Here is a 70,962-nt window from a genome sequence, read left to right on the forward strand (position 1 = left end):
AATGTTTTAACCTTCAGGAGTAGTTTGAGCAAAAACTTTCATAGCAGCCACTAGGCTGCAATTCCAAATAGGCTGACGTGCAGCACACAGTTAAGTTTCAAGCTTGCTTATTATTTCCAATACAGAGGTGATTCTAACATTAAGGGGAATGGCTGGCTCACAGGAGGTGGTTGTCAATTAAAGTCCAGCTCCATTGCCAAGGAAATTTAGAAAAGTCCAAGTACTTGTGGACTCAGATGAAAACAATCTTCCACTTGGAAGCAATTCAAGGCTGGCATTGATGAAGCACTCAGTGTCCTCAGCCAGGGGCTTCACTCCAAAGGCAGTAATTAGAACTGTAGAGACATTGAAACATACCAACCTCAGGCCACCTACTTCAATCACTCTCACAATTTAGGAATAAGGATGAGAACGAAGAAAACCAGTATGAGAGGCTGCATCAATCCCTCTAACAGCTAATGTTGAAATGAATGATCTTTCCATTTGTTCTGATCAGCAAATCTTTGCTTCTTTTTCCTCAGAAATAGTTGACTGAAAACTCTCCTGGCTTTTGGTGGCTAAAACGTTAGAACTGCTCCAGAAGTTTTTTGAGATGACTTCCTACACTGATTTTACTACCAGGTATTGGGACCATCAAGATGTTCCCTCACCCAGTGTTCTTTGGGTCTCCCTCAGCTTCACTGCCATGGTCTCCACTCCTCAGAACCGCCAGACCTTCGTTGCCTCAATCACCAAATTCCTGCCCCCTTACGAGTTTAATGGGTTGGACTTTGAGAGTACCCTGGCTCTCATGGGAACCCTTCTCAGGACAAGCATCTCTTTACTATTCCAGTGCAGGGGAGCCATGTTCCATATCATTTTGGCTGGAAAGCATACAACCAGTCTAAGAAAGATCACTGAGGCTGTACAGAAAACCTAGCTCCCTACAGTATCAGTTGGAGATGAAGGATCCTATTCTAGTGAGGATGCTAAAGAATGAAGAATGGGAAAGATTAATTTAATTCAAAGAGTGGTCATGGAAATCAACTCAAGAGTTGATGTTCATAGACTTTCTCCTATGTACAGGAGACATGTGAAGCTTATGAATAAGCCAAGCAGATTAACAAGCCCAGGCTGATGGGTCACCACCGCGGTAGCTGCTGGCATCTTCAACATCCAGTCTGACTATGAGATTCCCCCAGATGTCCTGGTGAGTGATGACTTTTCCCCATCTCCTCCATATGTCACTTGTTCAGGAGACACTCATCTTTGGTCTGCCTGCTGTTCAGAGACCTTGTTTATTTTAAATTTTTTTTTTTTCAACGTTTATTTATTTTTGGGACAGAGAGAGACAGAGCATGAAGGGGGGAGGGGCAGAGAGAGAGGGAGACACAGAATCGGAAACAGGCTCCAGGCTCTGAGCCATCAGCCCAGAGCCCGACGCGGGGCTCGAACTCACGGACCGCGAGATCATGACCTGGCTGAAGTCGGACTCTTAACCGACTGTGCCACCCAGGCGCCCCTAGAGACCTTGTTTAGAAGGCTTTCTTGAACTAAACACAAACAAAAAAAGCTTCATTATCCAAAGCAAAGTTAAAATATGAGTTTAAATAACTTAAAAACTGGAGGTTGTATTAATTGGGGTTCTTAAAAATTTTTGTTTTTTTTTTAAAGAGCGTAACGTAAAATTTACCATCTTAACCATAAATGTACAGTTCAGTAGGGTTAACTTAATCACATTATTGTGCAACAGATTTCCAAAACTTTCACCTTGAAAAACTGAAAGTCTATACCCAATGAACAGCAACCGTCCCTTTTCCCTCACCCCCAGCCCCTGGCAACCACTATCCTGATTTCTATGTCATAGAGTTTGACTACTTTAGGCACCTCATGTAAGTGAAATCATGCAGTATTTGTCTTTTTATGACTAACTTATTTCGTTTAGCATCATATCCTCAAGATCCAGCCATGTTGTCACAAATGGCAGGATTTCCTTCTTTCTCATGGCTGAATAGTGTTCCATTGTGTGTGTGTGTGTGTGTGTATGTGTGTATTTGTGTATATTGTGTACATCTGTTGGTAGATGCTTAAGTTGTCTCCGTTATCCTGGTTATTGTGAATAACGCTGCAATAAGGTAGGAGTATAGATATCTTTCAGTATCATGTTTTCACTGCCTTTGACCCAGAAGTGAGATTGCTGGTGGTTCCATTTTCAATTTTTTGAGAAACCTCTATACTTTTTGTATTGTGGCTGAACCAATTGACATTCGCGCCAACAGTTCACGACGGTTTCCATTTCTTCACATCCTCACCAACACATTGTGTTTTGTCTTCTTGGTGACAGCCATTCTAACAGGTGTGAGGTGATATCTCATCATGGTTTTGATTTGGCTCTCCCTGATGATTAGTGATGTTGAGCATCTCTTTATGCACCTTTTGGCCCTTTAGATGGATTCTTTGAACATTTTTGTCTATTTTTAAATTGGACTGCTTGGGGGGGGGTTGTTGTTATTGAGTTGTATGAGTTCTTTACATATTTTGGATATTAACCCTTCATCCAATTTATGGTTTGCCAATATTTTTTCCCATTCCATAGGCTGCCTTTTCATTTTGCTTATTGTTTTGTTGCTGTGAAAAACCTTACTTCTTTGTCTTGCCTAATGTCTCTGGCTAGGACTTCCAGTACTATGCTGAACAGAAGGAGCAAAAGAGGGAACACTTGCCTTATTCCTGATTTTGCAGGGAAAGCTTTCAGCTTTTCACCAGTGAGTACAATGTTAATTGAAGGCTTTTTATTCATGGCCAGAGTTCTCAGTTTTTAGTAATAAACTATACTCTGGCTAATCCAAGCAATAATGGAACTTATTAAAATATATGTTTTGACCCACAGAATCTCTGGAAAAGTGAGAGAGATGGAGACAGTGCTTGTCTACTGTGGGGGTGGCTCTAGTTGAGATAGCACAGTGTCCAACTGTCTACAGCTAATGACACTCAGGACTGGGTGGCAGCAGCTTACCATTGCTGCCCTGGAAGAACAAGTCACGTCCACCATGGCACTTCCTAGAAGGTGGATTCTCTCGCATACGGCCATCTCTTACGCTGCTTACTTTGAAATCCAGGACTCACACTGATTGCCAGATTCTAGGTCACAGGCTTGATCACTAGCTGTGAGTGAGACAGGAAACACGAGTTTCTGACTTCTAGTTGGGAAAGTGGGATTCGTAAGGAAGAAATGATCAAACAGTAGGTACAGTGTGCAAAGATGTTGGATGATCACAAATGACAAACACCAACTATAGAAATAAAAGGATTGGAGTTAGTAGGCATATTACAGATAAACTGCACAACTTTCTTATTCTAGCAGAATTCAAGAAAATTCTGTCTAGATAATGCTGGGAGGATGCAGGCCTGGCAAGACAGAGATCCCTCAGCACCCAAAATTTTGCACAAATAAGCATAGCAGCCTGGAATAAAATCAACAGGACAGAATCATAGGTGAAGGCTTCTTTTCTAATTCTGCCCATGTTTACCACCAAAACTGCATCTCTAATAATGCAGAATGTCCTACCCGCTCTGAAGAGCTTTATGTGAGGGGTTTTGAAAGTAAGAAAAGGATTCATTGAAGTTTATGTCAATTTTATCAATGTTACTTTTCCCCCCTTCTTACCAAACCTTTATCACTTCTCTTCGTTGAAGTTCTGCAATTCCACTATTTTAGTTTATTTTTACTTTTATGTTTAGGTGTGGTTTTATTTTTTTCCCCTTCTGTCTGATACTAAATGGTCACTTTCAATCTGAGGACTCATACTACTTTTTTTCAATTCTCAGGCTTTATCTTTTTTAAAATCTAAATTTTAGTTTTTGTCAAAATAATACATGTCCATAACTTAGGAGTTGAACATACTACACAGTTACAAAATACAACAGCAGTTTCCTAGAGGGCTAATTCCATCAACTATATTTCTGAGTACTTATTAATATTATGTACCTATTAGCCAATATTTGTACAAATGAAAGAAGAATTGGCCAGACAGAAAAAATTTTGTAAATCACAAGTAGAAATGCTCTTTTTAAAAAAAAAAAAAAGTTTATTTATTTGAGAGAGAGAAGGTGAGGGGCAGAGAAAGGGAGAGAGGGAGAGAGAGAGAGAGAGAGAGAGAGAGAGAGAGAGAGAATCTCAAGCAGACTCCACACTGTCAGCACAGAGCCCAACATGCAACTCGAACTCATAAACTGCGAGATCACGACCTGAGCTGAAATCAAGAGTCAGAGCTTAACTCACAGAGCCATTCAGGTGCCCCAGAAATGCTCTTTTTAATAAATAAGTATATTTTGTTTTATTTGAGTTTAAAATAAGAATAAAATAAAATAAAATAAAATAAAATAAAATAAAATAAAATAAAATAAAATAAAATAAAATAAATAAAACCATGGTAATTGCTGGATTTTATACACTTTTTTCAATAAAATTTATTACACTTACTTTCTGAGCACCTACTATATTCCAGGTACAATACTATGTATTTGAAATGCAGCATAAAGGAGAGAAAAGATCCCTGTTCATATGGAGCTTACATTTTAGCTGAGGAGACAGATATTAAATAATAAATATAATAAATACATAAACCATGTAGTACGTTGGATGATGAAAAGTGTTATAAAAAGTGCAGAGGAGAGGAGAGGGCCTGGAGGCTCCTAGGGGAGGGGCTGCTGTTTGAAATAGGGCGGCCAGCCAGTTTCTTAGGCGCGTGACCACTGTGCTTGCTTTAATGCTCTGTTGTTAACGTCACTTGGATCCTTAATCATTTTTGAACCTGGAGTTGCGTGTTTTCGTTTTACACAGGGCTCACAAATTACCAGAGCAAATATATAAGAGAGCAAAAATGTTAGCCTTGTGGCTATCTGGGGGACAGTATTGTGGAGAGAAAGATCAGTACAAAGGCCCTAAGAAAAAATTCCTGATGTAGAAAAGGAACAACAGCAAGGAGACCGGTCTGGTTGGAGAAAAGGGAGCAAAGGGAGAGGAGTCGTAGGGGAAGTTATAGATGTGGTCAAGAGAGAGCAGATTGTTTAAAGCAGTGGTTGGCCACCTTTTTCTGTAAAGGGCCAGTTAGTAAATATTTTAGGCTTTGCGGGCCATATGGTCTCACTGCAACTAGTCAACCCTGCTGTCGTAATAGTGGTGAAAGCAGCCAGAGACCATGCATAAATGAATATGCATGGCTCTGTTCCAATAAAATGTTATTTATGGACACTGAAGTTGGAATCTTGTATAATTTTCATGTGTCACTAAAGGTTCTTTTTATTTTTTTTCTACACATTTAAAGATGTAAAACTCACTCTTAGCTCCCAGGCTACTGTACAAGAAAATAAGCAATAGGTTGGTCACATTTGGCTCTCAGACAGTAGCTTGCTGACCCTGGCTTAAGGCTTTAGAGAGCACTATAAAGACTTCTGCCTTTACTCTGAAGCAATCAGGAAACTTTGAAGGCTTTTAAGTAGACAAATGATGTGACCTCTATTTTAAAATAATTTGGCTGCTTTGCTGAGAATGTAGTTTGGAGGCTGTTGCGGTAATCTAGAAGAGAAACGATGGCTCAACGTAGGGTAGCAGCAGCAGGCAGTGGTCAGGAGCAATTGAATTTAGCCTGCGTTTTAAAGCTTTTTAGGGGAGGGTGGTGCTGGGTGGCTCAGTCAGTTAGACATCTGACTTCAGCTCGGGTCATGATCTCACAGTTTGTGAGTTTGAGTCCCGCATGGGGTGAGCTCAAGCTCCACTTTGGGTGAACAAGAGCCTCACTTCGAGTGAGACCCACTTCTCTCTCTCTCCCTCTCCCTCTCTTTCCCTCTGCCCCTCATGGGATTCCCTTCCCCTCTTTCTCTGCTCCTTGCTCACTTGTGCCCTCTCTCTCTCTCTCTCTCTGTCTCAAAAAAATAAATAAAGCTTTTTTTTTTCTTTAGATAAACAGATTTCTTTATGGATTGTATGTAGAGTATGGCTAGGGTAGAAGAGGATTCAAGGATAGTTCCAGCATATTGGCTCAAGGAACTGCAAATATGGAGTTGCCATCGACTGAAATGAGGAAGGCTGAAGGTAGAGTGGGCTCTCAGAGTACGTCATGAATTCAGTTTTGGACATGTTGAATTAAGATTCCTACTAGCTTTCTAAGTGGATATGTTGAGAAGGCAGTTGGACATGAATGTCTGGAAGGTTGGAATGTAGTTGGTATTTAAAGTCAATAGACTAGGGGCCCCTGGATGGCTCAGTCAGTTAAGTGTCCGACTTCAGCTCAGGTCATGATCTCACGGTTGTTGAGTTCGAACCCTGCATCAGGCTCTGTGCTGACAGCTCAGAGCCTGGAGCCTGCTTCAGATTCTGTGTCTCCCCTTTCTTTGCCCCTCCCCCACTCATGCTCTGTCTCTCTCTAAAAAATGAATAAACATTTTTTAAAAATAAAAAAAAGTCAATAGACTGATGAAATCTTTAAAAGAGTGAGTATGGAAAGGGAAAGCAAGGAGTCCTAGGACTGAGCTCTGGGCATTCCAATATCCAGAGGCATCAGAAAAAAGTAGCAAAGAGTAATGAAGATGCAAGAAGGATGGATGCACGAGGGAGAACACCAAGAGAGTCAAGTGTCTGGAAAGAGAAGAAAGTGAACAACAGTGTCCGATACTGCCAATAGGTCAAGTAAAATGCAGTCTGTGAGTTGACCACTAGATTCAACAACATGTGGGTCATCACGAAGAACAGAGGTGATACCCCGCTTAGTGGCAAAAGCCTGAGTGGAGTTGGTTCAAGAAAGAATGGAAGGAAAACAACTGAAGACAGAATACACAAACCGATCTGATGTGCCTCAAAAGAAAGCAAAGAAATGGGTTAAGAAGGAAAGGAGAATGGACACTAGGAGCTGGACTTACATGTTTAAGCTCCTGCTTCAATGTTAGAGTGTGAAAACTAACCATCTAACACTCTTCCGATACTTGTCACCTCCAGATTTTATGTTATTTTCATTTACGCAATAGTTTTAATATCCCTTCCTTTTATAGTAGAACTCTTAGGTTTAAATGAATGAAATGCTCATGACCAGTACTTTTACTACAGCTTCTCTGATACTGGATTCTCTAATTCATTTCCTCCTTTGTTTCATTTTTTCTTTGCCATGAAAGGCCTGAAGCTGTGGTCTTCCATTTTCCCACCGGTGTGAAAATGCCTGACCATTGGCTTTATATTTGATCATAGCTTGTTAGACATAAAACTCTGGGCTCGGGGCACCTGGTGGCTCAGTCGGTTAAGCGTCCGACTTCGGCTCAGGTCATGATCTCGCGGTCCGTGAGTTCGAGCCCCGCGTCGGGCTCTGTGCTGACAGCTCAGAGCCTGGAGCCTGTTTCAGATTCTGTGTCTCCCTCTCTCTGACCCTCCCCCGTTCATGCTCTGTCTCTCTCTGTCTCAAAAATAAATAAACGTTAAAAAAAAAATTAAAAAAAAAAAACTCTGGGCTCACTCTTTTCCTCAAAATTTTGTATTGGTTCTTTTTTTTTTTTTTTTTTTTTTTTAATTTTTCTGGCGTTGCATATTGAGCTAGTTCTGTTCCTATGGCTTTTCTTGTACTTTTTGTCATCGTTGTTCTTCTTGACTGACTTTGCAGCTGAACTCTTTTTGTAAGTAGCACCATGGCTGCTACAGTCTTTGGGTCCCTTCACATGTGAGAACGCCTGCCTGTTCTTTTCTTACTTGCAAAATTCCTTGGCAGAGTATGACAGGACAGGCCGATACTTTCTTTTCTTCAGAACTCTGTAGGTGTAGACAAAACCTCTCAGCACCATTTCAAATTCTCTCTGCTTTACCCTTTTACCTTCAGTCACGGTTGCAGCAACCAGCTCTGAATAAGTTTCAATCACCTTCATGGAGTCGTAGTACCTCGCTTCACACCTGTTTGTGCCATGCACTTCGGGCTTCCCACCTGGGGCTTCTCAGACATAGGCTTCCACCAGAGCACAGACAACTTGCACATGCAGAGGAGTTAATATCATCCCTGGGGGGTCAGGGGATCATGGTCTTGCCACTTTCCTTCTCTGGATGGTCTAGAAACACATTTCATAAGACTTCTAAGACAGTCCCAAGGGACTGGGACTGGGACTGGGGCTAGTTGCCCCTAGCAATGGTCTACTTAATAATATATTTTTGTATTTGTCTTTCCCCTTTCCCCTGTTTCATTCTTCCATATTTTATTCCTGCTTCCTGGATTCCACTACCAAAATAAATTACTCTCACATGAACTACTTCCAGGTAAACTTAGCCTTAGATAGTAGGCATTGCTCCATTGTGCTCTGGCATCGAATATTGTTGTGGGGATGTTTGGGGTCCGTGGGTACCTCCTACCGCTTCATCAACCCATACAGTTTAAGTTATTTGATAAATTTTTCTTTGTGGTGCCTGAAGAATTCAACAATTTAACCAAGATATGTCTCAGTTATGATGGTTCTTTGTAAGTTTTTCTTGGAAGACAGCTGAGGAGTGATGATTAACTTCACCAATGCCCTGAAGGCTGGCCTCCTGGAGAAGAAGTTGGCCTTATGCCTCTGGACACCAACTACAGCCTATGGCCTAGGGTTTAATCCTGGCAGAGAGCTGACATGTGAGTCAGGACCTCAGCCAGTTTCCACCCAGTAATAGTGCTGTAATCACAAGGGTTAAGATCACACCAGGGAAAGCCAAGTGTTCTCCCAATCGCTGGATACTGAGATAGTGGGTGGAGCTGAAAGCCAAGGTTCTGCTGTTAGAGCCTATGTTCTAATCTCACCAGGAGGAGTTTGGCTCTTCAGTAATTAATAAGGTAAAAAGCCCCAACATCTAAGGCCCAGGATCTCTCTCTCTCTCTCTCTCTCAGACCTAGATTTATAGTCTGCTAGATTGTTGTGGGCTACCTGAGAATAAGACGGTCATGAGAGGACCATTCATTGGAGATACCGTATTGGAGACAGAATGCCTTTAAGGAAGTAATTAAAGTTAAATGAGGTTAGAAGGATGGAGCTGTGATCCAAGGGAACTGTGCCCTAGACACTAGATCTGCCCTTGCCTCTGTCTCTATCTCTCTTTCGTGTGACAATACAGCCAGAAGGTGACTGTCTGTAAGCCAGGAAGAGAGCTCTCACAAGGAACTGAATCCTGACATAACTTTGATCTTAGACTTTCCAACCTCCAGAATTATGAGAAAATAAATTTCTGTTGTTTAAGTCATCCAATCTATGGTATTTTGTTATGGCAGCCCGAGCAAACTAAGACAATGTCCAAACCTAATCTGATGGCTATTTCATGTTTCTTATTACCCACAGAGGATGAGAGAGAGAGAATGCAGATACGTCAACACAAAGACAAATTGCTTAAGCCTAGTGTTCACTCCAACTGGTATGCTAACTGGATTGCTCTCCCAATGCTATAAATATCCTAAATAGAGCCATTCCCAGCAACAGTCCATCTGTTCTCAGCCATCTGTTAGGAACCTAGGAGTCTGAGGACAGGAAGTTTTCTGGTGCTGAACAACTGTGATTTGGGGACCCAATCCAGATATCCCTTCCCACAGCTATTTCTTTCTGTTCCCCCAAACCTGTCTTAGCAACTGTGAAATCAGGACTGCTGCACTAAGGGACAGGTGGAGAATAGCCTGGGTCTCTGCTATCTTTACCTGACTGTTGATGGTTTACCCAATTGCAGCTTGGCCTATGACCTTTCCCTTGCTCAGGGTCCAATACTCTGCCATGTGGGCACTGAGAAGCCATTCTTACCCTGGTGCTGGTGCAAATGAAGGGCTCCAACTATTGCATGACCACAGAAATGGGAAAGTGTTGGTTCAAGATTCCCACCTAGGTGATGGTCCCAGGTATGAGAAAAATGCCATTGATATTTATGGAGGTAGAAAAAAAATCCCTTGCTAGGTAGGAAGGAAACCTCTAAAATCATAGGATGTGGGGTGGTGATGCATTCCCACTGTCTTGCATTAGATCCTCCTAGGAGAATTATCAATCAGGTTGCCCCAAGTTCTTAAATGCAACTCTCACAGATGGTGGACTCTTTTTGTTACTCTTCATGCTACTGAATCTATTTTTTTTCCAAGTTTTTAATTTAAATTCCGGTTAGTTAACATGGAGTGTAATATTAGTTTCAGGTGTAGAATTTAGTGATTCAACACTTACATGTAACACCCAGTGCCTATCACAAGTGCACTCCTTAAGCCCCATCACCTATTTAAACCCCCCCTTCCCCACCCACACACACACATACACACACATTCCCCCTGGTAACCATCAGTTTGTTCTCTATAGTTAAGAGTCTGATTCTTGGTTTTTCTCCTCCCCCTCCATGTTCATTTGTTTTGTTTCTTAAATTCCACATATGAGTGAAATCATATGGTATTTGTCTTTCTCTGATTGAATCTATAGTCCAGAAGTAGGTGCAACTGGGAGGAGCCAGGAGCCATTCTGGTATCTCCTAATGTCACTATCCTTTTAAAATATTTTATTGAGTTATCCCACCCAGTATCTGCCAATGTAAGCCCCTGTCAGTGAAGGACTGTAGGTACTAGGCCTAGTAGGCCATGCAGGAGATTTCTTTCCCTCTGGGATGTTACTGGCTCCGTGGTCAATAGAGCTGACTTGGGACCAATGTTGTAGTCATTACTCAGTTATAGTTTGACCTTTGTAGTGCATCTCCCGATGATGGCCTTGTTCAGCTCCACAGAATGCTTATGTTTATCAGTAAGGAGAACAATCAATGACTGGTTGACCCTGGCTATACATGACACTTTCTGGCTGGTATACTGTACCCATGAGGGGATCTTCGTCCTTATGAATGAGCATCTTCGTCAGCCAATCTCAACAAAATGACACCTGCACCCTGCAGAAAGTTCACCCAACCATTTAGCTTTCCACTATTCCCTTCTGGGACTCTGTGTCCATTATTTGTTCTTGTTTGGAACAACAAATTGTCACCTTTGAAAGGTGACAAAGAAGTCACCTTTCTATGGGGTAGGCATCACAGCCCTCCTCAACATCACTTGTAGTCTCATCTTTGAAATTCCAAGAACTATCTAAATCATAGAGATATGGAGATGCATAAAAAATAGTACCTGCCTCCAAGGAGCTTACCTATTAGTAGGAGATGTAGACTATAAACAAGTGACACAAAACACAATGATGTATATAATGAAAATATGCATAGGGTTACAAAAAAATCTATTTCCCAAGCACACAGTGAGTGATATTTGAGTCCGTTTTGTGTAATAAACTCCATATGAAACAACCACACAATGAAGTTGTTGCAAAAGATAATACAGTCGTAGGCTACATTAGTAGAAACAAAATTCATCAAGAAGAAAGATAAATACTGGACTAGGAGTCAGCAACTCTGAGCCTCAGTTCAGGCTACACATCTGACTGTTTAATTTCATCAAATTCTCATTCTCCATTTCCTCATCTGTATATAGGAACAATAAAGTCTAGCTTGCCTCCCTCTCGGAGGAATAGTAAGAATCAAATGGGTTAGAAGAGGCTCTAACAGTCAGCAAATCTACTGTCTATGACCATGAAAGTCTTTTACTAGGTGACCTTAGATATCTTCCAGCCTGTACTTGAACATCTCCAGAGCAGGAAATTCACCACTTCTGAAACACTTTTTTTCCTCCCTGCCAGATTCGAATGGTAGCCTTTTTCAAGTAGGACCATTTCTAAAATTAAAAAAATTAATTTATATACTCCTCTCTACAAACACACAGAGGATAGTAGTAGAGGATTAGTAGTTTTCTTCCTCTGCCAGCTGAGGAAATACAGCAAAAAGCAAGTAGAATTTTCTCACGACTTGGTATTTTATTTAAAATCTACATTAGAAAACTAACAAATTCATATTTGAAATATGTCATTAATCCATACACAAAGTCTAGTGTGCCAACTCCACCAGCAACCATAATTGTGCCTTGTCTATCCAAGGATTTCAGATCCTCAGTTTGGGAAGACTAATAATGGCTAAAATGTATTAAATACCTAAGATGTGCTAAGTACAGTGCAAGGTGAGTTACATAGGTGATCTCATTTAATCCTCACAATGACCCTGTAAGAACTATTATTATCCAGAGGTTATGAGTGAGGAAACCGAGGCCAACAGGTGGAATAACTTGTCTAATGTACACACCTAGGAAGAAGGAGAACCAGGGTTGGAAACCCAGTCTATGATTCTAGAGTCCACTTTGGTACCCTGTTCTGTTCCATGGGGAACCGCTATGCCAGGCAGGTGTGGCTGTATGCCACAATTGATCTACGCAATTGACTGGCCGTACCATTGTGCCAGTTGTGTCCCTCTTTGTATGTGAATAAATTGGCACTCGTACTTAGACTGACCGCATGGGCCAGTCTCTCATTGCTTTTTTATGTGGTAGCTCTTTAGCTATGCATGTTAGAAATGAAAAAATAAAACTGCCATTGTTCTCAGATGATATGACTCACTACATAGGAAACAAAACAAAAGCATAGAAAATTATGTTAACTAATAAGCATGCTTCATAATGTTGCTGGACTCAAATGTGTATATAAAAATTAATTGCAGGGGCGCCTGGGTGGCGCAGTCGGTTAAGCGTCCGACTTCAGCCAGGTCACGATCTCGCGGTCCGTGAGTTCGAGCCCCGCGTCGGGCTCTGGGCTGATGGCTCAGAGTCTGGAGCCTGTTTCCGATTCTGTGTCTCCCTCTCTCTCTGCCCCTCCCCCGTTCATGCTCTGTCTCTCTCTGTCCCAAAAATAAATAAACGTTGAAAAAAAAAATTAAAAAAAAATTAATTGCATTTATATACACAAGCAATGAACAGAAAATGAAGTTTAAATGATACCATTTATAATAGAGACAGAATATATATAGTACCTTGGAATACACCTTTTTCAAATGATGTGAAAAACCACTATGGAGAAAACTATATTACTTTTTAACAGACATTTTAAAAGATGTAAACGTTTTTAAATATCTATTTATTTTATTTTGAGAGAGTGTGTGTGCATGAGCAGGGAAGGGGCAGAGAGGGAGGGGAAGAGAGAATCCCAGGCAGGCTCCGCACTGTCAGCACAGAGCCTGATGTGGGGGTCGATCCTCGAACTGTGAGCTCATGACCTGAGCTAAAATCAAGAGTTAAATGCTTAACCAACTGAGCCACCCAGGCGCCCCAAAAGGTGTAAATAGTTTGAGAGACAACCCATATTCATGGATAGAAAGACAGTACCACAAAGATCTCAATTTTCCCCAGTGTCATTCCATGTAATTCTAATCAAAATTCCAATGATTCTCATGAAAGTTGACAAGTGAATTATAAAATTGAAATGGGAACATAAAGCGCCATGATGACTAAGACATTCCTGATGATATAAGAGCAGTGTGTGTAAAAGGAGGTGGGGGTGGTAGGGTGAGATGTGACTAGATAACAATACATGTGACAGATTTGAGTTATGATAGAAGTGGTATTTCAGATAAGTGTAAGAAAGATGGCTTATACATAAACGATGCTGGTACAACTAGTTACCCATACAGAACAAAATAAAATTAGTCCATACACTATGCACAAAAACAAATTTGATGAATTAAGGACTTAAATTTAAAGGCAACATTTAGAAGTTTAGAAGAAAATAAAAAAGAATATTTATATTCTCAGGGTGGGGAGGGATTTTTTTGTTTTCTAATAAGATACACATACACACAAAAGTAAGCCATAAAGGAAAAGTTGTACATATTTGACTACATTACAATTAAGAACTTTTTAAAATCATAAGACATCATGAAGAAAGTGAAAAGACAAGACCCTGATGGGAGAAGAAATAACTACAATTCTAAATATATAAAGCACTCCTATAAAGGATTAATAAATTAGTGGGCAACCCAACAGAAAAGTGGGCAAAAGAGGAGCTCCTGGGTGGCTCAGTGGGTTAAGGATCCGACTTCGGCTCAGGTCATTATCTCGAAGTTCACGAGTTCAAGCCCCGCATCAGGCTCTGTGCTGACAGCTCAGAGCCTGGAGCCTGCTTCAGATTCTGTGTCTCCCTCTCTCTCTGCCCCTCCCCTGCTCACACCCTGTCTCTCTCTTTTAAAAATAAATAAACATTGGGGCGACTGGGTGGCTCAGTCGGTTGAGCGACTGACTTCGGCTCAGGTCATGATCTCACAGTTTGTGAGTTTGAGCCCCGCATCAGGCTCTGTGCTGACAGCTCAGAGCCTGGAGCCTGCTTCGGATTCTGTGTCTCCCTCTCTCTCTATCCCTCCCCTACTTTCACTCTGTCTCCTTCTGTCTCTATCAAATTAATTTTAAAAATTAAAAAAAAAAAAGAAAAGAAAAATGGGCAAAAGACATGAGCGGACATTTCACAGAAAAGGAACACAAGTGGATAATAAATGTTTAAAATGTTTAAAAATGCTCAACCCTATTAGTCACTTGAGAGATAAAAACAAAAACTATCTACCACGACACACATTTTAAAATCTGATGATACCAAGTTTTGGCAAAGATGTGGAGTAATGGGAATTCTCCTACATTGCTGTTGGTAGTGCAAACTGATACAAATACTTCAGAAAAGATGTCTAGCTAAATAGCAAGTTTTAAGATGCATGTTCTGTTTCACGCGGCCATCTTATTCAATATAAGCACTGGAGAAATTTGCAAATATTCACCAAGAGACATGTTAAGAGATGCCTGTAACAGCATAGAGAGGGAAAAGCTGGAAACAACCCACATGTTGCTCTATACAGAAAGGATAAGTGAATCGAGGCATATTCATTTAATAGAATACCATAATAGAATACCATACAGCTACAAAAATAAGAAAACAGCTGCTACTTGTAACAATGTGGATGTATTTCGAAAACTTAATGCTAAGCTAAAAAAGCAAGAAATAGAAGAATACACTTGGCATTATTTCACTTAAACAGAGTCAAAACTAATGAACATATTAAAACTAATGAGGATATTATTAATATGATAAAAAATTATAAAACTATTGAATATATTATTTAGGGATATAGGTATATTTGGTGAAATTATAAATAAAACAAGGAAATGGTTACCACAAAATTCAGGAGAGTCGCTCGCTTCAGGGGAATGACAAACACTGAGTACAGTGTTGTATAAGGACATACAGAGTAACACTCAAAGATAATATTATCACTTTTAAGCTGGGCAGTGGAACAAGGGTCTTCATTTTAATATTTTTCTTTAAATGAACATCTAAACTCATGTGTATGGTACAATTTGAGAGTCTAAAAATAATGCTTATTGAAAAACTTTGAATAACATGGAAGGATACACAATGCAGCCCTTTCAAACCTTTATTATTCTCTAAATCTTATAATTCTTGCCAACACTCAAGTGCTCAGATGGGATGCAAGCTTGATAAGGACTCACCTGGAGCTCCTAAGGAGATAGTAAGAAGGGGTGTTTTGTCTGCAGGTCACGGATGTAGGATAAGAGGCACCCAATTCAATAGAAAATATCTCACTAAATCTGAACAGCAGCAGATCTGATAGTGCCAAACATGATAACCCCGAAACTACTGGCTTTGCTATTTTTGCAAATCCTTAACTTAACCTTGATTTGACACAATTCTGGCTCTTTATCCCAACCATATTCTCCTGGGTGCCTTGGGGGAATGCCTTTCCCAGTTCAACTTGGACCACCAACTAGCCTACTTCATATAAGGAGGCAGTGCAGTGGAAATACTAGGAGATTTCCATTCTGGAGGCAACTACCTTGGCACTGAATGTTGGATCTGGTGCTTACGATTTGTTGGATCAATTTTCTCATCTACAAAATTGGGGTGACAGTAATAATCATTTTTATGGGCTAAATGAAATAATGAAGTAGAACCTTCTGATGAACATCCATTATTTTTCAGTCACTCAGTATTCACTGTCCCCACTCTTTTACAATTCCATTTTGTGATCATTCCTGATGGAAATTTAAATCCAAGCGCCCTGTTTTTTCCCTAATCAAGGGCCAGATACAAGCTCAAAGCTACACAGACTATTTCTCCCAGGACTTTGGTTCTTGTGTGGAATGATGCATAGATAAAAAATAAAATTAGGGTTTATTCTAAGGCCTCCTCCCACTCCACTCCCCCAAGAAAGGCTTGATTTCTGTCTTCTCTGAGGCAGCCCTACATTCTTATCTTTGATTCTGTGAGCTTCTTCATATTTTTCCAATATACCAATCTGTGCTTGTTAGAGTTGTTTTAGTCGCTTGCAAAAATAAGTTCTTAGTGATATAAACACGCAGAACAATCTCTGGCACATAGTGTTTGTTGATATTATTATTTTCACAACCAACACCCCCATGGCAGCATTTCTACTAGACCTTCTCTGGTCCTGCGAGGAGAAACTAAGCACTCAGGACCGAATTATCGTTGGGTGAATACGTACAATTTTGTTTCTAAGTGTGATAGAGAAGCCAGTCTGCATTCACAGTAAGTGGGCTAAGGTGTTGATATCCCATGATGGGCACCCATATGCCCACCAACTACATTCCGGGTATGGTACAAGACAGTAGCATATACATGGTACAGACAATATGTACTAGAGTACCTAAGATATTTCAGAGGAAGACAAGATCACTGAGCTTCAAAGAGAGGGTCTGAGCTAGGCTTTGAAGAATTGGAAGAGTGGGCAGGCAGTGAGAAGAAGGAAAAGACATTATGGCAAAGAGTGGAGAGACAGTATAAGCAAAAGCACACAAGACATGTTTGGGGACAACAAATAGACCATTTTGGCTAAAATGGAAATTTATGACCATCCTGTCATAAATGGTAGTGGATAATGTTTAGAAACGTTGATTGGAATTAATTCCAAACATAAAATTCTAGACATAGTCAAATTGTTAATATTTCTATTAAAAGAGATTCCTTTCGGGGCGCCTGGGTGGCGCAGTCGGTTAAGCGTCCGACTTCAGCCAGGTCACGATCTCGCGGTCCGTGAGTTCGAGCCCCGCGTCGGGCTCTGGGCTGATGGCTCAGAGCCTGGAGCCTGTTTCCGATTCTGTGTCTCCCTCTCTCTCTGCCCCTCCCCCGTTCATGCTCTGTCTCTCTCTGTCCCAAAAATAAAATAAAAAAATAAACGTTGAAAAAAAAATTAAAAAAAAAATAAATAAAAGAGATTCCTTTCAATATCATCACTGTCATCTCTACCCATCGGCAACACAAAATATTTTTTTAAACATCTTCTGGATGTAATTTGGAACTATGGAACACTAGTGAGTTCTTGCTGACCTTCAGAGGGGACATTTTGGAAACCATACCTTCTTAGATAAAATTATCATATAGTCATGACAAAGTCATTCCTAAGAACAGGTGTGGGTAAAGTAGCACCTAAAGATGGAAAGTTTGTACTGATTGTACAAATTATACATGAAAAATTCCATGAGGAAAAAAGGTTTTAAAACAGCTAATAACTTCTAAGGGTTTTTATTATTTACTTTTCAATAAAGACATGCTTTGATGCCAGGCACTAAATGTCCACAACACAAAAACGTAATCAGAATGTTTAACCAGATGCTTATCAGCCCTGGGAACTGCCATAAAAGCTATTAAGCTGGTGGTTTCCATTGTGATGGTCCCTACCACCTTATTAGGGGTCATAGCATTGCTTTGTTGTTACTGAGCAGAGAAAGTGGTGGTTGTGGGGGAGCGTAGGTTGCACGTCTAAGGTGTAGTGTCTGTAGGAGCAGAGATCTGTTGATTTACTGATTAGCTATATACACATCTGAGTTCATTGCTCTCCACTTGGAATCCCTCGTGATAACCTGGGACTCAGATGGTATAAAAAGCAAATCCAGGCTCTCTCTGCCAGACCAGTACCAATGACAGCCATGGCAAAGCTTATTCTCCTCACAGGTGAGTCTCCAGTCAGAGACAGAGCCTTACTCTTACCTGATTTCTTCTTCTCTCTGGATCTGATAGCCTTCGCATTACGCCCCTAGGCTCTTCCATTCTTCTTTCATCATTTTAAATTTCCAAGAGAATCCTGACATACACAAATCATATTCTCTTAATTTCAGTTGACTCTAGTAACATTTCTACCCTCATTGATACCATGGGCATGCTCCTAAAAGAAAGGCTTGTTTTCTTCCAATGCTTTGTCTGACTTTCTCATCCCTTATCAATGGTTTCTTGTTCTCCATTCATCTTCCTGTGCCGCCTCATTTTAATTGCTATTATTTTTATTTACATGCTTGCGTCCTTGGTCTAACTTTTCCAGGGATGAAAGTTAGTAGGAACGGAGATAGAATTAAGCAAGTTATCTTTGTTCTGCTGTTTTGAGGGTTACTTCTCTTTTCTCCCCTACTATCCTACTGAGTTGCTAATGTATCATAAAAATGTCAGCTAGAAATTCAGTCATTTAAAGGGGTTAAGTGAGTAAATTGCTTAGAGCCAAGCTATAGCCATAGTTTATTAGTTGTTCTAGAGCTGTGATTTACAAACTTTTTATAGTTTCAGGACCTTTTCTAAATGAAAACTGTAGTTCAATGATGTCCGAAGTGCTCTGGTGGAATCAGGGAGAGGCATCTGGAGTCTTGCCTCACAGTTCATGGTTCTTCTCTTTTACCGTAAGGGCTCCTAAAAGGTGGTTCTAAAAAAAAATCCAAGCTCCAGGAGATATTGAATTCACTGCTTTAGAGCCTTGTCTATGGAAGGCTGTACTCCCCAGTTCAGGGAGGTGAAGCATGGATGGATGTGTACTCATTGAGTACAGTACATTCTGGGTAATTTCAGTAAGTACATTTTCCATAGATAGTAGACTTTGAACTCTGCATTCAGTGACATTTATTACTGACATGGAAGGTGGAAGAAGAGAGCACCATGGCCATTTTTGACTAAGAGGAGGGAAGTGTCAATCTATTGGTGCCTTCACTGAAAAGCCTACTCTTCGGCATAATCCACAAGCGTCACTGGGCTGTAACAACCTATGGCACATCAGACAGCACCCAAGGCCTCAGAATTAGATTCTACAGGATATAGACAATTGGTACAGAGAACATGTGTTTTCTTTCACTCTAGGTCTGGCCCTTCTGCTGAATGCTCAGCTAGGTAAGTCATGAACTCTGTCTTTTACCTTTTCCTACCATAAACCACAAATCTTTATAAATTACTCATAATGCAATTGTCGATTAATGTATTTTTTTAAGTAAATCAAGAGATAGGCCACATGAGGGAAAGGTAAATACTGTCTACTTCACAGACAGATGGGTTTGACATTGAGAAAATCTGTTGTTTTGGATTGGCTGTCACTGCTATTCTCTTTAGCATGACCACCGGGCATTATAAATTGGTATTCACCGGGCTTCACAGGACTACCAGACATATTTTCATAAGTGGTTCTTAGGCTTAAGCAAATGAATCTGTTGAAGTGGAAAATAACCAACTCCAAGTCAGTCACTAGTTTCCAAACTAGAATCTTTGAACTCATCTGCAAGGGTATTTACATTCAGCACCACCACACAGAGATCAGGCATTGAGGCAAAGGGAGGGAAACAGAGGCAGGGCCAAAATTCACAGCGCATTTCAGTGGCACCTATATCAGGTCATTGTTTTCACTTCTTACCACTTTCAAGTTCTGCTTACCAGCTGACATGCTACTTCACTAACTGGGCCCAGTACCAGCCAGGCCTGGGCGCTTCAAACCTGATGACATTGACCCCTGCCTCTGTACTCACCTGATCTATGCCTTTGCTGGGATGCGGAACAACGAGATCACCACCACTGAATGGGATGATGTGACTTTCTATCAAGCTTTCAACGGCCTGAAAAACAAGTAAGAGAGAGGGAGATATCTAATTTGGTTATCTCCTAGGTCAGTTCTTCCCAAACATTAATGTGGAAACAACTCATGTGGGATCTTCTTAAAATGAGTTCAGAGACAGCAAGACTGAGGTGGAGACCAAGATTCTGCATTTCAAACAAGCTCCCAGATGATGCTGATACTTCTGGTCCAGGAACTATACTTTAAGTAGCAGACATATAGATAACATAACACATTGCCTTCTCTAGAAGGTATTCAAAATATATCAGGTCTGTGTCTTTGATTCCCTGTCAATATCTTTTTTTTTTTATGACCCAAGAAACTGCAAGCCATCTTAGCTACTCACATCAGAGAGCAGGAGGTGGAAGATACTGAAGATCAGACATCACTGAACTGAAAAAAATCAGAAGTGTCTACTGTAGTTTTAAAGTTCTATTTGTGTAAAAATGAAACAAAACAAAGAAACGATAACCCTAGTATCTCCTAATTTCTGATTTGCTCAATTTAGCTATTTCTAGGAGAAATAAGGCTATGGGCCATTGCTACAATCAGTAGTGGTATTGTCTTGAATGTAGCTACTAGAATTTAAGTTATGATAAACAGGAAATAAACTCCTTTAGAGTGGTATTTCTTGAGGTATGATCCATGGACTGTGAATCAAAATCACATGGGGCACCTGATAAATATGCCAAACCCTCTCCCAATCCAAACGAATCAGAATCTCTGAGAAAGAGGCTATAAACTCAGAATTTTAATGTTTTCCCATTCTGACACTTGCACTCCATTCTTGTATGAACTGTTTGAGAACTGCTATTCCAGGAAGTGTACATAACTTTAAGCAATTGATTTATATTCATTATCTTGGAGGCTGAGAAAGCAATTAAGCTCAAGCAATATGTCATCTGATGGAATAGAATATGATTCAATTATGCTTTTAAGTTTTATATATATTATTGTTATTCGATTCCTAATTTTACAAAATCCAGTCCCATAATTCGGACTTCCCTAAAGATGTCACAGTGCATTCATTATTTTTTTTAATGTCTATTTATTTTTGAGAGCAAGAGCAAAAGCAGGGGAGGGGCAGAGAGAGAGGGAGAGAGAGAATCCCAAACAGGCTCCATCCACACTGTCAGCATGGAGCCCAATGTGGGGCTTGAACCCATGAACCGTGAGATCATGACCTGAGCCAAAGTCAGATGTTCAACTGACTGAGACATCCAGACATCCCTTGAGTGCATTTATGATTAACAACACAATTTTTTTTGTCGTTGAAATATAATTAACGTAATTATATCGGTTTCATGTGTGCAATATAATGATTCAACAATTCTATACATTACTCAGTGCTCATCATGATACAGTGTACTCTTGGTCTCCTTTACCTATTTCACCCATCTTCCCCACCAGCCCCCCACATCCCCTCTGGCAACCACCATTTTATTCTCTATAGTTATGAGTCTGGTTTTTTCTTGTCTCTTTTTTCTATGTTTATTTGTTTTGTTGATTAAATTCCACATGTTTGAAATCATATGGCATTTGTCTTTCTCTGACTGACTTATTTCACTTAGTATTATACTAAGTATTGAATAACGACACAATTTTTATAAAGAAAGTCTTCAGTAGTGAAGGAAAATTATCCTACAGAATATCTTACCAAGGCAACATCAAAGTATATGACCAGACCCAATAGTAAAGCGATGTAATTTTAAATAGAAGGATTCATGGATCTTGAAGTTTCTCTTTTCTATCCTTTGCTTTATAGGAACAGCCAGCTGAAAACTCTCCTGGCCATCGGAGGCTGGAACTTTGGAACTGCCCCGTAAGTCCTCTGTGGGAGAGCCTAGCGTTCATTTGCTATTGAAAACAAGCTGTGTTTCTTTAGACTTCACAATCTAAGACAGGGTATGAAGGATCCACATTAAACAAACAGGCTACTGGAATGAATTACTCTACTAGAATAGCAATATTAAGGTAGAACACAATTTATTTTATATGTTTACATTTAGATGGATATTCTGAGATTCCATTCACAGGGGTTTAGTTACAGAGATTGCAAAACAACCTCTTCTTAGAGTATTTCAAAAACACAACTCCTGCAAAGGGTGTTATAGTACTTCTATTTACCTCCTGGGGGAAGAGAAGAGAAAGCCAGCAAATAAACAATTTCTGAAGGTATATGAACTTGGGGGGCTATCTGGAGAGAGAACACAGTGAGCTGGGTAACCATGTGTTCGAAGCAACAAGCGCAACCTAGGAGAAAGCTCAGAGCCGGGTGGATCACAAAATAAATGGAGTGCTGAGATTCCATGCCTGGCGGAATACTGATTACAAAGGACAGGAGAAAGCCAGAAGCATACGTACATCTGGGCTGTGGGTCTCCGTGAAGAGCTCTGAGGCAGAAATATAAAAGTCTGATTTTACTACAAGGTGTTGGGACCGCCAAGGCATTCCCTCACCCTGTGTTTGTTCTTTGGGTCTCCTGCAGCTTCACTGCCATGGTTTCCACTCCTGAGAACCGCCAGAACTTCACTGCCTCAGTCATCAAATTCCTGCACCAGTATGAGTTTGATGGGCTGGACTTTGATTGGGAGTACCCTGGCTCTTGTGCGAGCCCCACTCAGGACAAGCATCTCTTCACCGTCCCGGTGCAGGTGAGGAGAGATGTGGCAATCTCCAGCCCAAGAAGATTCACAGCCTATTCCTTCCAATGATAATCTGGTGGTTCCCAAGTGCAACTAAACTGGAATTTAGAATGACAGAATCTTCGCATCCCAAAGATTCTTAGATAGCATGCCTTCATTCGAAGCTTTTCATAAGGGTAACAACAACACGTGTGTGCTACATGCCAGGCACTATTCTACTGTATTCTACTATTCTAAGAATTATAACTCATTTCACCTGTACATCTATTCTATGATCTAGATACTATAAGTACCATAATCTGTATTTTACAGAGGAAACTAAGGTTTAGGTAACTTGCTTAATATCTCACACCTAGCAGGTGTCATAATTACCCATGCGGTCTGGCTACAGGGCCCACTGCTTCTAACCAGTACACTACTAGACTGTCTGCTTTTACTGAGCACTTACTCACTCTGTCCCAGACACTGGGTGAGGTGTCAGGTTGGAGATAAGAATAAGATAATCCTTGGCTTTAGGGAACATGAAATGAGGTGGAAGGTTGGAAAACAACCAACAATTACAGTATGCTTTGATCAAGCAGCACAGAGGCAACCTAATTCTGCTCTGGGGCAGGATCAGGAAGAGTTTCCTAGAGAAAGGGACGCTTGAGCTCAGTCTTGAAAGCAACTAGTATTAGCAACGAAGCAAAGATGGGGACTGCACAGATGAAGACAGAGGGACTATTGTGAGCCCACACGTGCACAGGAATAAGACCATGTGGGACTTGTACATTATGTTAAGGAATTTGGACTTTACTCTCAAGGCTATGGGGCAGCTTTGAAAGTAGTGGAGAGATACGATGAAACTTGTGTTCTAGAAAGACAACTCTTGGCTTAACCATGGAGGACAAATTCAAAGGAGGTAGGAAGGCAGGGATACAGTTAGGCTACTGCAGTAAGTCAAGCAAGAGATGCCAAGGGAACCGAACAGAGGACAGAAAGGGCAAGTATGCAAGGGTACAATCAATTGGATTTGGACACCGATTGAAAGTGGAAAAGAGAGGGCTTCCAGTTTCTGACTTTAAGGAGTGGCTTGTTGTCCTATTAACTAAAATGTAAATACAAGAAGAGCAGATTTGGAACAAGGAGGACTCATGAATTTGTCTTTGGACATGAAGAATGAGAGGAGTCTATAGGACCTCCTATAAGAATGCCCAGTAGTCACTGAATGAAGACCAATCTAGAGCTCAGGACAAAGAACCTGACTTGTTATACTGTATTGAAGTCATCAGAAGAGGACGATAATTAAGAGATCACCAAGGAAAAGTGAATGGAGTAAGAAGATCCAAGGATAATTTTTAAACTTACCCTCTCAAAATAGAGAGTTTCTTTTTTTAACTTTTTTTTTCATTTTATTTATTTTAGAGAGAGAAAGAGAGAACATGATAGCAGGAAAGAGGGACAGAGGGAGAGAGAATCTTAAGCAGACTCTACACTAGCATGGAGCCCCAACGTGGGGCTCGATCCCACAACCCTGGGGTTATGACCTGAGCCAAAATCAAGAGTCAAATAGATGTTCAACTGACTGAGCCACCTAGGCAAGCAGAGATTCTTACTATACTATTCCATACAGCAGATCATCAGCCAGCCTCCAAGGGCTTCAATATTAAGTAACTCACTAGTTGAAAAGTCAATCTACTTATTTGTTGAACAGCTCGAGAGATCAGAAAGAACATCTCTATTCTTAGCCGAAACATGCCTCCAATCATAATTTATAACTTCCAGTCATTGGTTCTAGCTCCACCCACTAAAGTAACCAAGGAAAAAAACACCTTCTGTAATCTATCAGTTCAATATTTGCAGACAGCTACAACATCTCACCTATAATTTCTCTTCTTCCAGTTTAAATATCCTTCTTCCTTTAACCAGTACCACACGACAGTTTTCAGACCCACCCTTCCATGGAACACACTCTGGCACACCCTAAGAACACAGTTATAAAAACTGAACCCAGTCCTCCGAATGAGATTAGAGTCATACAAAATAAAGGTGCTAGGGCTGAATGGGAACCTATCACCTGGCTGTAGCCACTTCCCTTACTGGCCAAATCAGCGTTTCATTTGACGGGATGTCAGTCCTACAAAGTAGTTCATTTACTGGATGAAGGGAAGCAACATCTATACCGCTAAAAGCTGGATATAAGTTCCTGCAGCAACTGTGAGTTCAAAGTATAGTGATATAAGTGGAGCTCTGACTGGTCATCTGGGACCTGCATTCTGGTCATGACCTGGCTACTAACTTGCTGTGGGACTTTGGTGAAAATGTCTAATTTCTATTCATCTTAGATACCACTAAAATGGACTGGTATCATCAATACTATGTACATTATCGGGATATTGAAAGACTAAAAAGTAAGATAAAACACATGGAAACATCTTGAAAAAGAAAAGCATTATACAAACATACCTATTATGATTATTCAAGGAGCTAAAATCAGATTCATAGATGACCTACAGTGCTTGCTTATTCTACAGGAAATGCGTGAAGCTTTTGAGCAGGAGGCCAAGCAGATCAACAGGCCCAGGCTGATGGTCACTGCTGCAGTAGCTGCTGGCATCTCCAACATCCAGTCTGGCTATGAGATCCCCCAGCTGTCCCAGTGAGTGATTCACCCTATCCTCAAACTCCTGTAGCTCTCTCTTTTGCAAGGTAGACTTGTCCTTAGTCTGACTTGCTATTCAGGGACCTTGTTTAGGAGGCTTTGGAAGTGGTATCGCTTGCCTGCATATGTGTGGAAGATGACCATCAGAAATGTTTTTAAATCCCTTACCCCACCCCAGGTACCTAGACTACCTCCATGTCATGACCTATGACCTCCCTGGCTCCTGGGAGGGCTACACTGAAGAGAACAGCCCCCTGTACAAATACCCTACTAACAAGGGCAGCAACGCCTACCTCAATGTGGTAAGTCTCTGCACGCATGCACATGAAGACCAGAGATGAGGCTGTAAATCACATGGAGATTCGGGGACAAAGAAAATTCTGCAAATGTCTCACTTGGATAACTATGCTCCTTAGTGGCTGATCATATCCCGTTAACTATGATTTCACCAAAATGTTTTGAAGAAATATTACCTATCCGTTATTAACATCGTACAATTTTGCCTGTTAGAACAGTGGACTAATGTCACTAAGCATTGGGTCATCAGGTGGGTGGAGCCTCTGGCTAACCCACTGCCGTTGCAGGATTACGTCATGAACTACTGGAAGGAAAATGGGGCCCCAGCTGAGAAGCTTATCGTTGGATTCCCTACCTATGGCCACACCTTCATCCTGAGTGACCCCTCCAACACTGGCATTGGTGCCCCCACCTCTGGTGCTGGTCCTCCTGGGCCCTCTACCAGGCAGTCTGGGTTCTGGGCCTACTATGAGGTAGGCAGACTGGGCTGTACAATGGAAATTCTGTGAATTCCATGGGCTGTGCTGAACGGTAGCCTTAGGGCTAGAATCTGCAGAAAGCTTGAACCGCTCATTCAGTCCACTACTTATCTACTTAAAACACAGCTATCACTCTAAATGCTTCAAGTGTTTAAATAATCAACTCACTTACCTAATCCAGTCTGAAAAGCACTTATTTTTTTTAGAGTTTTTAAAAAATGTTTATTTGTTTTTGGAGAGAGAGAGAGCGCGCACGCACAGGCGGGCTAGGGTCACAGAGGGAGGGGGACAGAGGATCCAAAGTGGGTTCCGTGCTGACAGCAGAGAGCCCAATGCAGGGCTCAAACTCATGAACCTCAAGATCATGACCTGAGCCGAAGTTGGACGCTTAATCGACCAAGCCACCCAGGCGCCCGAAGAGCACTTATAATGTGCAATATTCAAGCATCAGACTGCAGATTTAAGGTCATTTATATTAGCACCTAAGGGAATGAAAGAACTATATCTCTCATATTAATGTGGGCTCCCAAAATTAAGCACTAAGAGTAGGGATAACGAGAGTATTTCAAAAGCAACTTGATCTTATTTACTGCAAATAACAACCCATAACTAGAAAACAGAAAAATCGCCCAATTAGAGACATGAGAAAAACAAAACAAGGAAACAAGTGTCTATTTTTTTCTTTCGTGGGAGTCACATTTAAAAGATTTGAATCTCTTGATTTTTTAAAGATCTGTACCTTCCTGAAAAATGGAGCCACTCAGGCATGGGACACCCCTCAGGATGTTCCTTATGCCTATCAGGGCAACCAGTGGGTTGGCTATGATAATGTCAAGAGCTTCGATATCAAGGTAAGGTCAGCCCCTCTGCCATGCTGTGGGCCCAGCCTTAGTCCAGGGAAGTAAAATGACCTCTGCTGTCCTCTATCCTTAAGCAGGCTCAGTGGCTTAAGGAGAACAATTTTGGAGGTGCCATGGTCTGGGCCATAGACCTTGATGACTTCACAGGCACTTTCTGCAACCAGGGCAAGTTCCCCCTGATCAATACCCTGAAGAAAGCCCTTGGACTGCAGAGTGCAAGTAAGTGACAACAGGAGGATGCCCAGGGTAGACAAATGCTTCTTCTGTAACTCAAAAGGCAGCTCTAATATCTGCCCACCCCCACTGTCCAGGGAGTCACTTCCCATTTCACCTCACTGCTCTTGCCCAGCTGAAACACAGGTGCTGCATTCTTTCCCTACCCTTGAACTTCCAGGTCAGCCATGTTATGCTCTTATGGCAAGCCAGACCTACCTGGGTGAGTTTTCCAGGTCGGCTAAGTCTTAAAGGAAAGCCTCAAGAAATTAGGCTGACTTTCAATATATAAGCATTTATTTTCTATGAACCCCTCCCTCATTAATAGGGGACCCTATTAATATGGAGGTCATTAATACGAACCCCTCCCTCAGCCCTCCTGGAGACTGAACAAGAGCCTTCAGCACTGCTCACATGTTTCTAGTATGTACTTCAGGACAAATACCACGTCCCTAATTTTTTTCCAGACTTTTCTCCCAGAGGTTATTGGCTTGCCACATATACCCAGATCCTAGGAAAGTATTTGGTACATACTGGTGCTCAGTGATTTTTTTTTTTTTTTAATGATTTTGACATCATAAAGAAGAGAGAACGTTTTCAATTTAAAACTGGAGTGGCTGGGGCGCCTGGGTGGCGCAGTCGGTTAAGCGTCCGACTTCAGCCAGGTCACGATCTCGCGGTCCGTGAGTTCGAGCCCCGCGTCAGGCTCTGGGCTGATGGCTCGGAGCCTGGAGCCTGTTTCCGATTCTGTGTCTCCCTCTCTCTCTGCCCCTCCCCCGTTCATGCTCTGTCTCTCTCTGTCCCAAAAATAAATAAACATTGAAAAAAAAAATTTAAAAAAAAAAAACTGGAGTGGCTTGAAATTATAGCTCTTCCTAATTCCTGAATATGGAGTAATCATGTGATCTCCTAGCTGGCAGGGATCCTGAGCTAACAGCACTCCACCTCTAGACTTTTGCCTCAAGGCCACTAGTCTCCTCACCTCAAGGCAATCTGGGTGCCCCTTCCTGGTCCACTAATCTGCTTTGTGCTATTTCGGGTTGCACCGGCCCTGCTAAGCCAGTTGAGCCCATAACCTCTCCTCCCAGCGGCGGAAGTGGGACCGGAAGTGGAAGCGGGAGCAGCTCCTCCGGAAGCAGCTCTGGAGGCAGTTCTGTGGGTAGTGGGTTCTGTGCTGGCAAAGCCAACGGCCTCTACCCCGTGGTGAATAACAGAAATGCCTTCTGGCACAGAAAGTACGTGAATGGAGTCACATACCAGCAGAATTGCCAGGTGGGGCTTGTCTTTGACCCCAGCTGTGAGTGCTGCAACTGCGCATAAACCTGACCTGTGCCTCCATTCCCGAGGGTTCGGAACAGTCTCCCTTGCTTAGTGCATCTTGCTCCTGCCTAGAGTTCTGCAATAAAAGCCATCAGTCAAAACATGAGTGTCCTTGGTTTTAAGTGATTTGGGTGGAAACCTTTCTAGATGTGAAAATACAGGCTGTGCAGGGGTTGGAGAGCAAAAGAGTGTGTAAGGAAGGGGGGGGGTAGCGACAACCCCACAGTCTTCTGTTTGCCTCAGTTGATCTGCGTGAAGGCTGGAGGCTGTCATGAGGGAGGAAATGTTTGGATGTTTGGTGCTGGGATGGGATGAGGACATGAAGAAAATAGGTCCGTAGCCTGGTGACTGTCCTCAGGAAAGAGCCAAAGTGACTCTGTGAGACCAGGGAGCACAGGCCTGTGTGGCTTGCTCAAAAAGCAGAAGCAGGGGGAATTGTGTTCACAACTGTTAAGATCCCAAACCTGGCCCAGCACCTTCTAAATTGGCAGCTTTGGGAAGATCTGTGACATAGACTCCTTTTGAAATGTCTGCCTACCCCATGGGCCAGCCATGTCCCTTGATCAGGAGATTTTCCCCTTCTTTGAAACCATGGCAGTGGTCACCAACTGCTGTGCTTACACTGCATGGTCTCCTTGCCTGGCTTGGCTGATTGACTAGGATGGACATCAGACTCAAGAGGGCCAATCTGATTATCAACACTTGAAGTCTGCAACCGACAAGGAATGGCTGGTCACACCCTGAGAGTGGCTTGTTTTGGGATGCGTAAACTCAGGAGCTATATAGTGAGAGACTGCAGAGAAGGGAAGTTGCCCTGGGCACACAGCAAGAAGAAGACCAAAGGGGAGCTACAGAGAAAAGCCACCATGCCAGTTGGAGAACACTTACAGATGGCTTTCCACCTTTTGATTCTAGATCCTTCCTGAGACTTAGATGCCTTTCTGCCTTCAGACTCTGGTAAAGCACCCCTGTCACTATATGATAAATTCCTCTTTGCTGCTTAAGCTGGCTTAACTTTGTTTCCTTTATTGCAACGAAAAGAATCTATAATAACAATATAATGACTCCTTTTTTCTGGCAGGCTTACAGTATGTTAAACTCTGTTCTAAGTGTTTTAGCTGTATTTTATTATTTAATTCTCCCGGCCACTTTGTGAGGGAAGACAACATTAATTGCTGGAAACTGAGGCACAAAGGTCACCTGCCCAAGAACACACAGCTAAGTTGCAGAGCCAGATCCCAAGCCGGCAGGCTGGCTCCGGAGCTCAGAGTCCTGACTACCATACTTTATTGCCTCCCTTGATACAGGCCTCAGTGTTCACATAGTTGGTGGCCACCTTGGTGGTAGTGATGAGGCACATGTAGCTTTCTGGGTAATGACCACATAATCATGAGCTCACAACACTTATTGATTGTTATGTGCCAGGTAATGTTCTAGGTATTAAAGATATAGTGGTAAACAAGATAGGGACTCTACCCCTATGACGATTGTACTTTGACGGTGAGAGTGTTAGGCAAAAAAAGTGTAACAGTGACAGAAAGTGACAAGGGGCAGGAAGTACTTTAGTTTGGGCAGTACAGGAAGGCCTCTGTGGGGCAGTCCCATATGAGACAAGCCTTGACATTCAAGAAAAGCTGGGCATTTTGAGATCTGGGAAGAGGGCATTTCAGGCAGAGGTGCAGCAAGTACAAAGTCCTTGAGGTGGAAATGAACATGGCACGTTAGAAAAAAGAAGACCGAGGTTGTGCCAGGGTAGTGGGCGCAGGAAAGAAATAGGCACGGGTCAGATCACACCAGGTCTTGCAACATGGTTAGAAGTTTGGATTTTATTGTAAGTGAGCTGTGCAGCCATTGGAAGTTTATAGCAGGGATGGAGAGGTGGTGATATGCTCTAAATTCACCACTGAGAAGACAGAGCTGGCATAGGGTTATAGAATGTGGGAAAATCACACTTGTGGGTGATGATAGCTGATGTATTGACTTCTGAGAGCTTACATGACATGCTTTGGAGATCAGAAACATAAATATGAGAGTGTCGTCAATAAGGAAGTGAAAGCAGAAGTCAGTAAAATTATTATTATTAATGTAATCGCATCTCTAACCAAAGAATAAGAGAGTCTAGAGTAAAATAGAGCATAGGAATTTGGGCGGTCTCTTTGGAAGGAGTTTCTATTTAGGTCAGTGCTATGGCAAATAACACTGAGGGGACAGGAGGATGCAAGGAACCGGTCTTGGTGAAGGACATGAAAGGGGCCATAGACTCTGAGGAAAAGCATCTTTGAACAACACAGTGGCCAGCTGCAAGATTAGAATGGTTTCCCAGACTAATATCTTTTTCCAATGCCACTATTTTCCCATAAAGATTTTTTTTTATTTTTTAAAAAAATCTGTATTTATTTTTGAGAGAGAGAGAGAGACAGAGTGCGAGCAGGGGAGGAGCAGAAAGAGAGGGAGACACAAAATCCGAAGCAGGCTCCAGGCTCCGAGCCGGCAGCACAGAGCCCGACACGGGGCTTGAACTCACGAAACTCAAGTTTATGACCTGAGCCGAAGTTGGACCCTTAACCGACTGAGCCACCCAGGCGCCCTTCCCATAAAGATTTTGATTCTGTCACCATGTCTAGAATGCAGAAATTACTGCAGCCAAAAAATATGGTGCACTGCCCCCCCCCCCCCGTTTTTTCCTGCTACATTTACATATCAATTAGTAATTCAAATGAATGTTTACTGCATACCTACTACTTGCAAGAAGAGGACAGGCTCAATCCAGCTCTAGAGTCACGATGGTTCTTATCTCACCTCCTTGGACTCATCTCACTCCTGCCCCTGGAACTATTTCAGCCTCTTTTCTGTGTCTCAAATAGTCCAGGTATGTTACTGCTTCAGGGCCTTTGCACAAGCTACAGCACTTTCCCCAGATCTCCATTTGCCTTTGGACCACCCTTTCTTCAGGCCCTTCCTTGAAACCAGCTTCTCAGTGAGGCCATTCCTGGCTGCACAACCTAAAATTGAAACCTCCTTTTTTCTTTTCCCCTTCTGTGCTTCTTTTGCTTTTTCTTGGTACCTGCAATATCTTACATTTTATATATTTACCATTTTTATTGTCTGCCTCCTCCGCCAGAATTAACCTCTAGGAGGACAAGGATTTCAGTACACTACTATGTCCCCATTGCCTAGAGCAGTGCCTGGCATATATTACAAGAGTTTAATAAGTATTTGTTGAATAACCAAATCCATGAGGGCAGGAAGGGAGACAGGAACTATCAAGGTGAGTGTTCCAAGCATGAGACTAGGTACTTCGTATAGGTTATCTCCTGTGTGGTGAATATTGTCCTCACATTATAGGTGACAAAATCGAGATCTTGTGAGAAAAACTTGCCCTAAATTATGCAATTAATAATTAGCATAACTGATTTTTTAAATGTTTATTTATTCTTGAAAGAGAGAGAGAGACAGAGCATGAGCAGGGGAGAGGCAGAGAAAGAGGGAGACACAGAACCCACAGAGCCTGATGCAGGGCTTGAACCCACCAACTGTGATATCATGACCTAAGCCGAAGTTAGACGCTTAACTGACTAGCCACCCAGGTGTCCCTAGCAGAGCTGATTTTCGAAGTGTGGTCTTTATGTTTATGTAGCCTTCTCACCAGAATGTTGCCCTTCAGAAAGCAATGTCACAATGACTTCTGCAGGGTTTCAAGGGTGGGGCTGCTGCCTAGCAGCCAGTCTTAGTCACACCCTTCATTTTCTTGGTTAAAGTCTATTTGTGTCAGTGGTGACTCATGGAGCTGGTAAATGAAAGGGACAGGCTGGCTGAAAGTCCCTCCGAGGGGGACATCTGGCCCAGATACTCAAAGTCTATGCCATCTGATCCATTTGGGAACATAAAAGACAACCAAATCACATCATGGATCACCCAGCCATTTCTTTGGAAATTTGCTTATGGTAATCATGTTCCTAAACTCTAATACTATATGAAAACTCATTCGTTCCGTATGGGAATCTAACTGGAAGGAGCTGGGATATGCATGGGATGATATAAGAGCCCTGATCCAGGCAGGGCTGTGGCAGTGGTCCTCTCATCGAGTCCTGAGCCTTGATAAAAGATGGCACCCACTCAGATGAAAAGGCAACATTTTAATTTTTTTTAATTTGCACAAAGGTACTCCTGGAGTTAGCTGTAGCCCTGGGCAGGGAGGTGGTAGATTGGAAGTGCATTAACATCTGTTAAATGCCAATTATAAGTCAGACATTTGCTGTGGAAGATGTGTCCCGTGTTATCTCTTAAGTTCTCATGGCAGCCTAAAGAGGCAAGAAATGATTAGTGCCATTTTACAGACGAACCAAAGCTAAGTAACTTCCAAAAGTCATGTAGCCAGTAAATGGCATACCAGTACCTATAAGAAACCAGTTCTGAGAGTCTCAAAGCCTATGTTCATTCCTCTACTACCAGACAAGAAAGACTGGTGCTTAAGAAAGTCTGGAAAGTGGATTTAGAAAGTCTATTTTCTTCTCTTCCTTCTACCTTCTGGAGACACACCCATACTCCAGCAGAATCCCTATTCACTGGATCAGGGGATCTCAATTCTATTCGGATCCAAGTCCTGCTTTGAGTAACAAATTATTTTGTAATACCCCCTTTATTATCCTAAAATTAAATTCATGAATAACACAACCTACCACACACAATTTCAGAAATAACATGATGCCATAATTGTAAGGGCAAAAAATAATTTCTAATAAAATAATGTGCATTTCAATATATAAATGCCCAGATATAACTACTTTACAAGACAATGAAGTAGTCAGACTCTTGCACCATATAATAAATAATGAATAAGTCTAGAATTAAGAAAGAAGGCTAAATGCCATTCATACAAGCAGTTTAGGAAAACAAATAAAGCAGATTTGTAAGTGGATGCCAGAACAAAAACTTGTTAGGAAAAGTGATAACACTCTAGACTTCCTGGTTCCTGATAATAATAAGAATAGCTTTAGTTAATATAGGGATAATACTTGACAAATTAAACTATTGAAGGAAAAAAAGGAAAGGGGTATGCCTATGTTATTTTTTGAAAGAAGTAAGTCATGTTAATGTGCTTCCTCTGGGATTGCCAGATTTTTAAAAATATACTATTTTATCGTTCTATCATGCATACCAAAAAAAGCCCAAATCGTATTGGGCATTAGTGAGATATGTAGGTTGAACTCCTCAGTATAAGCAGTACTCAGGTCAGAAATGGAACACCGCTGGGGCGCCTGGGTGGCTCAGGCGGTTAAGTGGCTGACTTCAGCTCAGGTCATGATCTCCCAGTTCGTGGGTTCGAGCCCTGCGTCAGGTTCTGTGCTTACAGCTCAGATCCCGGAGCCTGCTTTGGATTCCGTGTCTCCCTCTCTCTCTGCCCTTCCCCTGATAAAGCGCTCGCTCTCTCTCTCTCTCTCTCTCTCTCTCTCAAAAATAAATAAGCATTAAATAAACAAATAATAAAAAAGAAATGGAACACCATTATCACCCCAAAAGCCCTCTTCATACCCTTTCTGTTTTTCCTTCCACCCTCCTTTAAAAGGTACCCCCGTTCTAACTTCTAACACATAAATTAGTTTTGCCTATTTTTGAATTTATGTAAGTGTACTCATACAGTATGTAAATGTTCGTGTCTAAATTATTTCATTCACCACTGTGAATGTGCAGGGTGTTGTTCCTTTTCGTTGCCATATAGTATTCCTCCGAATGAGCATTGCACAACTGAATTTTCCATTCTACCATTAATGGACATTTGGTTATTCCAGTTGGGACTATTACGGATCATGTTGCTTTTAATGTTCTTCTACTTGTCTTTTGGTACACAGTTGTATGCATTCTTGCTGAGTAAACACCAAGGAGCAGGAGTTTTTAGGTGGTGGAGATGTCTATTTCAGCTTTGGTAAATAACTGCCAAAGAGTTTTCCAAGGTGATTGTATCAATCTCTTTTCACACTAAAAGCTTATTCAAGATTTCCAGTTGTTTCACATCCTAGCAGTACCAAGTGTTACCTGTCTTTATAATTTTAGCCATCTTGTGGGTTGCACATTGTGGTTTAAATTTGTAATTCCTTTATGACTGCTGAAGTTGAGCACTTGTTATATGTTTACTGATTATTTGGATATTCTTCTTTCTGAGCTTCCCATTCAAGTATTTTACCTATTTTTTTATTAAGTTGTTTTTTCTTATTGATCTGTAATTTTTTATTAAGTTGTTTCTCCTTATGATCTGTAATTTCACGTTGATTGGTAATCTGATCTTAATCTATCATAGATCAACACTATCCAATGGCAATATAATGTGAGCAATGTGTTTAATTTTACATTTTGAATGCCACAGTAAAAAAAGAGTAAAAAGAAACATGTGAAGTTTATTTTCCTATGTTTTATTTAATCTGACAGATCCAAAATACTATCCTTTCAATATGCAACCAATAAAACATTTATTGAGATATTTTGTACTCTGTTTTTCACTTGAAGTCTTTAAAACCTGAGGTGTATTTTACACTTACACACATCTCGATTTAAATAAGCCACATTCCAAGTGCTGATAGTTAATACAGGTAGTGACTACTGCATTGGATGGACACTGCAGGTCTCGATGTTTTTGTGCTTATATCTTCCTCCATATCTTGGCTTCATTTCTCATTTTTCTAATGGTATCTTTTTTTTTAATTAAGTATTATGTTGAAACAGTTTCAAACCTAAAGTTGCAAAGACAGTACAAAGAATTCTCTTACCTCTTTACCCCAGTTCTTCAATTGTTAAATGTTCTCTCGATCACATGCACGCTCTCTTTTTCTCTCCATATATATATACACGTATATATATATATACATATACATCCAGCTGACCTTTGAAAACATGAGATTAAGAGTGATCACTCCCTGCGCAGCTGAACATTCACATATAACTTTTGATTGCCCAAAAATGTAACTGACAGCTTACTGTTGACTAGAAGCCCTACAAATAATATAAAGAGCTGATTAACATGTATTTTATATGTTATATGTATTATACAATGTATTCTTACAATAAAGTAAGCTAGAGAATATACAACATTATTAAGAAAATCATAAGGAAGAAAAAATACATTTACAGTACTATACTGTAAAAAATCTGCATGGAAGCGAAACTTTACATTGTTTCTCATCTTTAATACTTTTTTCCCTGTATTTTCTGTCCTTTTGCATCACCAAGCTTCCAGTCTGAATATGTTCTTCTGATTCGTTTTCCTATTTCTTTCGTTTTTTCAGCTTTTATAATCTGCTTTTAAACTCATGCATTGAATTCTTGCTTTCAGAGATGGCACTTGTTATTTCTACAATTTTTATCTGATTCCTTTTTATTGCTTCTAAAATTCTCTGGGGCGCCTGGGTGGTTTAGTCGGTTAAGAGTCCAACTCTTGATATCGGCTCAGGTCATGATCTCGCGATTCGTGCGATCGAGCCCTGCAGCCAGCTCTGCCTGCTCAGGATTCTCTCTCCCCCTCTCTCTTCCCTTCCCCCACTTGCTCTCTCTTCTGTCTCAAAATAAAGAAATAAACATTAAAAAAATAAAATTCTCCAATTTATCATTTAATTTTCTTGAATATAATTATCAGCTTCAGCCCCTTTGCTGAACTGATTTATTACTTAATGCAATATATTTTTAAATGAGACAAAAATCTACTTAAAACATTATACCAAAAATCAAATGTATTTATCCCATTCAATTAGACCACTGCAGCAGAGTGGGTGGTTTCCCAGAATAATAATTCTTATAATGGCCTCATACATAGCCAAATGAGGAAAGTAGATAAACTGTCTCATAAAACTAGAACAATCTGCATAAATATTAGGCATCCTCTTGATGTTATAACTATGGTTAGACATGTATATGATGGGAACTGCTGAATTCTTAAAAGTCTTCATCAAAAGTGGCCACAATATAAAACTTTGCCTAAATATTCTTCAGTACTAAATAACCACCTGCAAAGCTTCCTTTGCACTTCATCATCATTCAAACATCAAATCCTTGATAATCCTCAGAACTACCTGAAGTTCTACCTTCACTTCTCAATTTTACCATCACACCGTTGCTTATGCAGGAGATATATGTAGCACATCGACAGTAATATTTATTTATTTATTTATTTATTTATTTATTTATTTATAGAGAGAGAGAGTGAGCAGGGAAGAGGGGAGAGTGAGGGAGCTAGAGAGAGAGCGGGGGGAAGGAGAATCTCAAGCAGGTTCCATGCTCAGCGTGGAGACCAATGTGGGGCTTGATCCCATGTCCTGGGATCATGACCTGAACTAAAATCGATAACCGAACGCTGAACCAACTAAGCCACCCAGGTGACCTTAGACGGTCATCTTTGATTGTACTGTGTTTGGATTGGCAATAATGACAAGTTGATAAATTTGCATCAATCAGGATGCAAACTGGTGGACCCAGTTGTGTGTTATATTAGTAACATAAACAGGAAGATTGATGGGGAAAATTTCTCTTTCTTGAGAAAGAGATCTTTATTGACTTTGTTTTTAGTGTCTGATCAACTTTTTCTTTTAGCCTCTTACCTTGCTTTCTCTTTCTTCCTATGTGTACCCTGTAGTCTGGAGGCTTACTCTAAAATCTCAGTCAAGTATAGTTACTTTAAAGTCCATGTTTGAGAACTCCAATCTCTGGATTTCCTTTGGGTTTATTTCTACTCTTTTTTTTTTTTTTTTTTGTATGAGTGGCTGTTTTATGTTGAATGCCAAACATTTTGCATGAAAAAAATAATAAGAAATTAGTTGAAGATTTGGATGATTTCTATTCAGAGATTATTTACTTATTTATTTATTTATTTTCTGGTATGCAGTAAGGGTACAAGCAGATCACCTTAAAGCAGTATGGAGACTATATAGATATGAAGCTGGATTTCAGGGTTTCTTGAGAGCTGGTCTATTTCTTATTTACCCTTATTCCCGTAGTTTATCTGTATAGGGTCCCAACTAAAAGCCCAGGGTGTTTTCCAGTCTCCCATCCTCCACGGCCAACCTAATTTTTGGTCCCCAGGTTTCAGAGACACACATGTCCAAATTTCCGCTCAGACCCTGTGCTTCTCGGCCACTCTTTGATTAGCCCATGTTGAAAGGGAACATCAGTACTAACTGTGGCTCACCACTTTGGACTTCCCCCTCTCTTTGCAGTCTTGGCCCTTTATATTCTTCCTTCCTTGGTGTATCTTGGATGCCTCCAAATATATCTTTTTTATTTAGTCCAGCTTTTCTACCTGTTCTTAGCTGGAGTATTCGTCTGAAGCAAACTAGTCCACCAATGAGAAAACTAGGTGCCAAAATATCCAAGTACTTTGCAAGACATGTTTCATATCACTAATAATGTAAACACTAATTTCAAAAATACTGTGAGTACCTAAAAATATTAATATTACCTGATGGGGCGCCTGGGTGGCTCCGTCGGTTGAGTGTCCAACTTTGGCTCAGGTCATGATCTCACAGTCCGTGAGTTCCAGCCCCATGTTGAGATCTATGCTGAGAGCTCAGAGCCTGGAGCCTGCTTTGGATTCTGTGTCTCCCTCTCTCTCTGCTCCTCCCGCTCACACTCTGTCTCTATCTCAAAAATAAATAAACATAAGAAAAAATTTTAAAAAATATTAAGATTACTTGAAATATTAATGAAAGTGAAAATGATCAAATCAATACCAATATTTTTACATTGTATTTATCATCAGTGTTACTGCAATTATATTTCGAGTAGACAGAACGCTTAGAGTAAATTATACAATAATTTTGAGACCATATCGTTGTTCCATTTATAAGCTTTGTTTCTCACACAACCTTCTTCTCTATTATTGGGCTTTCTGCACTATTACTTGTAAAAAATTTTCTTAGTGCTGTTATATATAAGTCAGGCACAACCAATTATTTCTGTAAAGTCCGGCAAGATATCTGAATATTATGTAGGACATGCGACAATTTACTTTGTGACTGGGCAATGCACTACAGAGGTGGCCAGCCTCCCTGGCCCAGTGACCAGGAGCATCCCCACAGTAGTTTTTAACAAGCAAAATGTTTCCGCAAGTTTCCAAAAACAACCCTGCATTAGATGTATAAAATCATCCCTGCAGACAATTCTAGCCTGGGATACGTGTGGCTTACAGGGTCATCTTTAGAGGCCAAAGGGTAGCACAAACCAACCACATGTGATAACTCCTAAAGCTATCCAAAACTCAAAACAGGTTAGTGTAAACATTCAGGACAAAGGTAAAGGCAACAAGCACTCTGACATTTCTTCTTGGGTTAGGATGGGAGCGCTCATGAGGGGGCTGGAAACTATCTTCATAATCTCTTGCAATTGTCACCTACCAAGTACCAGGACCTGATTGCTTTCATCCTGTTTTCCCAATCCTGCCAACAACCCTGTAAGGAAGAGTTTTTATTCCCAATTTGGACATGAGGAACCGGGTACTTAAAACACTGAAGTGACTGCTCAAGATTTTAAAACCATCAGACACTTCTGTGATTCCTCTGCAGTCCCACTGCTCCACACAAGGCTGCCAACCGTGTTAAAGCCTCGTGCGTGCCCCACTTAGAGGTAGAAGGGGGCAACCTGCGGGGAAAACTGGGTCTAAAAGGGGCCTAATAGGGAACTGTCTAGGCTACACTCCATTTAGTCCTCCATTCCCCTGCCGTAGGCATGGCCCTGGGAGCCCTCTTCAGCAGCACATCCCCGCCGGGTGGCCCAACTTCCAAAGCCCTTCCGCTCAATCCCACACCTGCACAGCCCCTGCAGCCGCGAGTCCCACAACCCTTCCCTGCATCTGCGCCCAACGCAGAGTTCACACTGCTCTGGGACCCAGGGGTGCGCGGGAAGGCGGGGCAGGGGGAGGGTCCCGCGCAGCTGCGCAGGCGCACGCGGCTCCCGCCCAGCAGCGCAGGCGCGCGCGGAGCCGCTCCCCTTGCATTCGCGGCGCCCCTGCGTTCTCTTAGCAACGCTGTACATAAATGCCAGCCTGGCTGCGCACGCGATGTGCTTCAGCAAAGCGGGTGTGCGGGGCTGATAAAGGAGTCAAGGATAGAGGGCAGGAGGGAAGAGTGGGGAGGCTGGCGGGCGAGAGGATGCAGTTCTTCCCCTCCACGGGGTTCGGTCTGATTTTTGTTCTCTATCCGGCCCAGTCCTGGTCTTGGCCTCCACACACCCCACGCGCTCCCTAAGCGCTCACTTAGACCCAGATGCCTAACTCATGTGGAGTTTCTCCTCTTTCTTGATCTTCAGATTCGCCGGATAACTACTCCTTTGGAACATGTCAACAGAGGAAGCTCTTTCCTCAATACTACCCCCCAAACTTGTTGGGGAACAAGTTTATCCCTCTTCGAGGAGCGCCCCACAGAGGGCCTGGATGTTACATAGCAGAAGATGTGAGTATTCACCTTCCCTTGCGTGGGTCTCAGCTCCCTATTCGAGGACACCCAGGTTGCATGGAAGAAAAACACGTAATCTTTGAGGTGGCCGCATAGGAAGGTGCCCTCGCCCTCTAAGGCCAGCTGTCAGATCCAGTGTCGAAATTAAAGGACCCTTGTCTCCACTATCAACACCCACCAACCACAAGCCTCTCTATAAATAGTCTTTTATGTAGTACTCACTCCATTTCCACCTCCAAACGCCTCTGAACCAATGCCTCCCATTAGTCCAACCTTGGTACCTTGCTGTGCTGCTAGGTCATGAAATAATGTAATCTGACCAAGGGTGGGATTAGGGCAAATTCAGCTCTGTGGGGCCCACAGGACTGGATTCACTGGAATGCACAAGTCATTTACTCTACGTAGCCAGCCACGTTTCCTTGCAGATGTATCTGCCTTACTTTATATAATTGTTTCTGTAGTCCTTTTTACTCACTCAGAGGAGTAAAAAAGAAACAGCAACTTTTGCAGAGAAGATTCAGATAAGAACATTTTGAGTTCACTCTGTTTTGATGACTATAATATTCATTATGTGTTTTCTTTCTTTCCATTTTTAATACACTACCTGAAGATGTATGGATTGGCATACAACCTCTCTAGGATCCCAACCAGTAGAAGAGGATATACTTTTGGCGCCAGGACAGCTGTGAGGTTTAAGTCAATCAACAAGGTTAGAAATGGCTGAATGTGCTTTGATTTTAGTGTGACCCATGTTGCTGTATGTATTTGCTGCATGTATTTGCATCCCAGAGAGAACAGGGTGTTACCCAAAAAATATCCCCTGCAATTCAAGAAAAATATTTAGACCAAGGCTGTTAAGAAATATATCTGAAAAACTCAGATGTTAGTATCTCAAATGTGTGTCAGAGCCCTGGGAGAGTGGAAAATGATTCTAGAAAGAACTAGTACCAAGACAGGGCTTCAGGGCTGACACAGATGATGTTACAGAAGCTTTGTTTATATGCATCCTATCATCTTGTAAGAAAAAAAACGAATTCCTACCTTTTAGCCCTTTTGTGTGATTGGATTTCAAGTCTAAATGTCTTCAGTATAGGATCCTAATCTGTTGTTGAACATTTTTCTGACACTTGAGCTCAAGGAGAGGGATACTGGATCTAAGAAATCTCTGGGTGGGATGACAGACACAGCAGGTGCAAGGAGTCACCTTGGTCCTTTTCCGCCTATAGGTGTCTTTCTACAGCCTCAGCATATGTGTCTTTAGGTAGCTGAACCCCACCCTCATCTTGGGTTTCTCCCTACTGTAGGTTTAAATCTGTAGCTGCAGTAGTGAAACCATAGTGATACATGAACAGAAAGAGGATCTGTTTTCTTTAATTAGAGGCTTTGTGTGTGTGTGTGTGTGTGTGTGTGTGTGTGTGTGTGTGTGTGTGTATATCACCCTCTAACATGTTTATCTTTCTCTGAAAAACAGGACATGATGCTTTACCCTGGCATGTACCAGACTGCACATCCTCGGGAGCAAAAACACAAACAAAATTTTGCTCCATTTAATACCTTCTTGCCTCGATTTAGGACAGACTCAAAGGACACTTATTATCCTGGGTATGTCTCCTCTTTCCTGGAGTGCTTCAACAAACAGCAATAGGAAAGGACGTACCACGGAGAGGCTCCATCCAAACCACGCCAGCTCAATGAGAAACCATCCGTCCATCTTTAAAGAGCCAACCCCTTACCTTCCGGATCTCTGGCATTGTAGAATTCGAATTCACAGTGGTTCATTCAGTCAATGTTTATAAACGTGCCAGGCACTTTTAAGGGTTCCCGAGGTTTTGCTTAGTTAAACCCATCACGCAAGGCTCCTCGTTCCTTGGACCCTACACTCTAGAGTCCAGACAGATGAAAAGTAAATAAACGTGAAAAAAATCAATGGTAATTAGGACAGTTACCATACAATTTAGTAGTCAGACAGTGACACTTCTGAGAATGAACTTATTAATTACATCAAAACAGTAGCCACAAGCTAGGACTGTCATGGGCACACCGGGCAGTGTGGTGAGCTGGCGATGTGCTATGAAGACAGTAACCGCGTGATTAGATGGATGGCGCTGCTTTGGCAAGGATGTCCAGAAAGGTCTTTAGGGGAACAGACACGTGATCTGAAGTCTGAGTGACAAGATGGTGCCAGGCTGTGAAGATCTGGGCCCAGGGCCCAGGGCTTCCCAGGCAGCAGGAACAGCAAATGGGAAGGCTGTAAGCTGGGGAGGAACCATGGGCGGAATGAAGACAGAGGCTGGTGTGGCGAGGGTGTGCTAAGCAAGGAGGAACTGAATGCAGGAGGAAGGCCAGGGCTGAGCACGTGGCCCTTATAGACCAAGCGCTTCAGGAAGCCATTCAGCATGTGTGCAACTATGGGGCAGAGGGTCAAGGTCTTTGCCTGGTTCATGAGAAATTCAAGGATCAGAGAGTGGGTGTAACTTTCTCAAGGTTGCATGAAGGAAGTGAAAATGTTGACTCTTGGCCCCCATGTCCATCCTAAGTGCTGTTTCCAACACAGTGAAGAGTCTACACCAAAAACAAAGCGTTATGAACAAAAGCAATTATAAAATAATGCCATGTCTATCAAAATTTAACAGCCTTCTCATCCTGAGATTGCTGATTGGATTATCATTACACTTTTACCACCAGTTTCAAATCATGAGCAGTACTTATTCATGACTGTGGTAGATCTCTTTTTCTCATCCACCGCTCCTGGGATCTTTTGGTCTCTCCACCAAGGATACTGAGTTGCAGAAATATTTTTTAAACTAGAGTCAATGTTAATCCCAACTGGATGGCAAGACTAGATATCGTAACATTCACCAGAAATACATTAATAGGCAAGCAAACCCCACACTTGCCCCACATTAAAAAAAGCTAATTGGGCTATTTCCTTTTCTCAAGGAGTTAGGCCAAGTTCAGGGATGGCTGTGGTACTGATGGAGTTTGTATACAGTCACTAAGTCATCACATGTGATGCTTTGTATTTTTATTTCTAGCCCTGGCACATACAACCCAGAGATGAAGCCCCCCAAAAAAATCACCTGGCCAATGAAATTTGGATCTCCAGACTGGGCTCAGGTTCCATGCCTACAGAAAAGAACCCTAAGAACGGAGGTAATCGGACTGGACTTTTGTGGAACCCTCTTCCTTATGTATCAGGGGTTCTTATCCAGAAGTGTTTGAATGAGCTACAGGAATTCCTTACTCCTGGGACAGTAGATGCACATATTATATTATATTTTTGAGAGTTACACAGTTTCATTAGATTTTTAAAGGTGTGTATGACCGAACAAAAGGCACATTTTCTTCCTTAATCCTCAAGTGCTCTTCTGGTGTAGAAACAGAATAATCCCTAGATGATAGAGGAGGAAAAACAGGCTCTGATGGATTAAGTGATGTGTCCAGATTGACATCTTTTTTTTTTTAATATGAAATTTATTGTCAAACTGATTTCCATACAACACCCAGTGCTCATCCCAACAGGTGCCCTCCTTAATGCCCATCACCCACTTTCCCCTCCCTCCCACCCCCCATCAACCCTCAGTTTATTCTCAGTTTTTAAGAGTCTCTTATGGTTTGGCTCCCTCCCTCTGTAACTGTTGTTTTTTTTTTCCTTCCCCTCCCCCATGGTCTTCTGTTAAGTTTCTCAGGATCCACATAAGAGTGAAACCATATGGTATCTGTCTTTCTCTGTGAGACTTATTTCACTTAGCATAACACTCTCCAGTTCCATCCATGTTGCTACAAAAGGCCATGTTTCATTCTTTCTCATTGCCAAGTATTATTCCGTCGTGTATATAAACCACAATTTCTTTATCCATTCATCAGTTAATGGGCATTTAGGCTCTTTCCATAATTTGGCTATTGTTGAAAGTGCTGCTATAAACATTGGGGTACAAGTGTCCCTGTGCATCAGCACTCCTGTATCCCTTGGGTAAATTCCTAGCCCAGATTGACATCTTGAATCTAGATCTCGTAACTACTAAGCCAGTGCTCTTTCCATTACACCATTTGAGTATTAGATCACCCAGGGACTGTAGACCGTTCTGGTAAGAACATGAATTCAGGGGACAGACTGCTTAGGTTCAAGTACTAGCTCCCATATTTACTGACTGTGTCATCTCGGGCAATTTTTCTAAGCCTCCATTTTCCTTTCTTTACAATCGGTATAAAGCAACTAAAAAATAAAAAATAAATAAAATGGATATAACAATAGAATCCATCTGATAAGGTTGTAAAGATAGAGATAAGGTAAAGAAGCATCTAACACAGTACCTATAACATAATAATAATAAACTTTTCAATCCATGTGAGTTATCATAATTCTGGGGGTGCCGGGTTTTTTAAAGAGGAAACTTGGATTAATTCTATAACTACGTATTAAATGCCTAATGCATCCACATCACGGCAGCTAGACCTATGAGTAACATGGAGGAATCAAACACATAATCTTTGTGCTTGAGAAGTTTACCAGCTCTTCTCAGAGATTTGTCAAGTAGAAAACAATTCCTAGCATGACAGCAGAAGAGGAAGGTGACAGAGAGTAGCTGTGCATGCAAACATTGACAGCATCCCTGAGACGAGGCTCCTCTGGGGTGGGCTTCAGCCGAGCCACACCGGCAGCGACGAGCCAGGAAGACCAGAGGTGGAGGGCTCTCATTAGAATATTGACCCAGACAATACTCCTTCCTTGCAGCTGTCCACTGACAAGGACTTCAGAAAGCACCGGAACCGCGTGGCCTACCTAAGCCTGTTTTACAACTGAGGAGCTGTGACTGCGTTCACGCGGTCCTCCTGACCACAGATCCAGGACTGAGGACGGAGTCGCTCTTCCCCCTGCACTGCTGTGCTCTCTCCTCTGCCAGCATGGGGCCCGGGGAGGGAGAGGGCTCATAACTACCGTGTGAGAGGAAAAAGACCGCTGCAGAGCTCTGTCTCCATGTGCTGGTTTGTCGTGTGCGTCCGTACGTAGACGGGCCTGGGGGTTCCTGCCGAGTGTTCAGTGGGGTGGCTCCACTTTACCGACCTACTCGTGGGTCCCTGTCCTCACGCTCTCGTTCCCAGGTTCCAGTCTTATGTATTCTACCACTAGCATTGGGAAGAAGGGCTGTTGGCCTCTACACATCAAGGATTGGATGGCTTCCTTGGGTTTGTACTTGGCCATGCTACATACAGAGGAAACATACAGGCAGGGTAAAACATTTCTATTTTACAATCTGTCCCAAATTTCTGAGTTCCTGGCATGGATTAGACAGGTCTGGATTTGTTGCTTTCCCAGACTGACATTAAACTCACTGAATCAAAAATTTGCCACTTCCCCTTACATCATCTATTTCATTTGTCAATCATCATATAAATTGAGTTCTTACCATGTATCCGAAAGAGTGGCAAGGACTGGGGACATAGCAGGAGTCAAAATAACCTCTACTGGTCTGGAAGCTACAGAAGCAGTGCCCTGGCGTAAATGCATTCAGGGAATGCTTGACCTGCTGGAACACCCCCTCTAGGCCTCTGGAATGCTCTTTCTCTCAACCCACAGAGGACCTCAATCTTTACATTCTGGGATTAGAGCATGTATAAGAGAGAGAGAGAAAACAACAACCTGAAAAGTCAGGCCAAGGGAGAAATGGCATGGTAATATCCAAACCGAACCTTGGCGTGTCGAAGCTGGGGGCTGGATCTCTGCTCCCTGCTCTTTGCTGGAGAGGACCCCCGGGTACAAAGAAGAAGGGAAAGGGCTAGGGTCTTTGTGACTTAACAGCTCAAAGCAGCGCTGCCCCATCTCTGCTGCAGTCCAGCACAAAGGCCTCGGGACCCCCACTGTCTACATAAGGTCTGAGCCTGCAGGGGCCTCCTTATCTCTGTGAAACTGGAGTAGCTGTACAGGCAGAGTACCAGAAATCCAACCTAAGGCCTGCTTCCGGGTCTACATTTGTCCATTCCCAAGGGCCCCACGCAGCCTATTTTGTTGCCAGAGCCCCCACCTGCTGTGGCCAAGTTCAGTGAAATCATTACTCATGAAATCTTCTCAAAAAGATAATATTCTTCCGAACATGGCTTTGATGTGCTGGCACACAGAAGGAGGCCTCGATCAAAACCTCCCGTTAGGATGGCGTGGAGGGCAGTTCTGGCATTTCTGGTGACATTTTCATAGTAAGAGCAGAGTCAGAGTGGAGCTAAGAAGGGGGGAAGCCAAGAGCTCACTACTGTAGGTTGGCTCTAATTCTGGTTTGGTGAGTCAGATAGAAAGAGGTCTTTCATATCTGTTTAGATGTTTCAGCCGTGATCATGAGCCTAGGAAAATGGCCAGAGTTCTAGAGCAGAAGCTCTCTCAGGAACGAAGATGATGCATCTAGGGTTGAGTCTGTACAGATGCTGGCACCTGGGGAGCCCCAGCTGCGGGCTGCAGAGCAGCAGAGGACCCCTGCCAGCAGAGCCCTGTTCCTCAAATATCGGATCCTAGGTCTCTCCACTAAAGCCCAGTATGGGTCCCCTTGACTAGAGAATCAGGTCCAGACTTTTAGCAAGGCCCTGCCCGTCTGATCACAGCCCGCCTCAGCAGCCTCACTTCCTGCTATCCTCTCTGGGTACCTGTGTCCAGCCAGTTCACATTTCCTGCTGCTCTACGACTCCTCAAACTGTCTCCAGCCTCCGCGCTGCCCTATGCCAGTCTCTGCATGAGATGCCTTTCCTCACACTCTCTACCCAGTCAGTTCCTGCTCATACCTCAAGGAGAAATCTAACACGGTTTCCTTTGTGATCCCTTTCTTTTCCTGCCACTCTCAGGCACCATTCACCGTAACAGCCTTGATCTCACTTGTATTGTCATGAATCTGGTTGCATAGCAGGCATTTGCAACACATGTCAGATCTGGGGATTTAAAGAAAAAAATAATCATTCTGTTTCCTCCAGATCATAATCGAGTTGGGGAGGCAGATGTGCAATGGATAAAATACAGTGCACTCAATGGTGCACTGTCAGCAGCACAAAGTGCTGTGGGAGGAAGGAAGGGGGAGTAATTACCTCCATGTGGAGTGGGGGCTGGTAGGCAGGGGACAAGCAGAAAGATGTCTGGGATCAGGAAGATTTTGCTTACACAAATTGAGATTTTGATTAATTATTATGAATAAATTAATGATACTTCACCAGTGATGATGCCATGAGAAACAGTCAAATGGAAGGAAAACTCTAGAGCCTGTTTTACAATTATAACCCAAATATAGGCTGGGGTCCCATGTGGCCACTTTCTGCATGAATTCACATTTAAAAAAGCACATTATAACTGCCAAAAACAATTACAGGGGAATTCCAATCTTTCTACTCTTGAAGAACATTAAAAAGCCTCTAATTTGTAAGCACAGGCAACATTTCTCAAAATCTTTGTCCTACGTTCCCCTCCACAGATGTTGTTGTGAAACATTGCCACCAAGAAATTCCAAATTCCAAGTCTCTATTGTCACCTCCCCATCCATAGTGTCTATCCCTTCTCTCTTCCCCCTTACCTCCCCCCCCCTTTCTTAAAATGTCCATTACACCTCATTTCTTTTGCCTTTTTTGACCCACTGGGCGCGCTCTCTCTCTCTCTCTTTCTCTCTCTCTCTCTGTCTCTCCTGCACTCTCTTTCTTTTTTTCTCTCCCCAGTCCCCCAGTCTCTATCACATAAGATACAAGAATCAGACAGGCAAGATTTTTATTAGTGTGATGGGGACAGCATGATATACTGGCAGGTGGGAAACACACATATTAATCTTGTCCCCATCCTACAATGATAGACAATGTGGAATAGACTTCAAGCTGCGAGAAGCTTCTGTGAATTGCCAAAAAAGTCTGTATCTCCCATAAGAGAAACACAAGAAAGAAAAAGGAATGTCCAAAGTGCAGACATTAGTCTCCATAAGATAACATCGTATGTTGGTAGAGGGGAATGATGCGATGCTGTGGAGAAAGGCACACCTCCGTCCACCACCACCACCCATGCAAATCTGGACTGAGAATTCTTTGCATCTTTCTTCCCAGATACATCTTTCTAATTACATTTCTGGAAACAATTTTGAGTCCCAGAGCCACACCAGTTCTTAGCTCCCCAAAGGCAGCATTACTGCGGTCGAAGAACCCACTGCAGATGATTGCTCATAACCTACCGTGGAGGGCAAGTTCAGCTACTGGTCTTACTGCCATCAGAAAACCGCTCTGCAGCCAGAGGCTCTACTTGATAGAAAATCCCTAGGGAGCCAACGCCACGCCTCATTTATAATTGCATGCGTCCATGGCTTGCACATAGCAGACTTCATCACGTGGCAGCACAATAAAAGTATTTAATACCTTGAATCTGGATCTGATTTTAACACTAACTGTATGACTACCTGTCCACACCTCACTTTCTTCCACTGTAAAATGAGATGGGGTTTCTAAACTCAAAAGCAGTCAGGCCCAGGCAGGTAAAGTGCGTATGTGAGCAGCCTGAGAGCACCAGTAGTGATAGGGGGTCTGTGAAAAAATCAGATAATGTCAACATACATTAAAGCTGTGTTGCTAACCTACAAACAAAAACAACAACAACAAAACCTACTGTGTTGTCTGATCAGATTTGATTCAGCATTAGTTTGAAATGCTCACTAAGGTTTCTTTTTCTTCTCTAACATTCAAGAATGGAGAGGAGAATGTGTTGGAAGGGAGAGTGCTGGGAGTGCAGTTCGCCTCCGCCACAGTTCCTCATGTAGGTTCTACTGTGCCCTTAACGTCTGTGCTGTGGATCCTCACTCTGAGATCTCTGCTCCCCTGTTCTTGCCCATTAGTCAATTCACTGATTTCCCAAGGAGCTGGTGCTAACTTTCAATTTAGAATAAACTAAGCAGAACACAAGACATTTGGAAGGAACAGCAAAGACATTTGGAGATTATTAATTTATTATTTGCTGCAAGTAAGACTCTATTATTGCACAAAACGGTCAGACTAGCCTAAAATGCTGCTGTCGGCTGAGAGAGAAGGGCAATCCCCAGAGTCCTGCAGGGAGGGTGGAGACAGCTTCCTCTTACTAGTCTAGGCAGAGAGGGCAAAGCCCACCCTGTTGACGGCCATGTCGTAGACAGTGTAATATTCCCTGAGGAAGACATCTCCCAGAATCCACAGGGGCTGCCCATTGGGGGAGGGCAGGTAAGTGACTTCAATGCCAAGCGTGCAGTAGCCATTGTTCTGAAGAGACAAAGGACATGACAATATAACTAGTTGCATATAAAGGCTTTTCCCCACTGGAAGTTCCCATCCTATATTCCATGACACCTGCGGGGTCTCTGGCTTCTGGTTCACCCTCAGAATACCAGACACCTGTTTGGACCCATCCAATCCCATGTCCGTGGAGCCCAGAGTGCATACGTACGTTGAGGACATAGGTAGAGGGAGGCAGAGGTAAAGGAGACCCGCTGATGACGAAGGTGATGGTGGGCATGCTCTGTATGGAGTTGCAGTTGACCACAAACTGAGAGAGAGGAGAGGCAGAGCTGTAGCGTGCCAGGAGACGGGGGGCCCAGACAAAGGGCCCCAGTCCCCCTTTCCCTGTGAGACTTCCTTCCTGACCTTCCAGCAGAGGCTGTTTGAGAGCATGGAAAGCAAGGCCCGATTCCCAGGCACAACACTGACCAGGTGCTCTGCTTTCCTGGGTCTCCCTGAGCACATCTCAGGTTTGGGATGTGTTGGTATGGCCGTAAGGAGTTAGACTCATTCCAGAACAGATTTCTACCTTCAGAAAGTGCAACTTACAGAGAAGAAACACAGGCCCAGTCTGTATAAGCACGCTCTCACACAATTCATATCCCTGCTGTGTGCACCTGTCCACATACTCATCACACACACACACACACACACACACACACACACCCTGAGGAGCCAAGATTTGGTCTGACTAAACGAGACTCTTGCATGCTGGAGGAGCAAACTGCAGAAGTGTGTACAAGGGGAGGAGGGGTGGGGACGGGAGGCTGCTCAGATAAAAGCCAAAGGAGTATTTCTAGGAAAAAGAAATCTCGGTGGAATGGGGAAATGTGACATGCCTGCCTCTATTGGCACACGTCAAATGACACTGGCCACACCAAGGTGAAATGTGCTCCTAGGGCAGCAATGGAACAGCCGTCCCTCCTGACAACCATTCAGCCCATACTCACAGTCTGGTTGGTGTTACTCCCTCCCCTCACCCCTCCTTGCTTTGAGGGTTCATGCCTGAAAGGCCATGCTGTGTCCCCACCTGTTCTGTCCTGCCAGGGGCTCAGCTCCCCACAAATCCCTCCTCCTATCTCTCATGAACTCATTGCACTTAGGCTCCTGTGCTGAGGCTGCCTAGATGTGCAGAGGAATCTTGGCTTCTGGTTACTCACATCGCCGTTCTGATCTTGCTGGGCTCCTGTTGCCTTCACAAAGGAGTCCAAGTACTGCTGGGGAACAGTCAGTGGGAAGGTCCCCGTATCCACAATGCCCTGGCATCCCTGGGAGCAGAAGCCGGTGGCCTGGTTACCGATGAGAAACCTGAGGGGAACCCCAGTACAAAGACAGTCGAGCATTTCTGACACAAAGAAGTGCCTTTTTACCCTAACCTGCCAACCCTGCTCCTCTGAAGATATGCCTCTCCCCAAAACTCAGGACATACCTCGGAACTGCAATCCACGTAATGTGATTTTTGTGTCTTTGTGATTATCAGAGTAACATCCTCAGTCTTGCTCTGGTAACCACTCCAGCTCTGACTGAAAGCTCTGGGGAGGCAGGGAGCGTGTCTTGTCTTCTTTAATCTACCTATATGCGGCCCGGCACATAGTGCCAAAGAGCTAGAGCTGGGAATCACTTCAAAAATACACATTGGGCACCTACTATATACAAAGCATTCGTATAAGAATTATGGTGATATAAAGGTGAGTCAATTATATTCAATGTGTTTAAAGAACACGTTCTAATGGACATGTGACAACACCATACATTAAGCCACAGCTAACACCATAAGGCAGTAGCTGGTATTCTCCATAACGTGGTTCTATGTGATTCGGTCCCTGTTTCCTCATCCAGCTTTTTCTGCTACTCTACGCTTCCTCTTCAGTCCACGTATATTTTGGGTGTTTTTGGTGAACTAAGGCACTTGGACATAATGGTGAACAAGACAGACACAACAGAATTAACAGAAACACACAGATGGAGTTTGATTGCAGCCCTGGTGAGTGCTTGATCTAGTCTGGATGTGGGAGGCATTTAGTCAGATGAGGATTTTTCTGAGAAGAAATACTTAAAGTGTGAGTGAAATTGGTCCAAGTGAAAAGATCCCGTTATTCCAGGCACATGAAACTAGTTGTCAGACATCCAACTGCTCACCTGTCTCTCTACCCTTGCACTGGCCGGTTGCACTGTGACTTACCCAGAGATGAGGAGATACATATTAGGACGAAAGCTGGTAAGACTATGGGAATGAAAAAGAGACTGGGACCCTGAGAGGCCTTTTCAAGGGAGGTAATAATTCATCTGGGCTTAGAAGGATGTGCAAGGACACGAGGACCACTTCAGGTGTCATAGTCAAAAAAGAAGAAGCAAGAAAGTCATGGCGAGGTGCAAGAACATGGTCAGGTCCGTGCTGCACATCCGGAAGTGGTGGGAAGGCTGTTCTGATAGGTAGGGCTCAGCTGTTGGATGGTCTCAACTACTGGCCAAAGACATGTATCTTTATCTGGCAGTGATGGACATTTCCTGAAGGCTTGGGGTGTAGAAGTAACTGATTCATGATCGTGGGTTAGGGGATCAAATATGCTTGGGCTCAAATTTTGAAATGTGTGAAATGTGTGATTTTGGATAAGTTACTTAACCTCTGAGCCTTGATTTCTTTATCTATATAAAGAAATATACTGCTGACCACCTTATAGTGTTGTAGTGGAGATTACATGCAACAATATATTAAATAAATATTTAGTACATTGGGCACATAGAAAACACCCATGACAGCTATTACATTTCCTGATGAAGGAAGTGGTAAAGACTACGCTAATTGGGATAATGAAGCTTCCAGGAACAAAGATGTAGATTCACAGAGACCTAGGAATGACCAACCTGCTGACATGACAAGGCTCAGTGACCAAGTCAAAAAGTTCAGTCGAGAGCTAGATGCCAAAGTCTACTGAGCTCCAGGAATAATCAGCCTGAGGGTTTGCTGATTCTCTTTAAGGGGTTTATGCCATGATAAGAACAGGAAATAGAGTCACACTGGAGGGACACTCTAGGGGTGTCCATAATCCATAGGAACTTTCCTCTGTACTTACTCATCGATGGCAATCTGCCAGTACAGTTCCCGGGTGACAGGAGTCCAGACGATCTCACCAGAATAAAATTGGGTGTCCACACCTCCCAGGATGAGTTCTCCACCATACTCATAGGTTGGTTGGCTAGGGAGAAGAGGAGAAGAGCGTGAGTTCCCACAACACACATGGCCAGGCAGCCCCTCCCTCCCCTCTCAGTGTCCCTCTCTCCTTCAGACACAGTGGAACCAGAGGAAGAGGGGTACCATCCTCTGACCTGCTCTTCAGGCTCCGCCAGGCTTAAGGCACAAGGGAGAGGAGCCTCCTCGGAGGAACACCCAGAGTACCAGAGAACTGGAAACACAGACTATGCCCATAAAAGAGGCGATGGGATTGGAAACCAGGCCTGTGAAAACAAACTCTAAAAGCCTCCCAGGGACACCCTCCTGAGGACAAAGTGAGAACAAGAAGAAACCCCTCAGAGAGTACCTGGAGGGGCCTGACAGACAGAGATCTCAAGTGGGCAGTGATGGGGATGCTCCTGTCGTGCTCAGGTTGGTAACTAGACGGTGTTAAGAGGATTCAGGCCTCTTCTGTTCCCTAACCTGGGCCTGCCAGTCATTGAACATTTGGACTCAGGTTCCCTGAGGATCATTGTTTGGGGAAAAAATTAGTAAATAAAGTTCACCATGAAAGCTCAAGACCAGCAGAGTAGGATAGGTCTTGGATTTGTGACCAACATATTTGCATTTGAATCATGGCCTCACACCTACCAGTGAGTCAGTGAGTGACCTTGCTCAATAGTGACTACCTTTGAGCCTGCATTTCCTTCTGGCAAAAAGAAGTCAATAGAATTTTTGAAATAAGAATTGCTATGAGAACACTTTGGAAAGTCAGATGTGTATTGTAATTATCATTTCATTGTTGTTCTATTACCAAATGATCATCAGGCTAGTTCTATGGCTCTACTGTTGTTACAAATCTAATACAACAACTTCAAATTTTTTAATCAAACGGTGAGGGACTACAGTTCATTTTTTTTTTATTTTTTTAACGTTTTTATTTATTTTTGAGACAGAGAGAGACAGAGCATGAGCAAGGGAGGGGCAGAGAGGGAGACACAGAATCCGAAGCAGGCTCCAGGCTCTGAACTGTCAGCACAGAGCCCAACGTGGGGCTCGAACTCACGGAGTGTGAGATCATGACCTGAAGTCAGACGCTTAACCGACTGAGCCACCCAGGCTCCCCCAGTTGATTTTTTAAAAAAGAGTCATCTTATGACTTATGGCCTGAATTAAAAATTCTTCTAGTGCATTTAGGGGCACCTGAGTGGCTCAGTCAGTGAAGCATCCAACTCTTGGTTTCAGCTCAAGTCATGATCTCAAGTTCACAAGTTTGAGCCTGCATCGGGCTCTGTGCTGACAGTGTGGAGTCTGCTTGGGATTCTCTCCCTCTCTCTCTGTCCCTCCCTTTCTCATCTCTCTTTCTCTCTCTCTCAAATTAATAAATAACCTTTAAAAAATATTCTTCTAGTGTATTTAAATAAAATCCCCTGCAAAATGAAATAATAAATGTTCAGAAATGCATTGATTGCATATAGCAAGTTATACTTGTCAGGAAACTTTAAAACCTGGGCTCTGTGTGATGTTGACTTGTTGAAAGCCCCTACAGCAACTCATTTGCACCTACCCACCCAGGGCAAGGGTGCTCACCGAGAGAAGTAGAAGCTGAAGATGGGTCTGGTGAGCTGGCCCTGCTGCATCATGCTCTGAAGGACGGTTGGGCCATTCTGCACCGCCAGGTTGGGGTAGGCCATTCCCAGGATACCATCAAAGTATGAATAGTAGAAGGGGTAGTTGGGCTCATTCTCACTCATGCCAAACACCTGGTTGTGGATGACGATGTTCTGGACCTGGGACAAGCAGAAAGAAAAGATTCACAATTCAGGTGGACAAATCCTACATAGACTTAGGTGTCCAGGGAATGGAACCTAGACCCTTTTTTAGGGAGAAGAAGTTGGCTTCTTTCACGCTTAGCTCAATCCTAGGGTGGGGCACGGAAAATGAAGGGATGACAACATGACCCAACCATGTGTGTCTTGGAAAGAATGTGGGTGTTGGGGAAGTAGAGGCCATTGTTTTCTGGGGTGGCAGTTTTCATTTCCAAGGACAGTGTAAGGACAGTGGCTGGTTTTATATTGAACCGTCCACGTGCAAGAATGACATAGGACCCATGGGTGCTTGATGTAAAGAAAAGAAAATAGTGAAAGGAAGGTCTTCAAATATCCAGAGTGAAGTCATGTGGAGGAGGAAGCAGATGTGCTCCAGGTGGTTGAAGAGGACAGTTAAGACCAGGGAGCAAGGTCATGGGGAGGCACAATGTAAAGAGCCTGCAGCAGTCAGGACTGCTGTAGGGCTATCCCGGTCTTGGGAGAGAGGTTTAATTATATGGCCAGTGGTGTTCTTTCCAAGAATCAGCTTCTGGGAATTTGTACCTAATTAGTAATCATGAATATCGCTGACAGCTTAAGGCTCTAGAATAGGGGAGCCAAATGACAGACCCACAGGAGGATAAGAACAGCACTTACAGTCACAGTGTCATATCCCAGGAGCACAGTCAGGCTTCCAAAACCATAGGCCAGTGTATAGGTTTGCTCACTATTTCTGAAGGTGGAAGACGTTCTGGGGTTGAACTTGTTGTGATTGGCTGTGGAAAAACAGAATTAAATATTAGCAGCATTCGTGGCTCTCCAAAATACATATACAGCATTCGTGGCTCTCCAAAATACATGGCCTGGGACCATCAGACCAAGCCTGGGATTGGGCTTCAGCCTCAGACTCTGGGCTGAAGGCAATCAATAGCCCCAGAAAAGTCTGTCCCCTTGGGAAGCAGATGTTGCCCCAATTCCTTCCAACCTACCATTTCCTGAAGCATGGGTCAACTCAAAAGTGCCAGGAATTGGGGCCCACAGGAGAGAGCTGAGGAAAGGGATCGATAGAGAAAAGAATGGAAGCCCTGGTCTACTTCTTTCGCTTTCTAGAGATGCAGCACTTGTGAAATACAGACCAAGAGCAAGATTTCCAGATGTTCTGAATTTAAGGAGGCTGAGATCATGGATATGCACCAAGACTAGACTTGGTGCACCATCTAGACTTGGATGATGGGCTTGTGCTTAATCCTGACTCTGCGTCGCCCTCTGCTCCTATCCGTGGGTGGGCGGTGATGGTGGTATACTCACAACAGGCCTGGCTCTGGCAGTAGGTGGAGGGCACCCACAGGTTGGATGAACCCGTGTCAAAAAGGATCAGGAAATTTTGTGGTGGTGTCCCAATGCTGATCTCTCCAAAGTAGTAATTCTGCAAAGAACAGTTTATCACCTGTATTAAGCAGCCAAATCTTGTCCTAAGAATAGGGAAGAAGTTGACTCACTAAAAGCCACATTTTTCCCAAATAATTTCCTTGGGGGAGTAAGTAGCTTCTCCTCCAACAGGTTCTTCTTTCCATCTGGAGTCAGATTCTCTCAATATTCCCCACTTTTGTCCCTAATTGCAAACCTTTGACTAGCTGAGTCTGGCAAGACAATTTCTTCTTCCAAACTGTTTTCTACTTTGTATCAGGTGATACCTCCATGGATTTACCATTTTACGCCCGAACATGCAAAGCTGGAGAAGCAATCACTTTCTCCTTTCCCAGTGTTCATCCACTGTTGCAGGGAGTATGGCCGGAGTTGCAAAAGATGAGTCCGTAAACAAAGCGCAGTTAAGTGAAGGTCCTCATACTCGAGTCGGAATGAGGCCCCAACTCCAGAATGAAGCTTCTTTTTATTAGGATAATTGCTAAAGGCTACGTGCATAAAGTCAGCTAAGCAAGTGTGTTAATGAATCTAATGGTTTAGCTTTTCAAGGTTGAATTTCAAGTTAATTGGTTTCTATAACACTAGGAAGGGTCAGGTGTGAAGGAGGATCCGGCCCTGGACAATGTTAATGTCTCTAGTCATTCCTTAGGAGTTGCAGCCACATTCAGCTGTGTAAACATGTCCTAAGACCTTGCACCTTCTCTAGCCATTCCCTTTTGAAGTCTTTTCCTTTGATGCTGTCTCCTACGTCTCCCACAACCCATCTTCCCCACATCTCTCTCCCTCTCTCTCTCTCTCTCTCTCTCTCTCTCTCTCTCACACACACACACACACACACACACACACACTGATGTCCCTTTTTCTCTTCCAGTGTTAAGTATTTCCCCACCATTCTTCTCCCTCTGGTCACATAGTAGCCAAGGTGCCAGGAAATCAAAAATGAGGGTAGCATGGAAATCAAGAGAACTTCACTGAGACACAATTTGAGTTCTCAGCGAATTTTGGCCAGTCATGTCACTGCCCTGCCTCTTTATCTACTATCTATAGAAAGTGGAATTCGAAATAGGAGATCCCTAGATCTGACACTCATGTAACATCTCACTAAAAACAGTCCATGGGACACCAGTGTGTTGAGATGCCCTGAGCAGACACTGCAGTCTCAAGAACACGCAAATACTTGTTCTGAGCACCAGTGTATGTTCCCAAATGGGGAGCTACATAGCATCTGGAGCTACTGGAGATTTTGCCTGGCCGCTTTGCCTGTGCTTTCCCTCTTTCCCCTACAGCTCATCACTAGGACTTCCTTTCGATTGCTCAATTGACTGGAACATGGTCATTCGGAATCTCCTAACCATGTAAATGGAGCTTTAGAGAGTGAGCCAGTAATGACAGGAAAGAAGGAAGGAGAGGGAATATGATAGTGTTAAATGGTACCAACTCATAACTTCTCCGGATACTTTCCTGAGGAAGGAGAGACTTGGGTTTAGTAAAAAGTCCAAAATCAGAGCTAATGAGAGGTCTAAATGAGTATCTGAGAATAGTTATCAGCCAAGAGTTATGGACCCCACCTCGACCCTCACTTACATCCAGGTAGTTGGTGAAGGGCTCATAAGCAACAGCATCATTATTGAAAAGATACTTGGCACCTGGATCAACCTTTGGGTGGTTCTTCAGGAAAGTCTGTAGTACACCCTGCTCTTCCATCACCTGGCGGATGGACTTGCCTTTCTTCAGAATGATTCTGCAGAGAATAGGGCAAAAGGAGTGACCTTCACCTTCCCCATGAAAGCAATGCCTTCATTGATCTGATGTGGGTTTTCAAACCTTCTTATATTCTACCCAAGAAGAGCCTCTTATAAGAAATCCTCCTGGATTTTAGTGAGTTCTGACCACTGCAGTCACTCCAGCATTTCCAGCATGAAAATGCACTGCAATATGTATTTGGGGTTTTCTGCTTACATATGGCTTACGCAGAATAAATTTCCATTTATCCAAAGTCCCTCCTGTAAACTAGGGACATATATCCTGTATCCCTTTTTCTTAGCCAACAAAACACCAACCCACCTTTAATCTCACAACACACACACACACACACACACACACCATCCATCCACCCATCCATCCACCCATCCATCCATTGTAAGTCTTCACTCCCTGTGGTTTTTGCGTACATGTATCATGACACAATCTGACTGCCTTTCCATGAGATCTATAGGGGAAGGCCTTTGCTCTACCCTAGCTTGTGATTCTCCCTCAGGGCTGGAATTTACGATAAAGCTGAATCCCCATACACACCTTTCCACACCCTCCGAGAGGTGTAGACAAACCAACACCAAGACCAGGATCTTCATTGTGCTGATCTCAATGGCCCAGAGACACGTAGGACACAGTGGCAGACCCAAGGGTTGGGACACACAGAGAGAGATTGGATCTCTCTTTTATACCTCCATCTCCCTGCACTTTTCACCTCTAGGCACGTAGGCTTCTTAACCTTTACACCAGCTTGTGGCCCTACACGTTCATTGATTCTGTTTGTTTTTCCCTTTGGAAATATCATGGCCTTTAATATTCTCTCTGTTGGCAATTTAAAAAGCTATTAGTGGCTTTGTTGATGGAATTCACAGATTAGGATGTGATAGCAAATGTGAAATACACTGGGGACAAGGGATCCTGGTGCCCACATCTACTGGGAAATGGGTGCTGGCAACTTCTGCCAAAACAATGGAACAATTTGTGCTTTGACTCCAAAGTCCATGTGCTTTTGGGAGATTTACAATAGACTCTCCACTTCTTCCCCTTTTCCTTCTTGTTCCTCTCATCAGACTCATCTATAGTCTCCTGAATGCGATTCACACTGATCTTTATTTTCTATTTCTTAGTTCACAATTAGCCAACACTTATGGAATATCTACTCTGTGCTCACCTCTGTGCTAAGCTCTGGGAGCACAAAATAAAATCAGAAATGGTCCTTGTATGCAAAGTCGGCATCCTGTCAAATGATGACAGCCTAGCATTCACATATGTGTTGAGTGAACAAGAGGGAGAAGAACAGTATGATGAAGCAAGCAGAGACAAGGAGTGATAGCTTCTGGAAGGATGGAAAAGCCTTCAGAGAAGAGGTAACATCTGAGGAAGGATCTTGCCAGATGGTAGTTGAGAAAGCAAGGAAAGTGGAAAATCCACTGGCGGCAGAAGCAAAGCCTGGACAACGGCACCCAGGAGTGAAGTGATGTGATGAAATCAGAGAACATCGTGACCAGCGTGGCCAGAAGAGCAATTTTCAGCGTGGCTCCTCGGAAGCCAGGACCCAGCCCAAGAACCTGCACTGGGTCTGAGCGGTCCTCATCATGCTAACTGTCGCTCTGGAAATTATTTTCTACTCAGGACCCATCGCAATGGAAAGGCCTGTAATGCTAAAATCGGAATACTCTTGATTCTGCAAAACTGTATTAAAGCAGTGTATGTTCAGTATCCACAGTATTTTAACTTCTAGTCCATTGAACTATTTGTTATCATGCTCCATACTGACGGAGCACACCTTTGAGCACCCGGATCAAACTCCTGGAGCACAGCACTAGGTGTCTACACAGACGTGACCAGATGGTGAGGCAGACCCGGTATGCCATGCTAAGCAACATGGACTGTATTCCATAAAGAGTTAAGGAACCATTAATTTTTTTAATCCTGGAAATGACACACTTAATACCTTCTATACACACTTTACTAGCTTCTAGATTGTAGTGTTTTAGAAGCATGTGGTAAAAGTAGCCAGTTTATAAAATGATTCCCTACATAAAGTTGTAGAGGCAGGAACTTTGTCATGAAGCTACTCCTGAAGCCTCTGGGCTATGCACAAAGCCAAAGAGTCTCCAATTTCATATCTATGATTTAATGTTTCCTTATAGAAAGAAATTCTTAAACAGAAACTTGAAGTTCTACAGAAGATATGCTTATAACAATAACTCTCACTTATTGGCTTGCACTGGACACAAATTTAACTTAACCATTGTAACACCCTTAGAGGCTGATTCAACTACCCCCATGATCACATAGTTAATAAAAAAACAGGGCTGGGATTTCAAGTCTGGTTTGTCTGAACTCAACCTGTATCTCAGCACAGACCCTCCTCCAAGCCCAGGGCGCTTATGCTCTCTCTGCTTCAATGTGCATGAAACTGTCGACTTTAACAATAATAATAGAGATTTATATTTGATTGAATTTTCTGTACAAAAATATTCTAATTGCTTTTCTTCCATTCTCCTAGTTTTTCTTCCCACCTGCAGAGAAAATGTAACTCTGTATGCTGCTGCCCCCTGGTGGCAATATTCCTAACTCAACAAAAACAGGGTTTGGGAACCTTTTATGTAACTCTTCAAAGTCAAATGAGAAAGTGACAACAGCTCCTAACATGGTGTCCACAGATCACCTTCCTGTGCGGAGACAACCGGTGCCCGCTCACTAGTCATGCCCGTGGAGCTCGAGTCCTGCCCCCTTGCCCATCCGCGTCAAACCTTGCCAGGCGTTCCTGGGACTTGATCGTACATCTGTGCCCCTGGCCAGCTGCCATTCCTTAACACTCCAGGCTCCCTTACTGCACTTACCAAGGCTTCTTTGCAGTGAGATAGTAGTACATGAGCTCTCAGAGTCTGTTTCCTCAGCATGAGATGAAATGTCAGTGAAGCACAGACCAGCCACTGGCTGCTCCCAGAGGTACATCACTAAATGTACTAAGTGTCATCACTAAAATGTCACTAAAATAGACATTTAGACCAAAGCTTCTGAGAATCCAATATGAAAACCTTGGGTGTTAGCATCTCAAATGTGTGTAAGTGTCCCGGGAAAGTGGGAAATAATTCTCAAAAGAAATGGCTCCAAGACAGGATTTCAGGGCTGACACAGATGATGTTACAGAAGCTTTGTTTATATGCATCCTATCATCTTGTAAGAAAAAAAACGAATTCCTACCTTTTAGCCCTTTTGTGTGATTGGATTTCAAGTCTAAATGTCTTCAGTATAGGATCCTAATCTGTTGTTGAACATTTTTCTGACACTTGAGCTCAAGGAGAGGGATACTGGATCTAAGAAATCTCTGGGTGGGATGACAGACACAGCAGGTGCAAGGAGTCACCTTGGTCCTTTTCCGCCTATAGGTGTCTTTCTACAGCCTCAGCATATGTGTCTTTAGGTAGCTGAACCCCACCCTCATCTTGGGTTTCTCCCTACTGTAGGTTTAAATCTGTAGCTGCAGTAGTGAAACCATGGTGATACATGAACAGTGTGGACGCCAAGGGCAGGTTGCCCCCAAATATGCCATTTTGACATATTGATTATTTTAAATAAAAGTTACTTAAGCAACTGCTGGTAGAAGGAAATTCAGATCCCCCTCTGTCCCCCTGAGAGCAGGAAACCGATCTCCTGTATTAAAAGTACCCTCCCTACGGGCACCTGAGTGACTCAGTCCACTGGGCGTCTGACTTCGGCTCAGGTCATGATCTCGCGGTCCATGAGTTTGGCCGCACGTTGGGCTCTGTGATGACAGCTCAGAGCCTGGAGCCTGTTTCAGATTCTGTGTCTCCCTCTCTCTCTGTCCCTCCCCCGCTAACGCTCTGTCCTTCTCTGTCTCTGAAAAATGAACAAACCTTAAAAAAAAATTTTTTTTAAATACCCTCCCTGTACTAAGAAGTATAAGGAAATCCTTATCACCAGAGATAGGGACTTTAAAGGTGAGAAAGCTGTAAAAACAAACTTTGTTATTTTTTCCAATCTATTACCTCAGCCTGAATTCTGCTTACAAGTCTCTAAGGCTTCTGAACACCTGCTTTCTTTATCCTATCAGTCCCTCACAACCTTACTTTCTCACTCTAAAATGGACAGACACTGCCTGCCTTGATCATTTCTTTAGGTTTCAATCTCATTATTAGGCCCCCAATAGACTTAATGAAACTTTGAGTTTTTTACTTCTGTAAATCTGTTTTATGTAAATTTGATTCTCAGTCCAATGGAAGACTTGGAATGGTAGAGAAAGAATTGTCCCTTCCCAAAAGCAGAAAGAAGATAATTCTGTCTTATCTACTTTGCGGCTGTATATGTATATATATGTATCACCCTCTAACCTGTTTATTTTTTCTGAAAAAAAGCACATGATGCTTTACCCTGGCATGTACCAGACTGCACATTCTCAGGAGCAAAAACACAAACAAAATTTTGCTCCATTTAATACCTTCTTGCCTCGATTTAGGACAGACTCAAAGGACACTTATTATCCTGGGTATGTCTCCTCTTTCCTGGAGTGCTTCAACAAACAGCAATAGGAAAGGACGTACCACGGAGAGGCTCCATCCAAACCACGCCAGCTCAATGAGAAACCATCCGTCCATCTTTAAAGAGCCAACCCCTTACCTTCCGGATCTCTGGCATTGTAGAATTCGAATTCACAGTGGTTCATTCAGTCAATGTTTATAAACGTGCCAGGCACTTTTAAGGGTTCCCGAGGTTTTGCTTAGTTAAACCCATCACGCAAGGCTCCTCGTTCCTTGGACCCTACACTCTAGAGTCCAGACAGATGAGAAGTAAATAAACATGAAAACATCAATGGTAATTAGGACGGTTACTACAATTAAGTAGTCGGACAGTGGCGCTTCTGAGAGTGAACTTATTAATTACATCAAAACAGTAGCCACAAGCTAGGACTGTCACGGGCACACCGGGCAGTGTGGTGAGCTGGCGATGTGCTATGAAGACAGTAACCGGGTGATTGGATGGATGGCGCTGTTTTGGCAAGGATGTCCAGAAAGGTCTTTAGGGGAACAGACACGTGATCTGAAGTCTGAGTGACAAGATGGTGCCAGGCCTGTGAAGATGTGGGCCCTGGGAAGCCCAGGGCTTCCCAGGCAGCAGGAACAGCAAATGGGAAGGCTGTAAGCTGGGAAGGAACCGGTGGGCAGAATGAAGAGAGAGGCTGGTGTGGCGAGGGTGTGCTCAGCAAGGAGGAACTGAACACAGGAGGAAGACCAGGGCTGAGCACGTGGCCCTCGTAGACCAAGTGCTTCAGGAAGTCATTCAGCATGTGTGCAACTGTGGGGCAGAGGGTCAAGGTCTTTGCCTGGCTCATGAGAAATACAAGGATCAGAGAGTGGGTGTAACTTTCTCAAGGTTGCATGAAGGAAGTGAAAATGTTGACTCTTGGCCCCCATGTCCGTCCTAAGTGCTGTTTCCAACACAACAAAGAGTGTTGGGCAATTTTCTTGGAAAATGTTTCTAAGTCTCCGTGTTCCTTTCTTTAAAATGTGTATAATAATAGAATCCATCTGATAAGGTTGTAAAGATAGAGATAAGGTAGAGAAGCATCTAACACAGTACCTATAACATAATAATAATAAACTTTCAATCCATGTGAGCTATCATAATTCTGGGGGTGCTGGGTTTTTTTTTTTTTTAAGAGGAACTTTGGATTAATTCTACAACTACGTATTAAATGCCTAATGCATCCACATCATGGCAGCTAGACCTATGAGTAACATGGAGGAATCAAACACATAATCTTTGTGCTTGAGAAGTTTACCAGCTCTTCTCAGAGATTTGTCAAGTAGAAAACAATTCCTAGCATGACAGCAGCAGAGGAAGGTGACAGAGAGTAGCTGTGCATGCAAACATTGACAGCATCCCTGAGACGAGGCTCCTCTGGGGTGGGCTTCAGCCGGGCCACACCGGCAGCGACGAGCCAGGAAGACCAGAGGTGGAGGGCTCTCATTAGAATACTGACCCAGACAATACTCCTTCCTTGCAGCTGTCCACTGACAAGGACTTCAGAAAGCACCGGAACCGCGTGGCCTACCTAAGCCTGTTTTATAACTGAGGAGCTGTGACTGCGTTCACGCGGTCCTCCTGACCACAGATCCAGGACTGAGGACGGAGTCGCTCTTCCCCCTGCACTGCTGTGCTCTCTCCTCTGCCAGCATGGGGCCCGGGGAGGGAGAGGGCTCATAACTACCGTGTGAGAGGAAAAAGACCGCTGCAGAGCTCTGTCTCCATGTGCTGGTTTGTCGTGTGCATCCGTACGTAGACGGGCCTGGGGGTTCCTGCCGAGTGTTCAGTGGGGTGGCTCCACTTTACCGACCTACTCGTGGGTCCCTGTCCTCACGCTCTCGTTCCCAGGTTCCAGTCTTATGTATTCTACCGCTAGCATTGGGAAGAAGGGCTGTTGGCCTCTACACATCAAGGACTAGAATGGGTTTTGGGCTTGCTTGGGCTTCTACTTGAACTTGCTGCATACAGAGGGATATTTAAAGGCAGGGTAAAACATGTTTTAAGAGTGCATCTAAGTTTCTGAGTTCCTGGCATGGACTGGCCAAGTCTGGATTTCTTTGCCTTTCCCAACTGATGCATATTTCACAGAACCAAAAATTCCCCACTTCCCATTACATCATCTGTTTCATCAGTCAGTCCTTGTATAAGTTGAGTCTGAGTGGCAAGGACTGGGGACACAACAGGAATCAAACTAAGCTCCTTTACTGGCTCCTTAGACAGGCCTGAAGTATGCAGAGGCCTCCCCATGAGGCTAGTGGATTGAGTCTACTCTCTCATCTGAGTGATTCCCTGAAGCCTTCCAAATTAGTCTCGGGATATAAAGGTCAGAACTCACAGCAGCCACATTCAAAGTACTTATCTAGACATTCTGTTCTGAGAAGCCCTTTCCTTCCAATACTGACTGAAATAACTCCTTCAGGATCGGCACTAAGTGTGGTCCACTTTGTCTTTTAATTGAAAGGTCGTTAGTGCCCACTTAGTAATTAGCAGCAAGGTGACAAGTCTGCATGTGTCTGAATACCAAAGACCCGAGAAGGTGCCAATGACTACAGAAAATCTTTAGTACTAGTATGACAATGGTCTCTGAATTTTCAGCCCAGGATTTGAGTGTGAATGCAATCAATTCAAGTTGGAAGGGAGATCCAATTATTTGCCATCCTTGGGCTAGACTATTGGAATCCTTCTCCAGCGATTTCCAAGGATGGAATAGAATTGAGTATTTGCTTTGGGGCTGTGGGAAAGATGATAGCACACACTTCAGAACCCAAAAAGGAAATTCAGATCGATTTTTTTTTAATGAAAAGTGTTCCACAGCCATTTTCCCCAGGCTGCTTGTGCTCAGAGCTGTGAGGGACCAGGATATTGGATCTCAAGAGTAGAAGGATAGCAAGAGGAGAGAGATTAGAGAATGACAGAGTTTTCCTCAGGGTATTGTAATTCCTGAATTAGTCGTGTCAGTTATGTCATAGTACGTCCAGAAGCCAGCCTCACACACGTAAGGACCGGAGACTGGGACAGAGACTGAGGATCAGAAGTGCTGAGCCAGAAAGTCCTCCCATAGGGAACCCTAAGATGAGCTTCTGTGCAGAGAAACCATTGTTTCTCCAGTACTTTTTGACATATTCCTGAAGAAGATTTTACAGGCATTATTGCCTTGCCAATCGTTGTCTTACTGGATTAACAAAATCCCCCAAGAGAAAGCCGCTTTCCCAAAAAACAAACTCTCCCCAATCCCCTCCCTCTATCCCCTCTGCCTATGATTTGAGCCTTTTCTTGGTTACAGAGTTGAAATGATGCGTGCCACTTTGATCCTTGGATTCCACATGCAGGGGACTGTTGTATCCTGAACATCTGTCCTGTTACCGTGGAAGTCATAGGTCATCACACTGATGAAATCAAGGATCCTTTTTAAAAATTTTAATGTTTACTTATTTTTGAGAGAGAGAGAGAGAGACAGAGCATGAGCAGGGGAGGGGCAGAGAGAGAGGGAGACACTGAATCCAAAGCAGGCTCCAGGCTCTGAACTATCAGCACAGAGCTTGACATGGGGCTTGACCTCACAAACTGTGAGATCATGAGTCAGAGCCAGAGTCCAACACTCAACCAACTGAACCACCTAGGATCCTGGAACAAGACATTTGGAGCCATCAGGATCTTGGGGGCATTTTCTCATAGACAATTTAGGAGCAAGAAATGGTAGCAGTGGGGAAATTCATGATGTCAAGCAGATATCCATATGGATACTTACTGCTTTGTCGATAACAGTTTTCTTCATTTTACAGCCTCTTTCAAAAGAAATTGCTAATGAGGATTGCTATTATAAGTATCTGCCATGTCTTGAACCTTGTTCCTCTCCTCCCCAAAGTCCAGCATGTTGACAAGTTAAAGGGGCCACCGCCGTATTTCAGAGTCACTAAACTCTTTGGCAACTGAAGGTACCAACTCTCTCAACATTACGTTGTTGACCTAGAAAGAATTCACTGACAATTTACGCAAACAGGCATTTATTTGGGTAATTAGAATTGTAATTTGGGAGACATGGATTCAGGTAGAAACCCGACTCATGCTCTGAGGAAGACAAAGGACAGGCAGAATTATGAAGGCAAAAGGCCCTGAGAGCAGTTGTCATTTAGGTCCTTCATGCAAAACAGGAATTGAAACTCGGTTAACTGGGATTGGTTGGGCTAGTGTGCAAATGAGGGATTGAAACTTGTTACGCTGCATTGGCTCCTGTCCAAGTCAAGAATGGGACCAATTCAGTTGTCATGGTCAGGAGGCAGGTTAAGCCCAAACTCCTGAGGGCTTGTAGCTGGCCAGAAGTTCATGGTTCCTCCGGTGATGATTTGCATAAATTCCTCCTCCCTTATAGCCTCCCGACCCTATTTTCCAAAGAGACTCTATTAGCTAAGCTTGCTTGTTTCATTTCGAAATCTCCTTTTACAACGTTCACAGGACGACTTGGTGGGATGTTCTCCACCTAAAAGCTTAGGAATCTCTGCTCCAGGATTTGGGGGCCCCGAGAGACCCAGTGCACTCACTTCCTAATCTCTGCAATTTCATTTCCTGCATCAATGCTTCCCTTGTCAGCAGATACAGCTGCATCTTCATCGTGTATTTTCTAAAGTAAGTGCCTCTTGGGCTACTTTCTAGTTCATAGCAATTCCCAATTTCTAGAAATGGTCCCTAAAACATGAGGATAGGTTCTGGTGAAGTATACCTTGAATGAAAGAGATACAGACTCTAAGATCCTAGAATCTGAGTTACGTCTAATGATAATCCTGGAGACAAAGCCCAGGAACTCCTGGCAGAGAGTCTAGAAACGACCCTGCCTGCTATGAATTCACCCTCCCTTTTACAGTTCTCTCCTCCCAGTTTTGCATGGCGGGCTAAGCCCTTTCCTGCCTCCAGGCCCTTGCGGATGCTGTTACCACGTTGCCATTTCCTACAAACATTCTTCTTCCTATCCTTTGTATGCTTGATTCCATTTAATTCTTCATATCACAGCTCAAAGGGAATGCCATTGCCTCTGAGAAGGCTCCCCTGACCATCCCATCTATTTCTTCTTTTTCTTATTCTTTTCTTTTTTTTCCCCTCTGGGTTCTCCACTATAAGCCCCACAAAAGCAGGCGTCATGTTTGTCTTGTTCGCTGCTCTATCTCCAAAATGATGCATAGTGCATGGATTATAGAAGGTGCTCGATAAATGTTTCCTGAGGAAAGATATAATAAATTGTTCCCCTCTCTCAATTTAATGATTCCTTCTTCGGGTTCCTACAGATACTTGTATCCTTCCAATAAATTCTGTTTTGGTTTAAGCTAGCCAGAAAGTGTTTCTGTTGCTTGCAACCCCAAATGCCTTACCCAGTGTCCTGAGGGCAGCACCCTTTGCTTTCCCCAGGAAATGAAACTTTTATAGAAAATCCACAAGGGCACTAGCTTCTCTATAAGAAGATACAGAAAGAGTGCTCCATTCTGACCTTAATCAAGATGGTAAATCGCATTGAATATTCAATGTCATCAAATGCAGGGTGACAAAGGAAGTCAGTGACAGAACAGATGAGCATTTTGTGATTGACAGGCCTGGAAACCATGGTGGTGAATCTAGGCAGAGAGTTGGTCTGTATTAACATGAGCACCCTGGGGCGCCTGGGTGGCTTGGTCGGTTAAGCATCCAACTTCGGCTCAGGTCATGATCTCACGGTCCGTGAGTTCGAGCCCCGCATCGGGCTCTGTGCTGACAGCTCAGAGCCTGGAGCCTGTCTCGGATTCTGTGTCTCCCTCTCTCTCTGCTCCTTCCCTGTTCATGGTCTGTCTCTCTCTGTCTCAAAAATAAATAAACGTTAAAAAAAAAACAAAACATGAGCACCCCTTGGGGATCCTCCCACGCCATGTCTGATATCAGTTTTTATTACGCTCTTCATAATAACCCCTGTTGGATTTTTACACTTAAGATGAACAAGAAAAGCATTAGTTTAATCAAAGGATAAGTGTTTTTAACTTAAACGTGTTTTCTTCAGTATACCACTGAATAGTATTTCTCTATTTGTAAGATCCAAGGTGCATGTGCATTTTTTTTTTATTAGGGGCAGTGGTTCAGATACTCTTTGATTCTAAGATGTTCATTTTTTAATATTTGCTGTTTCCAAAATTAAGGTGTAATTTACAGTCTGTGAATACATTTAATGAGCTCTTCTGACCCTCAGAGAATGTAGTATTAAATATATTCTGAGTCCTATACTTGAAGGTGCTTTAATATCTAAGATATTCAGTTCCCCTGCCATAGTCAGCATCTTTATAGCCTAAAATACATATTTTTAAAAAAATTTTTTAATGTTTATTATTTTTGAGAAAGAGAGAGAGACATGGAGCAAGCAGGGAAGGGGCAGAGAGAGAGGGAGGCACAGAATCGGAAGCAGGCTGCAGGCTCCGAGCTGCCAGCACAGAGCCGGACGCAGGGCTCGAACTCACAAGCTGTGAGATCATGACCTGAGCCGAAGTCAGTCGCTTAACCGACTGAGCCACTCAGGCGCCCCTAACCTCTCAAGATTTTTTATTTAAGTGACATGTGGGCAAGATAAGGAAAAGCTATGTTGGTGGAATGGATACTTCGGGCAGAAGACATATGGGTCAAATGCCATAGGTGGGAATTAGCCAGCTAGCTGATAGGCAACTGCCAGCACGTTTACTTAGCCATTAGAACAGTCACTGCAACTCGGTCTAACGCTGCACTTCCAAGACGGCTATTTCTGGAGAACCGGGGAAGGGAAGAAGAGACAGGGGCAAGTTTCTTTCTGTGTCAAATAATTTTGCACTATCCAATTAAAAAAATAATCATGGAAATGCAACATTTTCATAATTAGTGACTTACCACTGACTTGGGCAACTCTGTCCATGCAAGTCAGGTCTCATCTTACAATCTCCTTTGTCCAACTCCAAGCCTACATGCCTATGAGGCTCCCGATCCTTTCCGGTTGCTTCCCAGAAGACAAGCCTATGACCCAGGCCAGGGCTCTGCATTCTCCTTGGCCGGGGCGCTTCTCCCTCCCCAAGACCCTTCTCTTCTATTTGTCGTTTTCTACAATCCTTTGAGTGTCTGACTGCCCAGTCTCCATTTACCGTTGCTTATCTCTCCACGTCTGCTGCTGCCGACCATTACCACCAGAAGACGTCGGTTCCTTCCAGGCACCAGCGTCTTTTCCCCCTGCAATATCTATTTCCAGCTGTCCTGTGGCACCACTGTTTCCCACCCCAGCCTCAAGCACTCTTTCTCTTGCTTTTCACCCTCATCCCCCGGCCATGGAAATACTCTTACTTTCAAGCGCCAAAGTTCCCGCTGCCAATGGCCAGCCAGTTGACCAGATCTCTGTCACTGCAGAAACAAAGAGGCACATTTAAGTGAGATCTCTGTGGGGCGCCTGGGTGGCGCAGTCGGTTGGGCGTCCGACTTCAGCCAGGTCACGATCTCGCGGTCCGTGAGTTCGAGCCCCGCGTCGGGCTCTGGGCTGATGGCTCAGAGCCTGGAGCCTGTTTCCGATTCTGTGTCTCCCTCTCTCTCTGCCCCTCCCCCGTTCATGCTCTGTCTCTCTCTGTCCCAAAAATAAATAAACGTTGAAAAAAAAAAATTTTTAAGTGAGATCTCTGTGAGCCTGTAGGATGCAGACACTGTGGAAAGTGACTCTTGCCCCTTCATTCTCAACTGTGGGAAATGGGCAGCTGCCAAGTATGACCTCTAAAGTCCCCAAGGCAAGGGCTCCTCCCCACCCGCCCGTGTTAGTGTTTACACCATCGTGTGTATCAAACATCTATGTCTTCTTTTTCAGGAAGAAACTACCTGCAAAGGACTTTGCCTGCCAGAATCTTATGATATTTGAGAATGAATCAGGGATTGACTTTGGGCTCGGCATTATCCCTCCCTGTCTCCCATTCACTGTGGGTTCAATTCCCCTGACCATTCTTTCAGGGCTCAGTACTGAGGATACAGGACATCAGCATCATTCCATTCGCAGGGGGCAATCTTGTCATTCGTGGTGGTGAGGGCATATGTCAGGTGTATGCATAGATGTGAGTCAGCATCCACTGGGGAGAACTTGGCTGGTTCTGGTCAATACTGGGGCCAGTCAGTAAAGTAGCACATTGGCTTCTAGGCTGGGTCCGCAAGGAGAAAACAATTGTCACTGTAGTGTAAGGTTCCACTGTCGGTCTCACTTGATGATGACCTCTTCAAGGGAAAGGGTTACCTCAGAGTTAGCTTGGCATGTCCCCAGTAGATACTGCTGCACTCTTTTCCCGTGCCTATGGGAGAATTTGCTTAACAGTCATGACACTTTTTTCAACAGAATCTGAGCAAGCCCTAAGCACCTTTTGTGACTCAGCTTAAAAATCAATCAGACCAACACATAAAATAAAATCAATTTGCCATTACGGAAACAAGCAGCCAGGATAATTATGCTCCTTGTGTATTACGAATAACTTCACAGACCGTTCAAGTTCATTATCAATAAAACACCCACCTTGTGCAGATGGCATATGATGGGATTGGTGCTTTGTTTAGAGGGTTTACATACATTGTTTTGCTTAAATTTTGATTCCTGCAATAGTCCTGTGGGGGAAATATTATCTTCATTTTTAGCTAAGGCTCAGGAAAAACGTCTCAAGACTGAAAGATTAATATCCACTGACTCGCCCATTTATTCCCCACATTTGTACTGTGCATGCACTGTTTCCAGGCAGTTTTACTCCAAAGCTCATGCTCCCCTCACTCTTCTCTCCTGAGTCCCCCCGCCTCTGGGCCTTACTCATGTCTCACACCCATAGCTCAACACCTAGGTATCGGGAAGAAGGTGATGTTTGAGAGGAGAAAAGACACCACAAAGGCAAGTATAGACTGCTAGTAACAGAGATTGTGTCAGCGTTGTTGGCCTTAGAACACACAGATAAGTCCTGATGCCGAGTATGAAGGGCAAGTCACTTCCTCTCTCTGTGCCTTAGTTTTCTCATCTATCAAGTCAGGCATTTTGAAATCGATGAGCTCTACATTCCCTCCCAGCTCTGATATTCTGGAATCCAGTAAAATGGCTTGTGGTTCCAGTCCTGACTTCCTCATGGAAGGAGAAGGGAATGCAGAGTTGGAAGAAAGGAGAGGAAGTGGAGCGACTTTCAGGAACATTGGACTGGGGAGAGGAGGTGGTGTTATTCCTCACCCAGGTGCACCTGAAGCAGAACAGCCATGCCTGAAAAAAACAAACAAAAACCAAAACAAAAACAGGAAGTCCTCAGACAGGCTTCCCAGTTGAGACCTGCTGCTACCCAAGAGACTTCCAGGGTGTTAAGGGCCCAAGG

At 43.2% G+C, this 70,962-nt stretch overlaps 3 protein-coding genes and 1 long non-coding RNA gene across 6 annotated transcripts; 2 read left to right on the forward strand and 2 right to left on the reverse strand.

Moving 5' to 3' along the window:
- Window positions 1-981: 981 nt before the first annotated feature.
- LOC147578240 (uncharacterized) lies at window positions 982-20,178 on the reverse strand. The gene is made up of 6 exons (XR_015254234.1): window positions 20,130-20,178; window positions 19,698-19,784; window positions 17,914-18,007; window positions 2,996-3,144; window positions 1,510-1,532; window positions 982-1,272 (listed from the first exon to the last, which is right to left on the reverse strand). It is a non-coding gene; the product is annotated as an uncharacterized LOC147578240 (long non-coding RNA).
- Window positions 20,179-22,271: 2,093 nt separating this feature from the next.
- Window positions 22,272-28,320, forward strand: CHIA (chitinase acidic). Of its 2 annotated transcripts, XM_086715261.1 has the most exons (8): window positions 22,272-22,437; window positions 24,942-25,066; window positions 25,248-25,371; window positions 25,654-25,839; window positions 26,577-26,696; window positions 26,783-26,924; window positions 27,046-27,065; window positions 27,978-28,320. In XM_086715261.1, exons 1-8 carry the CDS (start codon window positions 22,282-22,284, stop codon window positions 28,236-28,238), a joined length of 1,134 nt encoding a protein of 377 aa, XP_086571387.1. In that variant the 5' UTR covers window positions 22,272-22,281; the 3' UTR covers window positions 28,239-28,320. The 2 variants fall into 2 exon arrangements, with proteins under 2 accessions (XP_086571387.1, XP_025787096.2); XM_025931311.2 differs by lacking the exon at window positions 27,046-27,065 and having other exon boundaries at window positions 27,958-28,320.
- Window positions 28,321-32,019: 3,699 nt separating this feature from the next.
- On the forward strand, window positions 32,020-44,634 carry CIMAP3 (ciliary microtubule associated protein 3). 2 transcript variants are annotated; one of them, XM_086717820.1, is made up of 6 exons: window positions 32,020-32,182; window positions 39,522-39,664; window positions 40,278-40,376; window positions 41,139-41,269; window positions 42,703-42,820; window positions 44,403-44,634. In XM_086717820.1, the coding sequence occupies exons 1-6, from the start codon at window positions 32,020-32,022 to the stop codon at window positions 44,469-44,471; spliced, it is 723 nt and encodes a 240-aa protein (XP_086573946.1). In that variant the 3' UTR covers window positions 44,472-44,634. The 2 variants fall into 2 exon arrangements, with proteins under 2 accessions (XP_086573946.1, XP_086573947.1); XM_086717821.1 differs by lacking the exon at window positions 32,020-32,182 and adding an exon at window positions 39,174-39,292.
- Window positions 44,635-48,590: 3,956 nt separating this feature from the next.
- On the reverse strand, window positions 48,591-57,669 carry LOC147578241 (pepsin B). The gene is made up of 9 exons (XM_086715181.1): window positions 57,614-57,669; window positions 56,903-57,059; window positions 55,202-55,319; window positions 54,551-54,669; window positions 53,676-53,875; window positions 51,988-52,110; window positions 50,074-50,221; window positions 49,083-49,181; window positions 48,591-48,898 (listed from the first exon to the last, which is right to left on the reverse strand). Exons 1-9 carry the CDS (start codon window positions 57,667-57,669, stop codon window positions 48,746-48,748), a joined length of 1,173 nt encoding a protein of 390 aa, XP_086571307.1. The 3' UTR covers window positions 48,591-48,745.
- Window positions 57,670-70,962: the final 13,293 nt, after the last annotated feature.

Source organism: Puma concolor, chromosome C1 (genome assembly GCF_028749965.1).
Source record: "Puma concolor isolate L17-30 chromosome C1, mPumCon1.1.hap2, whole genome shotgun sequence".
Classification (NCBI taxonomy): domain Eukaryota; kingdom Metazoa; phylum Chordata; class Mammalia; order Carnivora; family Felidae; genus Puma; species Puma concolor.

Coding starts and splice junctions, on each gene's coding strand:
- CHIA (XM_086715261.1), top strand. CDS start 22,282: ATGGTTTCCACTCCTGAGAACCGCCAGAACTTCACTGCCTCAGTCATC. Junction 22,438..24,941: donor TCTTCACCGTCCCGGTGCAG/GTGAGGAGAGAT, acceptor CTTATTCTACAG/GAAATGCGTGAAGCTTTTGA. Junction 25,840..26,576: donor GGTTCTGGGCCTACTATGAG/GTAGGCAGACTG, acceptor GATTTTTTAAAG/ATCTGTACCTTCCTGAAAAA.
- CIMAP3 (XM_086717820.1), top strand. CDS start 32,020: ATGGAGCTGGTAAATGAAAGGGACAGGCTGGCTGAAAGTCCCTCCGAG. Junction 41,270..42,702: donor AAGGACACTTATTATCCTGG/GTATGTCTCCTC, acceptor TTTTATTTCTAG/CCCTGGCACATACAACCCAG. Junction 42,821..44,402: donor AAAGAACCCTAAGAACGGAG/GTAATCGGACTG, acceptor CCTTCCTTGCAG/CTGTCCACTGACAAGGACTT.
- LOC147578241 (XM_086715181.1), bottom strand. CDS start 57,669: ATGAAGATCCTGGTCTTGGTGTTGGTTTGTCTACACCTCTCGGAGGGT. Junction 54,670..55,201: donor CTGCCAGAGCCAGGCCTGTT/GTGAGTATACCA, acceptor GTTTTTCCACAG/CCAATCACAACAAGTTCAAC. Junction 52,111..53,675: donor TTCAGCTTCTACTTCTCTCG/GTGAGCACCCTT, acceptor TCTTCTCCCTAG/CCAACCAACCTATGAGTATG.